General features: G+C 39.5%; 2 protein-coding genes and 1 non-coding gene across 3 annotated transcripts; 2 read left to right on the top strand and 1 right to left on the bottom strand.

Moving 5' to 3' along the window:
* Positions 1-2,523: 2,523 nt before the first annotated feature.
* LOC131694718 (uncharacterized) lies at positions 2,524-7,221 on the top strand. The gene has a single exon (XM_058983197.1). The coding sequence runs from the start codon at positions 2,524-2,526 to the stop codon at positions 7,219-7,221; it is 4,698 nt and encodes a 1,565-aa protein (XP_058839180.1).
* Positions 7,222-33,202: 25,981 nt separating this feature from the next.
* On the bottom strand, positions 33,203-34,851 carry LOC131694720 (stromelysin-1-like). Its single transcript, XM_058983199.1, has 2 exons — positions 34,220-34,851; positions 33,203-34,163 (listed from the first exon to the last, which is right to left on the bottom strand). Exons 1-2 carry the CDS (start codon positions 34,829-34,831, stop codon positions 33,492-33,494), a joined length of 1,284 nt encoding a protein of 427 aa, XP_058839182.1. The 5' UTR covers positions 34,832-34,851; the 3' UTR covers positions 33,203-33,491.
* A 20,898-nt stretch (positions 34,852-55,749) lies between these two features.
* On the top strand, positions 55,750-55,822 carry Trnaa-agc (transfer RNA alanine (anticodon AGC)). The gene has a single exon. It is a non-coding gene; the product is annotated as a tRNA-Ala (tRNA).
* The last annotated feature ends 16,267 nt before the right edge of the window (positions 55,823-72,089 follow it).

The raw sequence follows: 72,089 nt of genomic DNA, 5'->3' as shown, positions 1-72,089 counted from the left end.
CGCGCCTCCACCAAAAATAAAACATTAAATCTGTGAACAGATCGCGCCTCCATCACCAAGAAAATTTAAACCTGATAAAAACTTGCGCCCCCATCAAAAGTGCGAACCGTGAGCGACTTGTGATCCATACGAGAGTGTAGTGACGAACCTCAAACGAGTTTGGTTAAGTCCTCGGACAGTTCAATCCCGGCCTTCCCTGATTCTTCCGTGTAAACCTGCACTGCACCCCTTCACCGGGGAAGCAAACCAGACTAGAGTGGGCGATGGAAGGCGATCCGCCTCCCCCAGGGGAGGGTCCACCGCTTAGTCACTCCATACCAGCCTTTATGAACTCTGGTGATTTGATCGACCAGCAGACTCTACTGTTGCGTGCGGCGAAGGACAGTGTAGGTAACAGTGTAAGTTTACCAAACCCATTGCTGTTACATCTACTACTGAAAGAAGCAATTGGGTCTGATCCTAATAAGTGCATCCATGCTACCAAGGAGGCAAGAGGAACGCAGTACATTCTGCGCACTACATCCAAAAGGATACTCCAAAAATTGCTCAGCATTAAACAGTTCTCCAACGGTCAACAGGTTGAGGTGATCCTCCATCCTCACCTGAATAAAACCCAGGGAATAATTTATGACCTTGACACAATCAATATTCCCACTGAAGAAATTCTCTCTGCGCTCAGACCCCAAAATGTGGTGGAAATTAGAAGAATAACCAAGGTGACCAAAGGAATGCCGACTAACACACCACTGTTAGTACTCTCATTTGCTGGGTCTCACCTGCCGGAAACGATCTTCCTAGGCTTGGTTAGAGTAAGAGTGAGGAAATATTACCCTTCTCCCATGCAGTGCTTCCGCTGCGGGCGCTTTGCACACGGAAGTAAAACATGTGTGTATAAGGAGATATGTCTAAACTGCGGCACAGAACACGAAACCAGTAACGAAAACCCATGCACCAAACCTAGCAATTGCACTAACTGCAAAGACAGCCACTCCGCCAGAGACAAATCCTGCCCTGTTTATCAAAAAGAGTATCAGGTGGTTAAAATCAAAACTGACAATGGACTCTCATTCCCGGAAGCCCGAGCCCTTGTCAATCAGGAGTCAAGAAAACAATCGTACGCAGCTACACTAAAAGATAGACTATCCCCTGGAAATGACGAAAAAGATCGCACCATACAGATACTTAGGGAGGAAATTGCACAATTAAGAGGAATGACACCCAAAAAAACGGAGACTGATAGCAAAGATCTGATAATCGCTAAATTAAAGGAGCAGCTATTGGACGAGAAAATACAAAATAAAGATTTGCGCAATGAAATGGCGGCCCTCCGCCATGCTTTTACGGCACTGAGAAGGCAGGTGCTACCAAGGACCCCCTCAACCGGCCCCGGCACCAGCACATCCCAAACGACGACGACAAAACCGGCAACAGGATTCTTAGCTCCACAAGCTACGGTTGTGAAACAAAACACGCCAACAAGCTTAACACAATCAGAAGGCGAATCAAATCGACCAAGCCGAAGCAAATCGAAAAAGGAACGAGATCAACAACATCAAGAAAAATCGAGGAGCCCCCTTCTGAAACAGAGCCAACAAAAACCATCCGAATTCGCATCAGCAAAAGAAATCCCGACAAAACAACTCTCCAATCCCCAACCGCACAACATTAAGAGGCCAATAAACCAAAGTGGTGACCCAGCCACCTACATTTCGGACTAAGTAGCCAAACTAAACAGCAACTACCTAATAACACATGCAACAACAAAAACGCCAGCAACACCACAAAAGCCTACCCACACCGACCCCGTCCGGGGAAGTACCGGCCCTCACCGACGAGCCCCCGGCGGCTGTCGGTGTGGGACCATCGGTACCTTTCCGGGTAAGTACCGAAACACAACGAAATTCGACCACAGAAACTGCCCCATCTTTCCCCCCCACAGCATCAAGCGACACACACCAAGCGGAAGAACCGGTTGCCTCCGTTCCCCCGGGCTACCGCGGGCAATTGCGTAGGCGGACCGCCCGCCATACACGAACTATACTTCAGGAACCAACCCAACCGATAAAGGGAACGTCGGTCCCCTCGGTCGACGACCCAACCCATACGCTAACTGCAACACCCACCAACCAATTTTCTGGCGAACCGGAAGCTCCCGGCCGGCATCCGCTAGGAAGCCCCAGAGGAAGACTGCCTGGCCGCCCTGACCACAGGAACGACAAAGAGAGAAGCAAAGCACACATCACAGATGAGACGTGCACAAGACCCGTCGCTACGGGCTCTTTCACCCGCTCCGGCAGACAGTACAATCCCCCACCAACTAGGCTAACTCCAATACAGAGCAGAGCAGATTACACAGTACCAAGCGGAAACGCCACGAACTATAACCTCTTCAGCAACACGCCGGCAATAACATACCCATCCCTAAGCCTAGCAGCGGGCCCCTCATGGCGTACAGATAGCTACAGAATTCGCCAAATAAACACTGAAGTCCCAAGTACCGCGGACCCTTCGCCAAACCGCTTGATGTCCCGGGAAGGACTATCCTTTAGCCCGACACCACCTCACCGAAGACTGGAGAATAAAAGACACAGGACAACCAACAAGAACAAACACCTTACCAGATCTGTTAGGGAAAAAGCCTTCTCCCCTGTACTGGCCCCGACCGCGGATGTCCCGTACCCATTCGATGAGCCTCCGGCGGCTGCCAGTGCAGGGGGCCCGGCTCCCACCCGGGTAAGTCCCTACACAATAATCCCTAACCAAGACCAGATAAGTGCTCCAGCCTACTTTCCAGCCTATGATACTGAACAAAGCAATACAGTGGACGCCTCGACAACCTTCCAGAGGGCTCTGGGAGAGAAAAAAGGCCGCCGTGCCTCATCCACTAAACCTGAACCTAGGAGCAACCTAAACAACGAGATAAGAAAAGCTAACGACTCAGATGAGCCGTCCTCAAGCTCCGTTACAACAGGCTCCTTCACCCGCTCCGGCAGATTATACAATCCTTCATCATGCAGAACAACCTCGGCAACAACTCTTCCATTACAAAGTCCAATGGCGGGGTCATGGCTCACCGATAGCTATGGAGCTTGCCAAATAAACCCCGAAATCTCAAGCCCCGCGGTTCTCGCCCAAAACCCCTTGATGTCCCCGGGAGAGCGATCCGTTAGTTCGACGCAACCTCACAACAGGCCGACGGACCAAAGACACAGCATAACCAGTAATAATAAATACGTTACCAGATCTGCTAGGGAAAAAGCCCTCTCCCCTGCACCGGCCCCGTCCGTGGATGTCCCGTACCCAGTCGATGAGCCTCCGGCGGCTGCTGGTGCAGGGGGCCCGGCTCCAATCCGGGTAAGTCACCCCACAATAAACCCTAACCAGGATCAGTTGAGCTCCCCGACCTACTTTTCAGCCAATGAAACTGAGCAAAGCAATTCTCTAAGACCCCCGGGAAGGGGGTTCCCCGTTAATTCGACGCAGCCCCATAGAAGCCCAGAGGACAAAAGATACAGCAGAGCCAGCCCAGTGGTGTCCGAAATTCACATACCGCCAAGCCCAACAAATACCGCTAATCGTCGGAGATATTCTGGCCTCAGCACATCCCCACCAGACGAAAAGGATTCTACCCTAGCAATCCAATGGAATACCAATGGACTTCGAGCCAATCTAGGTGAGCTACAGATTATTATTGCTCGAAATTCCCCTATTTGTCTTGCGATCCAAGAAACCCACACCAACAGCGATATAGATCTAGCAACATGGTTCGGCAACCGTTATCAGTGGGAAACAGCTAGAGGATCTAATCTCTACCAAACAATCGGCCTCGGCATCAGGACAGATATACCTTCGGAACCAATCCCTTTGACAACCGAGTTGATTGCCACGGCGAGTCGGATCACCTATCCTCTCAACTGTACTGTAGCTAATGTATACCTGCCACACACAATTAGCGATTTCGGAAACAAATTTAGAAACCTTGTCAGACAACTACCCATCCCCTTCATCATTATGGGTGACTTTAACGCGCACCACACCTCCTGGGGCTCAGAAAAATGCTGCCACCGGGGCAACGTAATCCTCGAGGTGGCCGAAGACACCAACACCATCATACTAAATGACGGCAGTACCACATTTCTCCGTGGCCGCACGTCGTCGGCCATAGATCTGACCATTTGTTCCAGCAATCTCGCTGGATCACTCGGCTGGAGGGTATCACCGGATATGGGTAATAGTGATCACTTTCCAATCGTTATATCGCACAAATATTTATCACCAGCAACCACACGCCGAAGACAATGGATTTTCGATCGCGCTGACTGGCCGGTCTTCGAAGAAGAAATCTCGGAAAGCCTGGACCACGACCGTAATTACGCTACTGATGAACTCACCAACATCATATTGAGAGCAGCGGGTAAGAGTATTCCCCGGACCAGCGGCACCCCCCCACCCAAAGCAGTACACTGGTGGAACCCTGAAGTGGCTGCAATCCTTAAAGACCGCCGAACTGCACTGCGCGCACTCAAGAGAACACCCCGAGACCTCCCCATTTGGGAGAAACGGTCGTCCGAATACCGGCGCCTCAGAAACAAGGGAAAAAAGGCCGTTGAAGAAGCCAAAGCCGCTAGTTGGACCAAATTTATCGATGGTATCAGTCCCAATTCTCCAACTCCTGAGTTGTGGAGAAGAGTTAACGCCCTAAGCGGAAAACGTCGGCAAATAGGCTTTACACTCACAACCGATGGAGGCACTACAATGGATCCACAAGCAATATCCAATCAGATTGGCACTCACTTCCAGCTCCTGTCAGCCGACGAATCGCTCCCACCTGCCTTCCTTCGACGCAAGGCTGCATTAGAAGCATCCCCTACGAGTTTCTCACCGGACTCCAGTCAAGAATACAATAGAGCCTTCTCTAATATCGAACTCGCTACAGCTCTTGGTTGTGGTCGAGGCAAGTCAACAGGTCTTGACGATATAGGTTACCCCATGTTGAGGCACCTCCCACCAATTGGGAAGAGTGCACTACTTCGCAGCTTTAACACAATCTGGGAAGGTGGGTCCTTCCCAGATAACTGGCGTGAGGCTCTTATTGTGCCAATCCCAAAAAAGAAAAGACCCAGAATCGCAAGTGACTTTCGCCCAATAAGCCTTCTCCCGTGCACATCTAAGGTGATGGAAAGGATGGTAAACCGAAGACTTACCACGCTCCTGGAGGATCGTAACCTGCTTGATCTCAGACAGTTCGCTTTTCGCAAAGGACTCGGTGCCGGAGTACACTTGGGATCCTTCGGCGAAGTGGCAACTCAGGCCATGAACGAAGGTCACCATATCGATATCGCCATTCTGGACTTAGCCAAGGCCTACAACACTACGTGGCGTGAAGGAATCCTCCGACAACTTAGGCAATGGGGGATTGAAGGAAATTTAGGCCTCTTCGTGCAGCATTTTTTGAGTAACAGGCGTTTTCAGGTTGGTATAGGTGGAAGCCGATCTAACTTTTTCCAAGAAGCAAATGGGGTTCCCCAAGGCTCCGTCCTGGCGGTGACGCTCTTTCTTATCGGGATGAACTCACTGTTCGCCACCTTACCAAAGGGTGTTTTTATATTTGTATATGCGGATGACATTATCTTGGTAGTCACCGGAAAACATAAGACGCGCGTACGAATCAAACTCCAAGCTGCTGTAAGAGCCGTCGGCATTTGGGCGGAATCAGTCGGCTTCAACATTGCGGCCGAGAAATGTGCAGTTACACACTGTTGCAATACCATGCACAGAGCAACGGATCGGCCGGTGAAACTACTCGGTACCATTATACCGTTCAAAAAAGAACCAAAGATTCTGGGTATTACGATTGATCGTAAATTGACCTTCCTACCGCATTTTAGAAATGTAAAACAAGACTGCAAGAGCAGAAAGCGATTAATTCAAGTAATTAGCACACGACATACCAAATGTAATCGCACAACCTTGCTTGACATTAGTCGGGTCTTGATCCAAAGCAAAATATATTATGGACTCGAACTAACATGCTGCAACTGGGAAGATATGGTCAAGACGCTTAGCCCACTATACCATGGAGCGATTCGTTTTGCATCCAACCTCCTACCCAGCACGCCTGCTGAAGCTGCATGTATGGAGGCTGGTATACTCCCATTCAAATGGGCCACAGCAGTTGCAACTCTGAGGCAGGCCCTTAGATTCCTCGAGAAAACAACTGGCACTGACTGCGCTTTGTTACGGACCGCTGAAGAAATCCACTCCAGCTTCACAAACTCCCCCCTGCCGCAAATCGCCCGACTATACAACACCGGAAACCGTGCCTGGTCAGAACACGGACCGAACACTGATACCAATCTGACCCGCCGTCTGAAGGCAGGTGTTTCCCCCAACATTGCCCGAGCCAGTTTTCTACAACATGTCAATAGAAGGTACTCAAACCACCTGAAGATATTTACCGACGGATCAAAGTTAAATGGAAGGGTAGGGGTGGGTGTGAGTGGAGTGGGAGCTGGTCTTTCAACTCGCCTTCCCTCGCCGTGCTCTGTCTTCTCTGCTGAAGCTGCTGCCATCGCTCTCGCTATCACAAAGAAACCCGAAGATGTTCCAGTTGTTATTTTTTCCGACTCCTTGTCTGTTATAACCGCACTATCCTCCGGAAACTCCAGGCACCCATTTGTGCAGGCTATCGAACAATCTTGCGACTCGCTCACCTCCATCTGCTGGGTACCTGGACACAGTGGCATCCACGGTAATGAGGATGCAGACCGCCTGGCATGCCTCGGACGTCAATCCAGCACCTTACTCACCAAGAAGGTTCCAGCGGCAGACATCTTGAATGAGTTCAAAGGGAAAGCGGAAGCAAATTTTACAAGCCATTGGAGAAGCAGCCAGGGACATCTACAAAAAGTCAAGTGTACACTCGAAGGATGGACCGACCGTGACAGCAGACTCGAACAGAGGGCTCTGTCCCGGCTCCGCGTGGGACACACAAAAATCACTCACGCTCACACCATATCACGTGTCGACCCTCCGATCTGTGAATCCTGCCAAACTAGACTGACGGTCGAACACTTGCTGATTAACTGCCAGGAGCTAATCGATCTCCGTCAGCAGTACAACCTGCCCTTGTCCATTCGGGATGTTTTGGATAACGACCCAGTTCGAGAGGAGACCCTACTAGCCTTCTTAAAAGATGCTAGGATCTTTGATGCAATTTAAACAGGAATCAACATCTTCCGCGGGCCCTCCGCCACACTCTGGAGAGTGCTGGGGAGGTCTCTCCGCGGCCCTAACATACCCAGATGAATCAGCTAAACAATGCTCCATTCGACTGCAAACCCGCAAACCACGACAACGCAAAGGAGGAGAAATCCGTAATAGCCAATCTACGAGCCCACATAGCAACGAGGCATCTTCCGGACTACAATAAAACAATAATCTAAGAATTTTTTTTGTAAAATCCGATGTAAATTATTTATTTATTTATTTTTTCTTATCAAGGCGAATGACCTATGAGGTTAAAGCCTTCAATTAAATAAACAAACAAACAAACAATTTAGGCAACCCGACTGGCTACATTGCAAATGTTCTTTTCGGGACAAATGATATCTGCATCCGCTATACGTTCCAATTATTTGCTATCTTTAGTATCATTATTCACTATTGCATATCGAGTTTACTTTCACAAAATTTTCAGACAGGAAATTTCTATTTTTGGATCGTTTGGCTGAATTCTGGTGCAACGAAAAGCTTCCCTTGGGTGTTCCAAAGGGATCAAGGTGAGCTGAGTACTATCTTTTCAGTAGAGGCTAAGATAAACTTTCCAGAAAACTGCAACGTCAGAAAACGCCGTAGTGTTCCAATCTGTACTAGGCTTTGATTTTCTGGACAGGATATCTTTGCTAAGAATGAATACAATAATTTCACATTCATTCTAAAATATTCTCTATGCTTTGTTTTAGATATTGAAGCAAATTGAATGCAGGCCGGGCAGTATGTATGATGGAAAAAATCATTATATGTAGTAAGTAAATATTCATAGTTTATTGTGAAGTGGTCTGTTAAACGGTCAAAAACCACAAAATGTGATTATTGCAACCACGACAAATAAAGTATTTTCGACCGAAGTTCTGGCAACCTTGCCCACACCGTCTCGCAAATGATTTGTGTTGTTGTGGCTTCGATTTATTAGAGGCTACGCGGAAGTATCTTGATTACAAAGTATATACTTTGTGCTGGTATAATACTTACTGAGCTGAATCATGATGCATTCTAAATACGTAGTTAATATTATCATTCATTATTATTATTCGGTATCGGGAGCAATCTACCGCCGGGGAATTCACGGGTAGATTCGGCGCTGTGGACTACCCGACAGCATCGTGACGAAAAGGGGAGCTAATTGGCTCACGAAACAAACACCGGTAACGAAAGAAATTCCGTTGTCGGGGAACTCTCAATCGGAGTAGGATAAGCGGTAAAGCTGGGTGCTATATGGTTCAAGAAAGCGGGTATCGGTGTCGGGGGAAATTCCTCCGTCGGGGAACTATCGGTCGGAGTAGGATGAGTTCACCGTTGAGCACTATCCAAGCAGATCGTGATAAGGCCAGGAGCTGAATGACTCACGGAAACATGAGCTAAATGGCTCAGAGAATCAGCACCTAAACGGCTCACCACGGGGACGAGAACTAAACGGCGACATAATAGATGGAGACAAGAAGCAAGAGAAGAGTCGAGAGTTAAATCAAAGCTCATAGGTCGTGCCACTCCATGAACAAAGCGAGGTTCCGAGATAGAGCAGCAGAAAGAGGTGCAACGAAAGCGCAACGAACCCCCCACGAAGTAATACGATGACGTAGTTTCGTGGGGAAGAAGGGCGTACAAAGTAAGGAATGTTGTTAGTGGTTAGGCACGAACGTGAGTCGTGAGTCCCACATAGTGCCAATACAGTACAGGCCAGGCTTTTGAAGCTTTTGTAACCTTACTATAAAAAACACACACACACAGACATTGTCCCAATTTGTCGTGCTGAACGATTGGTATATGAGACATGATTTGCACATCTTATCTCGTCATTGCACCGAAATCAGACAAAAATTTCCACGAGCCGTGTCGTAGAAAAATTCTTAGCGTCGTCTCGAGCACCCACTGTGTCAGAGATTTGCTTGACAGAACGAAGCACACCTTCCCTTAGAAATTCCACTTTCAGTCGCCAGAATCGGAGCTAGAACTCAGTCGGTTAAATTTTCAGATGGTTGGATTAGTCCGGAGAAAGAAAATATAATATTATCAAACTCATAGTAGTACTTTAGCTATAGACACAACTAGATTGTTGTTTGGCTCCATTTTGTTTCCTCGACAGAATGTAAATTTGGACAATGTAATCATCAGAAAAAATTAATTGGTAGCCAATTCGAATCTCATTGCATAAATGATGCACGGTAGAGATAAGTATGTATTACAATCGATCGATCAACTCACTGATGTGAACGTGCATGACATTTCACAAGTACTCGGTCGGGTCGACAAGAGCCATTTTCCGTTCCGGGACAACCACAGCCACTTTAAGCTATTTATCGGATTTAATCACCCTTCTCGCTGATTCCGATTCACTGCATTCAGCATTCAAATGCTGGGTCAACGAGTTGCGGCTTCGAGGATGAACCACATCCCAACCCACCCGAAGCAGCCCGGATTTAGATTGGTACACATTTTATTCCACTTTCTGCCACATTTAGGATTGATTACGTAACTCCGTGTGACACGGAACCGCATGGCTGCAGATGGAGAATGTTTGAGCTTCAAATAATGTCCCTCCCCCGTCATTGTGGTCACATTCTATCCGACACCCAACAACGGGATCCCGTGGTTTCGGTTCGCTATATGAAAATCGAATCCAGTTCTCGCTATTTAGTATGCAGATCAGAAGCTGGTTACACGTACTGCGATCAATAACACTTTTACCAATATCGCTCATCTAAATATGTATACCACCTGATTTGAATGAAATGAAAATCCGGAAATTCGAAATTACATCTATCTATCCACGCTCAAGCATATATGTGTTTATGTTTTGATTTCAGTGGAATCAATTTGATAGATTTCATAGTTTTATATCTAGCACTTTTATGGAGTCCAAATTTGAAGGTTCATATTTCTAGTTGCTACTCCATTTGACAGCATAAAACGTAAACATCTAAATTTCGAAACGATGAACTCTCGCTCCACTCAAACCGCATGTTTTGGTTTTCTTTGCGTTAGAAAAAAATAACTCGTCAAATGGCTGACCCTCACGGCCACAGAAAGAGCAGGAAAAAAAACTGAACCCACAGGACCACAAGCCTATGGTTTTACAGCTGAAAACTCAATTAACACGCTTCATCAAATCCAATTTTTATTCCCGAACCTGAATGGCGCAAGCGGCAGGGGCAACGAAAAAAAACAAGGGATTTATCGATCATCAAACCAAGCGATGTGTGTGATATCACTGATTTATTTCCAAATTCCCAATATTTCCATCCGCCGCAGGCTGGCGCAAATTCCCTCGGCATCATACTAATCCTGCTCTTCTTTGTGCACATATGTATGCGCCAATTCCCTTCGAGTGGTGTCTATAGTACTGGTATCGTCATCATCATCATCATCATCATCGTCGTCAGCATCATCCTGAAACAAAGTACTGGCACTGGTTGTTGGCAGCCAACCCACCACCACCCACGCACTATCATACATACCCAACACACACACATGCACAGGAACTGGAAACTGCTCTCTTATCGTACATATCGTATAACACTCAATAAACTATTACAACTATTTTCGCAATTTTTCACTCCTTGGCACCGCCGCGGCAAGCGAACTGTATCGGCTAGGATCGTGGTGCATCCGTCGTATGACCATCCGCTTCGCTATACTATAGAGATAGGACCACGTGTGGCCATGATCCAACCGAGTGACATCCAATACCGTAGATAGTCATCATTTTATTTCCCTTACAATGCACAAACTAGTCATCCGTGTGTGTGGGCCACTGTAACGGATCCTGTTGTGTGCGGTTTGCTTCGATCCAACCGACGCAGCACAGATGCCGACAAGTTGAGGTTTGTTGGTTTGCTTTTTGATGTGCTCTGCATCCCGATATGGGGGAGTAAGACAAAAAAAAAGAAACAATGGCTGTGGTGGAAATAGGAAAGCGCATTTGTTAGTGGCCTGCTACTTCGATGTAGTGGAAAATATTGATGGGGAGGCATATTGGGGACTGAACCATAATTTGTTTTTATTATTGCGTTGCATTGTTTTGAGCGTGCTATTCATAAGCTCCGAAGTTATCGAGTATCGAATAATCGAATTTGACTCTTTTCACTTGGGTTAGTAAAATATATTTTTGGTTGCATCTGACGGGTATCTGAGCAACATTAAATATGTTTGACTGGCAATCAACTGCCGGAGCTGGAGGGGGCTAGGTGTAATTTTCTAAATTATTCTTAAGCTTTTTTAAAATATTCACAGTTTTGAAGCCACGTATAAAAATCGTCTTCGGCATGTCTACTCCATCATTTAATTCACAATCTGCGGATTTAGTCGGGAAGCTGGAACAACAAAGTCAATTATAAGTTAAGTATTTAACAGTGGGTGAATGTTTTTTTTTACTAATTCGCCTTTTTGCAAAATGTTTTCAAAAATCCAAAAGGAATGTTTAGTATTTTCTATTTGCTGTACATTTATTGTATGGGATGAAATAAAAAGTCACCTGATTAATATTGCACATCAAATTATGATCCTTATCTTGGTTTGTTAAATGCATAGCAAATTCAAGTCGGAACAATTCGAATAAGTAATGCTTGGAAGATTTTATGGATGGAATTACTGAAACTACTTTTTTGATTCGTTTATTTTATTTATTCATTTCATCTATTTTTATTCTATTCATTTTATTCGTTTCATTCATTCCATTAATTTTATTTATTTGATCCGCTCCCCATTTGATTGATTAGTTGAATTCACTGGATTCATTAAATTCATTTGATTCATTTGATTCATTTGATTCATTTGATTCATTTGATTCATTTGATTCATTTGATTCATTTGATTCATTTGATTCATTTGATTCATTTGATTCATTTGATTCATTTGATTTATTTGATTCATTAGGTTCATTTGATTCAATTTGATTTATTTGATTCATTTAATTCATTTTGTTCTTTAATTTTCTTCATTTCATGTTCCTTTTATTTATTTCATTCAATTTGGTAGTTTGAGTCAATTTAATTTATTCTATTAATCTTATAACTATTATTAAATGTTGTCTAAAAAGTTTCTCCAAGCATCCTTCCACTTCTCCATATTTTGACGTAAATTTAGTTCAATCTAATGCAGGTTCTAGGTCGTATAGACGTACTTCAATTTTATCATTATCATTTTCATTATTATTTCATTTGCAAGTTCAATTTAAACAGAATACAGAAAAAAGCTTGAGTGAATAGCTTCCTTTTTAGCGAATGCGAATTGCATGGCCTTTCGTTTGACTTCTTCCATCAAGTTGTGCACAGCCTTCTTGGTCACTTTTCTTGCACAGATCAAAAGTTTGCCTTCAATTTGTGATGTAATTGTCGCTCCCCTTTGCGACGCGAATTTTTTGACGTAGGACTACGTCTTTGTTTGCGATATAGGGGTGCACGTTGCAAATTCTACAAAAATGGTATGTAACGAAAAGTGGTCCAATTTTAAACGCATATAATTCAGCCATCTCACGATAAATTTTCAAATTTTTTGCGCATATCGCCCCGAAATACTTCTAAGAATAGATTCCAATAGATAAACCCAAAGATTTTTGATATCATGGCATTAAAAATTTAAATAATGAACAACCTAGTCAAAATATCGCGCATTTACATACAGAAGATAGCGCTTCCCTAGTCCAGCACGACAGATTTTGTACCTAGCGCGCTACGCTTCTATGAATGACGTCATCATCGACTATTTAAACGGACGGATTTCGCCGAACACGCTCAGTAGCCTGTTGAGCGGCAGGCGAATCAGATCACTGCGTTGTGTGTTTTCACAGCCAGTGTAGCTGAGTTAGAAGTCCGTTACACTGCCTGTGGAGGTACGCTACCCAGTGAATGCGACTGAGCTTGTCCGTTCAAACACTATGCTATCTTTTGTGTTGTGCTAGTTTCCAGCACACTTTTATGTATAATTATTCGTACACAAAATAGTTTGTACATGCGAGCTTCATTTGCAAACACGGTTAACATAGTGTCGTGGTATTAGTTGACTCTTTCGCTCTACCCAATCATCAGCGTTCATTCATTTTGTTTTGTGCGCTTGGGTTTAATGTTTGAGGCGAATGTGTAGGTAGGTAGATCTAACTTGTTACTAAATTGCACAACGAAAGCTTATTATTTACGTTCGATCAATTCATTGATTCATTTCCCCATCACGTGATTCATTTCCACTCAGCCTAATAGGTACATACTACAAAGCCTATTTATGAATGAATACACTGCCACTTGAACAACCGTTCCAAAAACGCATCTTGTCCATATATAAAATTGTTTTCGATTCTTATATATTTATAGTTTCGATATATGATTAAGACCACTGCATTCGCTATATTTGTATGCATACTTTAGGAAAGTTACAATAATAGCAAAATATAACTAGAATGCTTGGTCAATACATGTATTGTCTAAAATTTGATTTTTCTTCGCTGGTCCGGGTTTTTTACCACACACAATCGAAAAGTTTTTACAAGCTAATCTTATGCTATAAAGATTTAGCTACAGATATTAAATCGGTCACAGTTTTCTGTCTTCTTTCTTCAGATTTTCTTAAATAAGTTTAATCGGATTCGATCACCTACTACAAATGAAATGACCTTATAACCTAGAAGGTTTGGTTCAATATGTAACATTCGATGTTGATTGGTTGTGATTAAACCATACGTAAGAAATATATTTTATTTAATATTACTATAAATGTACTAAGAAAATACATATTTTACATTAAGTAGTATAGTCCTACGTCTACAGCTCGTCCAACCCCATAGGGCTGCTCCTTGTAGTTTTTTCATTGTTAATCCTGTTATTTTTAGCTTTATTTAGCTTTTAGTTTTCGGGGTCGCTAATTCTGATTCTGACGTCGAAAATTTAAAATTCAAAATGGCGGATGCAATATGGCGACTGTGCTTGGGTAAATTTCATGTTTTTTATATTGACCTAAAACGTCTTACAAAGAGGTTTTCGAGGTCGCTGATTCTGATTCTGACGTCGAAAATGCAAAATTCAAAATGGCGGATGCAATATGGCGACTGTGCTTGGCCAAATTTCATGTTTTTTATATTGACCTAAAACGTCTTACAAGGGGGTTTTCGAGTCCGCTGATTCTGACGTTGAAAATGTAAAATTTAAAATGGCGGAACCAATATGGCGACCGTAGGCGTCATTTTGAATTTTCGAATACTGACATCAGAATCGTAATCAGCGAACCCGGAAACTCTCGTAAATCGAGTTTTATGCTCTTTGTAACAAAATTCGTAAATTTCGTGAAAAATGGCTGCTATTGTGTAGCCCAAAAGTCCATGTTATTGTTTGTAAATAGTTAGAATGACCACCCGAAACGCGTGTACCCGTTTTACCCCAATTCCTCTCGTAGCTCAAGTATAAAGGTAAAAATGGCTTTACATTTCAGAAAGTGGCTGAATGAGGCTGATCAAAAGTAATAATTCTTTAACGAAAAAGTCCGAAAAATTTATTAAAGACTCGACATACTCAGAATGACGACGAGAAATGTGTGTGCCCATTTAACTTCAATTCTTCGCATTGCACAAGGGTAAAATTGTACCTGTCTCAATTTTTCAGAAAGAGGCTAATCATAAATATTTTTTATGATAAGCAGTCTAGGCAATCGATTGAAGATAGTTAGAATGACCACACGAAACCTGTAAACCAGTTTTACTCCAATTTCTCCCATAACTCAAGTGTGAATCTAAACCTGGCTGTACTTCTTGGAAAAAGGTTTAAAGCGGATGGCAAATTAAAAGTTCCGGAGAATTCGTAGAAGACCAAAAATTAACCCGAAACGTGTTAACCCGTTTCACCCCATCTCAGGTTTGAAGCTAAACCTGACTGTACTTTTCGGAAAGAGGCTGAAAGCAGCAGATTAGAAATAATATTTCTTATGTAAAAACTATTCAGAGGATCGATTGCAGATCATTAGTTTGATGGCACGAATCGTGGAACCACTACTTAAAATTGACTTTTAACTACTGAAGCAGATTTGAGGTTAAATGAGAAAACTTGTTTTGTGGAGTCATTCTAACTAACGATAATTTATTCTTTGGACTTTCGTACATAATATATACTATTTCCAATAAGTCACAATCAGAGTCCTTCCGAGCTATATAGTCATGTTGAACTGCAAACTTTACTCTCGAGAAGAATGAGGGTAAAACTATAAAACATTCGGACGATCATTCTAGTTATCTCCAATTGATTTTATGAGCTTTTCTATGCAAAACACACTACTTTTGATTGATCGCGTTCAGCCTGCTTCCGAAATGTAGAGTCAGTTTTAACTGAAAACACGGAAGATTTGGAGTAAAACGGGCTGATACGTTTCGTTTTTAGCTACATGCTATTTATTTCTTGGGTTTTCACAAATAATAAATATTACTTTTCATATGCCGCAACCAGCCATTTCCGAAATAAAGAGTAAAGAGTTACATCGAGCTTAAGTAATGAGAACTGGGGAAAAACGGAAGCACATGTTTTACAAAACGGATACACAAAGATATAATTAAAAGTTAATAATAGATAAATTTTGACACGCCATATAAATTTTGTCTTAAATATGACACGTGTGAGTGCGACTTTTGTTTTATAGTAAAAACTCGCAACATAGTCAAAAGATCTTCGTAACATTTGAGAGATTAATGCAGAATAGATAGAAGCATCAATTGTCTTCTTTAAATTGTTAATACCATGTATAAGTTTCAAGATATTCAATCCTAAACTTTAAAAATCGTTTTTCACGAAATGTTCTAAATAGCGATTGTCATAAGATATCACAACAGCGACGACTTTTGATCAGCCACACTAAGCCTGCTTCTGAGATGTCGAATATGATGAACTAGAAACCCAATATTTCGGGAGAATTGGACGAAATAAAATATTTTATGCAGACAATCCTATAATGTTCTATAGAATATTTGGACTTTTTTGTACAAGAAACACTAAGCCAGCCCGCATTCAGCTTTCTTCCAAGTTATATAGCCAGTAAAAAATAAAGGCAAACAAATAAGGGAAATCGGGGCAAAACATGCATGATCGCGTACTTTACGGTTACTTCAAATGTCTGCAATCGATTTCCCATATAATATTGCATTAGGAGTACACATTTTCAATAACGGCATGTAGCCTTAATCAAGCTATTGAGTAACGTCGCGCTTTTGATACTTTTTTCTCACTGTGCACCTGTACAGATGGCCTGCCACACGAGATGTTTCTTTGCGAACCTCGACAGCTCAACGTCTTTAAAAATTTCAACCGTCTTTTCTCTTCCAGTCGACGTTTAACGTTCCTATCCAAGAAGCTGTTTAAGAGCTGGCTTGATGAAAGTTTCGTCATCCTGTATCACGCAATCAAACTTCGTCAGCATCTTGACGTAGAACTTCCACGATCATTCTCTGACCGACGTGTTTTACGTGGCGTGCCAGTAGTATGAATTTTCTCGGTGCGTGAGAAAAATGTTGCTCTGTTACTTCTCTTACGTCGATGCCATTTTCTGAACTGAAGAGCAAGATGCCACACACATACATCTTTCATATGAGTGGTGCGCAGAATTTTCTTATTGTGTGATGAAAAAAATGGCTCAAGTTAAAGTTGACCAAGTTTTGATCGTAACACCCAGGGTCGTCGAGAGCCGCGTCGGGCCCAGGGCTTGTATTACTGTCGGGCCCTTTTAATCCAAAGCCCTCTAGTTCAGTATGAGTTAGTTCCTCTTCAGCCACGGGAAACTCATGAGTCCGTGGTTTATATTAGTCTCCGGTTGACTCATATTGCCACATCCACAGATAGTGTACTAGACAGGTGAAGTTTGACAGCTTCTTATTCCGTGGTATCCAAATCGGGTAAAATTGCCATAGCTACGAGTTTTTCAATTTGCGGGTACTCAGGAATCAGGAAGCAGTAGCGTCTAGCTCAAATGGCACGTTCGCCATATTGATAGGAGATTTGTGCCTTGCAATAAATCCCCAGCCACCCTTCCTCTCTTCTTTCGTTTGACAAACCGACTGTTTAAATTGACGAATTAGTGCCTATAGAAATGGGATTCGATCCGCAGTCGAAAACCTTTAGTTTAGGTGACTATTGGAACGTATACGTATATTTGATATTGTTCGGTGTCTCAAAGCACTATAAGAAGTCATAGCATTTATCTTTAAAAGCTTTTTAGCACGATATCTATGTTCTGTATGTCGATATAGTGCTATATTTAATGCTTTACATTTTAGGTGCATTGAAGCATTAAAAATACTTGTATACGTCCAGTTAGCAATGGAAATGCTAATTTATAGCTTATCTAAAATTTTAAATTAGTGCTTATGGTAATTTGGGTAACGACACAAAACAATTAAAGCTGAGCATTCTGCGCCTCTGAACGATTTGCAGGTGTTACAGTAGTAGGAATAATACTTCCAACCCCTGGAGGAATTTGGAATTTTTATTTTAACAATGAGCGGATATATTTCGTTTCGTGAAACAAACACTTCTACTTGATTGATGGTCTGGAACATAATCAGTACGCTATGTCTAACATGGTGAAATTGTAGGGTGTAAACATTGGCCATAGTGGTTTGGAACATGACATTTTGCTTCTACTGTGCAGACAAAGCGATACACGGACTGATTTATTTGCTGGTAGCAATGGAGCAGTTTTTAGCTTTTTTGAGAAGGTAGCAGATGCAGTTTTCGTTTAAAATTATTACATGCAAAATATTTTCAATTTATATAAGTTTATCTCATATTGAATCCAAGAAAACCGTTACTAATCGTAGATTTTATGCTGGTGTAGGTACTGCCGCTGTTGGATACGTGCTATAAAAATACAAAAATGCAGGAAGGTTATTCATTTTAATCACCTGTTAATTGAGGTCAGTCTACCTTCTCATCTCGCCCAGAGTAGAAACTAAAAAATCGTTCCGCTATAGATACACGGCAAAAACGACTGCAGACGAATTGTGTTGTTATTGATTTTTGGAAATGTCTTGTAAGACCAGCTACTCGGGAAGTGAAATAATTATTAAATGTGCAGATTGTGCTCAATCCAGGAGAAGTAAACGCCCTGTAAATGCACCATATCAAACATTAAGAAACATTCGCGGAACAACGTGCAGCACACCAACGAGAGCTGCCACGTTAACAACATCATCCCCGTATACATAGGCAAGGGCTCCAGAGAGATGTGCTTACATGAATTATCTCCACATGACTCTGACATCGTGCTTAACAAATTTATGTCAAGATACGGAGAAGTGGCTTCCATAAGAGCTGTAACTTCGCATTTTCCCGGGTATCCCTAACTCTGTTCTTGTGGTGAGAATACTTCCGTATAAACCAATTTTTTCATACGTAACCATTTTATGCGGATCAACCAAAAATGGGACGTTTCATCAGACAATACTGGTTATGCAACCATGGTAGATTCCTATGCGCGAATTCTACAAAAAAACACTGCACCACGGAAAACTTTGTGCAAAAGCAGCTAAGAAAAGCACACTGACTATAACCGTAAACAGCACACTGTTATCTTATGCCAAACCACAAACGGCTACAAAACCAATATCTACGGATCTGACTGGAACAAATATTCACTCAGCAACAATCACGCCCAGTGTCTCCAAGCCAACAACCGACACCACCAACAAAAAAGCGAACGTAGAAGACGACGGATGCGTTTGTCCGTGCGCTCGCATATCTGTTTGACGCTCTATTGCTTTCTTCGAAAATACTTTAAATTGGCTTCTCAATATTTTGTGGTTTATTCCGTCGATTCAAGCAATAAAACTCGTTTTTTTAACTTGTAAACAAAGTAGACAACTTCCTTAAGAACGTTTGTTTTAACAATTGTCAACTATCAAAAAAAAAATTCATTTTTATACGCTTTCATCATATAACAATTTATTAAGGCGAAATTACTATTGCTATTTTTTGATCTTCTATGAATACCGGACGTGTTCGCCCATCTTTCGGGTAAGATCGCGGGCCCCCAAATACGACCCGGGCCCCAGGGCAATTGCCCTGGTTGCCTCCCCCTCTCATCGGGCCTGGTAACACCCTTTATACAAGGATGTTGATTTTAAACGTTGTCCTATTGGACGTCGTGATGCATTTTGTTTTACGCAATAAAGCTCTCTGCCTGCTCTAAATGATAACAGTACACAATTACGAACTTGATGTAGCTGTATGTAGCTCACTATTAATAACTTTTCCACCTCGTGCACGGTAGAACTTATATGAGTTTGGTTAAAGTTAATCGAAATTGTGGTTTACCATAATGCCATCAATTTCGTTTTTATTTTGAAGATTCACTACATACATCCATGTATGGTAGCAGTAGGAGAACGCGAAACTATAAATAGACGAATAAAAATCAAACACTTTGTAATCGTCAAATGGTATACGATGTAAATTACATCGTAATTAAAACTTGTTTTCGGCTTAAGATTTAACGAGTACATATATGTAGTAAGGTTTTCCGCAATATTGATTTCTATTTGTAGGGGAGTGTCCCTGGTGGTGGGCCGACTGTAGTTTTAGGTTCACAAGCTTCGTTTCGATCATCCGAATGTTAAGTTATATGTATTGTATGAAAGGTGTGACAAAAAACTAACTTTCTATAAACGATAACTAATGGATACTTCTTGAAACAAAAAAATATGAGTACTTTTCTGAGAAGATGTGAAAATTGCAAATATAAGAATTAAATCCTATACACATTCATAGTTTAGGAATTACTTTCCCAAATCAACGAGATAGAATTTTCCATTCAGTGGCAGTCATAGAAGGCAGTGTCGTGTACAGATAGTTTAAAGTTTAACCTCGTGCTTTCATCCAATGTGCAAAGTACTTATTAATTAAGTTGCGTGTGATGTTATTCTCTCTACAAGTTTGCAACGGTCAAAAGCCCATCACACCGGTGACACCTCCCGCCCATTGTAACCTCATATGACAGACAAAGACGTAATTCTATGTCAAAGGTGCTCTTATTTCAAGGGCTCAAAGGTTAGTTCAGGTGAGATGCCTAAATTTTGAAACGAGCCCTTATATTAAAGTTCGAAGTATGTTCGCTATTATGGCTTTAAAAATAATTATTTTTTGCACTTATAGTTGAATGTCGTGAAATTCGTGAAATCTCAAAATTCAGACTGAAATCGACTCAAACAATTAATTTAAAACACCATTTCGGCATAATCCAGGACTTGACATTTGATTGAAATTACGAAATTGAGATCATTATTCAACATGCTAACAACTTAATGCAAAATGTATTCAAACTCATTCAACCTTTACAGCTGCACCGCACTCAAACCAGCACCGTTCGGTTACCTCCGATTTTCTTTCACCTCTCTCGTTTACCACAACAAGCTGACTTCAATGAAAGTTAATTTTCCTGTTAGTTGATCGAGTTAATTTGATTTATCCCATTAATCCAACCTTCATTGCTGGCTTTTGAACCTGCATCAAACATTATCCGTTTTTTTGTCCGCCCCAATATCGATTTCTGTTTCCCCCTGCTTTTCAATCCATCTCAGTCTTTTTTCCCACGCTCACCCATGCTTGAAGTAATTTTCCATACATATTGTGGAATGGATCACAAATTTAAAATAATTACATTGGAATAAATATACTAACATTGATAACCTGAAATCTGCTAATTTTGTTGGCCAAATGCTATTTTCTTGTTTGTAACCAATTTGGGTTTACCGGTCATGCTATGATAAAAACCATTCATAACTATTTTTGTGTCGGTGTCAACATTTTTAAACCGAAAAAAGCCATACCGGCACTTTAGCTGTCAGTCAATCAGTGGCCGGAACAAATGCACGGAAAATGAGACCCAGTTCGGAAACCCCTTCCAGAAAAGTGTGGATATGAAACATACTGCTGACATGTGTGATTGATAAATTCGTTCACTATCGGATGGGCGTGGTGCAATAAAAAGCAATTAAAAATATTCAATAATTCATGACCGACTGGACACCGGATCCGGATCTGCTGTCCGCGATCATCTCACCAGCGCTGGTCGGAATTCGGATGCATCCAGCAAATAGCAATATATTTTTCTCTGTTCCTCCAAGTGGCCATATCTGATTAATCGGGAAATGAGTTAATTTTCATTTCACGCTGACGTGGTCAATCTTCTTTTTGTCCTGGAAAAAGTGTTTTTTTGCACTGATCTGATCGAACCACCACCGAAAAACAGCTAGACCAGAGTGGTCATAACCGTGGTTGGATTTTAAATTTGCATTCCTTTAAGCCACCGCCTGTCATCTGCTGCCACTGACTGACCAATCTGATAACGTATTTCATATGAAATTTCCATCCCTCCGACTTCTATCATCCCAAATCCCGAACCGAGCCCCTAACAGTGGAGAGCAGTTGAAACGAAAATTGTCATGTTGATTCCGATTTTTACTCGTAATTGGCTTTTTAATCTAGTGCTTTGTGGAAAAATTAAATATCGTTATTTATTCATGCCGGTGTAGCATTCGATGATCGAGGTTTGGGTCACGGCTTATTTTTTTGAAATGCACAAAACAATCGAAGCAATCTGGGACAGAACAATAAAAACAATTTTTGAAAGACAATGTTTACTCTGTTTGAAACAATGGGACTGGTACTCGTTCCTTAAATAATTCCAATGTTGCACTGTATTTATGGCAAGTTTTTAATTATATTTGAAAACTACTAATATTTTGGTAGACTTGTTACTATTTAGAAATGGCTTCTATTTTTATGATTTATGCATTTCAATATCATGGTATTGCTGTCCATAAACGGATCCTCAGCTATATTGATAGTGTAGTATCTGGTTGGGATGACACCCGTGGATAAACATACAACTCGCTTCCAATTACATTGGATTCGGGCAATTTATAACATGTAGAGCAAACAGGAGCAGCCATAAAAGATAATCTGAACAATGGTCGCAGTGGCAAAGTTTCCCCTAACAAAAAAAACCTGTTTTAATCCACCAAGCGTTGTAATTGTGCCTTTCTCATTTCTTCAAACTATGATGCCATGGCTGGAAATGTTCAATAAAATTGTGGAAATGTCTATTACATTCTTAGTACACTTTGTACTTAAGCACAATGGCCCGCCAGCCACGAACTTCATGATCTACGTGTCGATAGTGAAACACTTGAAACAAAAAAATATAATCTTTAATTTGCACCCATTTTAATACATTTTACATCATTTTTATAATGATAGTGGTACCAGTTTAAATAAAAGTCGACTCTTCGGAACTTGGTTAAAAAGTCGATGTTTGAAGTAATTGCATAACCTTTCTATATGAGAAAGCCAAATTGGTCCCTCTGAAATCATAAAAAGTACCCCGTCCCGATCAGAATGAAATAACAAGATTATAACAGAACACAATTTTTGTAGCATATTGTGCTATAAATTAGGTCTCGTTAATAGTTAAAATAACTGAAATTTATAACAAGTAACAGTGCGAGATATAGTTTTGAAATATTTCTGTTATGTGATCGGGGTGTTACCGAGAGTGGAGCGAGGAAAGTGATTTTGACGCATAACCAAATACATCACGTGGTTTCCACACACACACATGCACACACACACCCTAAAACGATACTACATTTACATCGCACGTAAACAGAAACAAACAAAATACGCCGAAAATCGAAAGGTATTTCTATCGATGTTCTCAAGAAAGAAATTGTTCAAAAAATGTATCTTATTTTCTTACACATCGTTGCTGTTGTGCTATCTTATGACAAACGCCATTTTGGGGTAAACTGAGTTAGATATGCCACATTACTTGTCCAAAAAATCTCTACAAAGTGGCGTTTACAGAATTTTGATATTCTGCTTGGTTACTGAGATATAGCGAGAAACGTGCTGAGAAATTTTTAATTTTTTGCTTCAAATGACTGTGTCTGGGGATTCGCTCAAATTATCTTTATGTATGATATGTTTTTATATGTAAAACTATCTGATAAACACAATGGCATAATCATTTTCGAAACAAAAATGCACGAACTGTGAGAAAAATGCAATTTAAGTTTTAAACTGGAAATATAGCATATTTGGCAACACTGTAACCAAAAATAACTATTTTTTCTAGATTCCCTGACTCATTTCCTTCAAAATGCATCTCACCGATTGTTTATAGACCAAATGAAGCCAAAGATATGAATAAAAGTTAATAATTGATGATTTTTTTCTATGGAAAATATTCCATGCACGATTATGACACGCCATACAAATTTTGTCATCAATACACACCTATGACACGTGTGAGACCGACTTTTGTTTACATTTTTAAAGAAAACTCGCAATGTAGTTAACCGATTTTCGTAATATTTGAGAGATTAATGCTGAATAGATAGAAGCATCATTTGTTTTCTTTGAATTGTTTGTACCATTTATAAGTTTCAAGATATTCAATCTCAAACTTTAAAAATCGTTTTTCTCGAAATGTGCAAAATGGCGCTTGTCATAAGATAGCACAACAGCGACGACATAGTACTAAATTAAATATCTCGATGTATCAAATCTGATCAGATATACAAATTTGTCGCTCATTGGTGCTGGTGAAGAAGTCTAAGGTATGCTGGGACAGTAACTACGGAATCTGAAGATATTCTCAGATCATTTTCGATCTGACATGTTTAAAGAGCCGGCTGCTAGTTGTGCAATTATAAATGAATGATATTAATAATTACATATTTAGGACTCAGTATTATAGCAGCACAACAAACATACTTTGTAATCGAGATTCTTCCGCGCATTCACTAATAACTCGAAACCAAAACTAAACAAAGTTCATTTGACTGTCCGTGTTGGCATAGTTGCCAGAATTTGGGTCGAAATTAATTTATTTGCCGTGGTTGCAATAATCAAATTTTGTGGTTTTTAACCGTTAAAGTATTATGATAGAAGAGGTATATGGAGAATTCTTATGGGACCACACTAGTTAACTAATGTCAGATCGGGATGAAATTCAACAGCAGCCAATTGAACCATTGCATCAATTGATCATTTCAAATTTGGAAGGTGGTAGATATCGGTGAAGAATTTTATGAGGAATAGAAGTGAAATTACTGTGAACATTGACAAGTTCTCCGGGGGTCAAGACCGTCCTACGTGGCCAATGTGATCAAAGCGTCTTCTGGCCTGCAAATCTATGTAATTTAACACCAATTTTAATAAGTTTTGCATCATCTAGGTACCGTGGTGGTTCCAGTTTATATGAGGATTTACTTTAAAACCGCACGTCTAATCCAGTAACTCCAGAACCAGATATCGTGTCTGAAATAAATTCAATAGCAACCTATGCCTTTCATGAAAGACTAAGCTTGAGAAAATCGGTTCGATTATCTTCAAGTAACCGATATGCGATTGTTGCTAACACACATACACACATGCACACTCATAAGCACACATACATTTGCCAAACTTAACGAAATGAGTCGAACGGTATGAGTTTCGGTCCTTCGGGCTTCTGTTAAACTTTTGATCTTCAGTGTGATTGCATAACCTTTCTATATGAGAAAGGTAAAATTTTTAATGTATATTGGAAATTCACGTGTGATCGGATTCTTTTACTCGACTCTGGAACCAATACTTCGATCAAACGAAATTGGACAGCAATCAGAGTGAATACTATACCCTTCATTTAAGACTAAGATTATGAGAATCGAGCCAGCAATATATGAGAAACAGGTGTGAATCTAATTTTGGAACTTGGCCATTTCCTCGAATTTCTGGAATCTTCAACTGTTCTCAATGTAGTCAAGGAGACTTTGATTTGCAATTAATGATCTGGACCAATAATGTCAAGCAATTTAGAACTCATTTTTAGCTTTGCATCATTTAGATATAATGATTGTACCGGATTGTATGGGAATTTCGTACGTGACCGCATACTTTAACCCATAACATGGGAACCAGAACTTTCAATGAAATTTAATAGCAGTCAATAGGGATGCTGTAGTTTTCATTTGAGACTAAATTTGAGAAAAAAGAGTCAGACATTTCCAAGAAGCAGGTGTGAATTCACTTCAGTTCCGTCGAAGGTGTCCAAAGTGGTCAAGGCGGGTTTAATTGGGAACCAGTGAGCTGAAACTATAAATCCAAGCAATTTAGAACACATTTTGTGAGTTTTTGCATCTTTTAGATAACATGCTGACACAGATTAACAGACATAACACTCGAAAATTATGCTTCGCCCGCTTTAACGGTCATTTTAAATATATTTGTAGTTGGGACTGTGACCACATTTGAATTATGGCGCCACTGACATATGAACAAGCATATGGGGGATAGAACACTAGTGAAAAATTGCTCTAAAACCTGAGGGGTAATTCATCAGCAAATGAGTGTTTGGGACTGTGAATAAAAGGTGGAGCTAGTGTTATGGGAAAATTGCCGGATCTATGTTTTTTGTGGGAATTCCCTCATAGTGTTATGTCTGTTAGTCTGTGATGCTGATACCAATTTATATGGGAATTTCCTGCGTGATCGTACTCTTCAACTCGTAACTCCGGAACCGGATGTCGGAATTGAATGAAATTTAAAAGCAGCCTATGGGAACATTGTACCTTTCATTTGAGACTAAGTTTGAGAAAATCGGTTCGGCCATCTCCGAATAAACGATGTGCATATTTTTGGTCACATGCATATATACATACATAGACACATACATTCACACATACACACACATACACACACATACACACACATACATTTGCCGAACTGGACGAGCTGAGTCGAATGGTATAAGAGACTCAGCCCTCCGGGCCTCGGTTAAAAAGTCGATTTTGAGAGTGGTTGCATAGCTTTTCTATAGGAGAAAATCAACAATGTTGATACAAAATTCAAAACTAGCAAATATGAACGTAAATAAACGGGGCTTTACTGTCGTTATACGTAATAATAATAATTGTTATAATAGTCCCTTGTATATAGGGAATCCCATAGAACATGGGACAATTTTGCGTATTACGCAGTTTAACTCAAGACAAACAATTAATTATTAATACAAAAACGACTAACTTCTAGTCAATTATGTGTTCGGAGAACTGCATGTTCATATTTACATCACAATCCTTTTCTTTTTCTACTGTAGATTCACTGATTGATTTCCTTAAAAGTGAGATATTTATAGTAATATTCTTTTCAGGAAATATAATGAGTTAATGCCAACTTTGCAGAGTGTAAAATTTTTTTATTTAAATCTTTTAAAAGTTGCACTAGGTCAGTTTTAATGTAAAATCGTGTGCTGAATCCGAAAATGAAGTTCAAAAAATTACAATAGAACAGTTTTTGAGTTAGACTAAAAAATGAATTTCATCTTTGAAATAAAAAGTGCGTTTCGTAAAATCTTCCGTAAGGGAGCATCGATACGAAATATAATTATGTTAAATTGAAGGTGAAGGAATGTACTTTTGGTCGTCTGAACATTTTGTTTTTGTGTAACTAATGATTCTGATGTTAGCTACGAATTTGTTGATCTTTTCTCTTATTTTCTCTTTATTTTTAAAGAAATATAAATGTTTGGTCAATATTTTGGACAAGTTGAAACAATTCTAAAAATCCTGTTTTTAGTGGAACTCAAAGCCATGCTGAAAACCAATGAAAATAAGCCATTATCAGTCTAAAACCGATGAAAATTGTGAAACTCTTGTAAAATGGAAATTTTTGAGTTTCTCGGGGTCAACTTATTAAACCAACTCGATCCCAATTTTTTCTAGGGATTGTTTCATGTTATATGAGAGATTCTCTGTTAGAACTCTGTAAAATAAATAAAATGAAGAATTTTGAGAGAATTTAATCTGGGGTAATATTCGACCTCGTTTATCCAAATTATTCAAGTCTTCTGATAATAATAATTTCAAGCTCAGTAAAGTGTTAAGTCAACAAAAAATTGGTATTAAATGATTCGCTTAATATTTACATGTGTTATACAAAATCGTATATGTTCAAAATTTGGTGTAAACTGCACTCTCCACAATTCCCTGATATACAAGTCGTAAACTTCTGACGGAGCAAAATGTTTAATGCTCTCACTAGTTTCACAAATGGTGACTTATCCCCCTTTTTGTCACGTTTTGTTCTACTAACAATTTATTTTACGTTATTAAAACGTCTAGAAGTTTGTATTTTGAAATTAGGGAAAATAAATTATTAGTTTTACAATATTTGACGTATGTATTGGTATGTAGTATCACATATACACACGGAGGAGTAACTGGGGTCGAATCCTGGTCAAAATTATTTACTGCAGCTATTGCTGTTTTTATGCCCTAATAGGACAAAAATAGACAAAAACTAGATTTTGGAACAATTTGGCATTTATCCACCTGCCAATGTATACTAGTAATCTTGAGGAGATCTTTGTGAATACACTTTTTTTCTAGTTGCATAAACAGATGATTAGCGGAAAAGGGAGTGGGGAAGGGACGCCAGTGCATGTATTCATTGGGATACATTTTCCCAAACATAGTATTTGGGCTGACAACATTTCGATGTACCTCAAATTGGTGAAAATTTCAATATGTTCAAATCGCTTGGAATTTGTGGATCGGGAAAGATCGGAAGAGTGATGAAAATGATTTAAAAACCCTTTAAATATCACCATATTGCATCCATGCGAAAATGCCTTAACAATTTTTGACATACTCTTAAATTTGCCACGTTATACAGTAGGCTTTTAGGTATTTAAAAAATATAACGAAACAAAAAATCGAAAAAATTTTCTTGGTTATTGGCCAAGAATTTGTTCTAGTTACTGCTCTGTGATACGTAGGGATACATAAAGTTTGTATTAACAGTGTACAAAACATAGTTGAATACTTATAGAGTTTCAAGAGATGAACTTTACGATTCGCGAGGATTTAGTTCACAAAGCAGTTTGTATTAGAAGAGAGTTATTTTCTGCATGACACATGTAAATATTACACGCAGTATTGCATACTAATCATTCGAGGATTTATAACTTCACTGCACCTGAAATTATTATTATCAGAAGACTGGAATCATTTGGATAAACGAAGTCGAATAGTACTCCAGATCAAATATTCTCAAATTCTTCATTTTATTTGTTCAACAAAGTTCTAACAGAGAATCTCTAACATTTTATGAAATAAGCACTAAAAAATGAGTTTGTGGCGGTTCAATAAGTTAATCCATAGAAACTCAAAACTACTCATTCTTCAAAAAATTGAATAACTTTCACAAGTTTCATCCGGTTTATACTGATAAGGGCTTATTTTCATTGGTTATTAGCAGGATATAAGTTTCACTAAAAATATAATTTTTAAAATTGCTTTGTTTTTCCCAAAATCTTGACCAAACACTCAATTGTCTTTTAAAAAATGACGAAAAATTAAGAAAAAATCAACAATCTAGCAAATAACGTCAGAACTATTAGTTGCATCAAAGGAAAATGCTCCGACGACCGAAAGTACATGCATTTACCTTTAATTTACCATAATTATATTTCATGTTGATGCGCTATAACCGAAAGTATATGAAGTACCCCCCTCCTCAAATATTTTCACGTTCTCGTTGAAAATGCCAAAATCTACTACTACATAAAACTAACTCTAATTAATCTCCCCGAATTTTTACAAAATTCAATCGTGCCCTTTAGTTATTCCTACTTTTATAATAGTTGTAAAATTGACCCCCTTAGTTAAAAATTATTTGCTCCAATAATCTCCCTGCTTAAAATGTCAAACCATATTGCCATAAAAACTAAATGACCCCCGTAATCTTCGAAAATTAAATTACCCTCTTGTTAATAGTATAAGATCGCTATAAAATCTCCTTAGTTTCATTAAAAAAATCAATATGTAATCCCCTAGTTTTAGATAATTTAATAGGTAAATCAAAACAAACTTGGCACCTTTAAGCTAACGCAAACGTGCCTTATCGAATAAACGAATTGAATAAAAAAAATTGAAAGATATATGAATTTAACTAAGCGTACTTTTTTCTTTAAAGGTGAAATCTACTTTTTCAATCTAACTCAAAAACTGTTCTACTGTAAATTTTTTGGACATCATTTTCGAATTCTGCACACAATTTTACATCTAAAATAGGGGTCACTTATTGAAGTTCAGATTTTTATTTTTATTTTGTAAACTAGTGTTATAGTTTACTGTTTGTGGATGACCCGTTAACGACTATTTTTATATATCTTCTCAACTATCACCGTAACGACTTTTTATATTATGAATTTTCCAGAATATTGTTGACCTATCTCGTGATTCAAAGTAATTCTAATATTTGAAAATATAGCGCTGCTTTCAATATGTTGAGGCTGTTGTTCACTAGAATATTGATAACAGTCTAACAGTTAACAGTTCTTTCTCCGGACAAAACTAATCTAGAGGCCGTGTGGCATTCGATGGGTTGAAGTATTTTAGCTAAGAATGGATCCACTGAAAAACTGAAACTGACAAAAGGAGTCTAAGTCAATTTGTATCTTCGTGCCGACGACTGAATGGCTGGCGGGACTAAAATATACCAGCAAAAAGCGCTCATTTTTGAAATCTCAAAGGTCCCCTCTTACATGTTGTGACAAATGTCAAAGTTAACTCAGATCATGATGTCAAATGTTACATCATTGGCACTACGGGAAAATAAGAAAAAACATATATTAAATGCTATAACTTTTGAAGTAGCACTCGGAATATTAAAATTTGCACCATTTTTTTAAGAAAAAAATCTTAGTATTGTAATGAAAGGATCTTCGTTTCCCAAAAAAAATAGGAGAAGCTATAGTTTGGGTATTTTGTCCAAAAAATGCCTTATTCTTAATAACCATTCCGCTCTATGCTGCAAATTATGTATTTTTCAGTTTTGAACGGTACTTTTGCGACCTTTGTCAGAACACGAAAAGTTGGAGCTCTATGGGGCATTTTGTCATTCATATAAAATTTAATCATTTTCTCCTGCATAGGGGAGATGACCCAATAGTGGATAAACTATGCCAACGCCTATGTAATTTTAAAAGTGAACTAGAGGTCAAAGTATCATATGGTCCCATAGCGATGAATAACAGATTTTTGTAACAATTGCAACAATTTTTATACCAATTTGGCCAGTATTCCATTGAATTTCATAACTAGTGTCCCAATACCGAAACCGGGGGAGAAATCTGAATTCCCGGGAACCATGTGAATTCATCAGTTTCATTTTCACTTGTCACTTTGAAGTTGTCAAACTCGTTAAAACGACCCCAATATATTGGATGAAAAAAAGATGTTGCATATTCCCAAACTATGTATGTATGTGGAAATAGAAAGAAACACAAGTGTCAAGTTAATTTTATTCTCATATCTGTGGTAGTTGGAGTGAGAGATGAACGGAAATGGTAGAACAACTAATGCAACAGGTAACACAACTATACCAACATGACAGGCTGATTTGACCCAATAGCTGTGCGTTTTTATGAGAACAAATAACCAAAGCTATATTTTTTGATACTGGAAAGTCCAGTTTAATTTATTTATATGCACATGTAAAAATATACTTGTTGTGTTTTATTTTTACTTAGTTTTGCAGTTAGAAATAAAACTACTACTATTATAACTATACCGACATGGCAGACATGGATGCCACATTGAAATCTGTACTTCGGTCAAAAAAATCTTTTTACCATCTGTGATGACTCAAATGGAAAAAAACCTGTGGAAATCTGTGATAAGTTTCCAAAAAATCTGTGAAAAATCACAGTAATTCCAAAAATCTGTGAAATTTTCATCAAAATGCCAAAAATCTGACATCTATGAAAAAGAATCTGTGATCAAAAATTATGAAAAAATCTGTGAATTTGGTAATCCTGATGGCAGACCGTATTGGCCCAATAGTTGTAATACACGTTTTATGGGAAAAAATAGCCAAAACTATACCTTTTGATATTAGAAAATACAGTTTAGCTTAGCATTATAATGCATATGTAAAAATATGCATGGTGGGTTTTGTTTTCACTTAGTTATGTACTTAGTAAAACACTGGCTCTACTATTACAACTATACCGACATGGCACAGTGGTTCCATTCCTTAAGAGAGGCGGTCATAAATATATTTAATGCAAATTTTGACACAAAACTGCATTTGTATAGTAAATTTGGGTCGCAGAATTCAAATTTCGCAATAAAAAATCCGTTATATCCACCTAACAGTGTAATACGGCTTTTCTTATTACATTAAGATTCACATTTACTTTTTTTGTTCCAGATTTTTTTTAGTATCGAATAGTACAAATTGTGCTGCGCTGGTAAAAAAAGGAATAGTTATTCATTGAAAGTTCTCTAAATTGTAGCTTCTGCACCTGAACGCAAATATTATGATATCGTCTTCGGTGAGCATAATATCTCGAATTTTAAATAAATCGTGTATTTTTTTCCTTTAAAATGATGGTTTTCGTAAACAACCAATGTGTTTTCCTACTAAAAAAATTATCCCATAATAAAAAAAACTTTGAGTACCAGCTATTTTAAAATGGAGAAATACTACTTGTTCTTGAGAACGTAGTTGTAATACGAAGTGGAGTGAGACATTTGACTCGTACATCAAATATTCCGTAGTGACATGTGTTTCAAAGAGAAGCGTCAAATAAATCGATATAACTCAAGTTCTAATGATTCGATCGATAAGAAATTTTGGGAAAATAACAAAGAAGCTATATAGCTTCGAGATCAGTAGTAATTATTATCGTAATATAATTTGACAATCTGATAAAAAGTTTTTCGTCTTGCATTATCCTGTTAAACATGTACAACATCTTAGGTTTTCTAGGCATTCTGGGCGCAGAGATGCGCAGCTGAAACCTAGTTTAAGTGGAAGTGGAACGTCTGACGACCATTTTGAAAAGAAGTTCGGGAAGGATATCGAGGGACAAAGTTAGTTAAAGTCATATTGAAAATTTTTAGGTTAATTTTTCTGTTAAATATACAAATAAACTCATATTTCTGCTCTCCTTATACTCCAAAAACTGAAAATTATCATTTAATACAAAGCTAATAGTAGTGCTATCTGAAAAAAAATTGAATATTAAAAATTACAGATCGACAAAAACATTTTTCTGGCGAGCTATCGGTTATCGATATTATTTACATTATCGGTAAATAACGAGCCACCCTATGCATTCTTCTATATACTAAGAAAACCAGTTCAGTATTGACAAACTTAATTATGAAACTATAAAATATACATACAGAACGATGTAATCGCAAGATAAAAACACGCCTTCGCCGAAATATTTTTTTGTATTATTGGCCTATGGGGGGACCACTGTGCATGGTAGGTTATCTTGCCCTAATAGTTGTAATACACGTTTCTGTGCGAAAGAATAGTCAAAACAATACTGTTTGATATTGGAAAGTACAGTTTAACTTCTTGTTAGAAAGTATATGTAAAAAATTACAGGGTCCGTTTTGTTTTCACTTAGTTATACGCTTAGAAAAAAAAACTACTATTGCTAGCAAAATAGTTAGCGTGCTAACGTCGTTACGTAGTCCGCAAAGAAAAAGCATTTTATGCAGATATTTGACACTATTACTGCATAAATTCTTATAGTATTCTAAGTAATATTAGAAATATGAAATTTATAAACTGATATTGCTGTCCTAACGTTATTTATATGATTGAAAAAACAAATTTTCATCACTATCACAACTATACCTGCTATCACAACTATTGGGTTAGCTGCCCTAGATCTCTATTATTCTTCAATCAATTTATATTGCAATTACTTTGTTGAACGTGGAAAATTCTCAGCAACAAAATGGAAATAGATACGTTGCTGATAAAATTCAAAAACATCAGGTGTATTACAAACAAGTCTGGTCGAGTTTATAAATTTTCACAACAGTAAACTGCCATTTATTAGTAAAATTGGTATAATATAATTATAAAAAACTTATTATAATAAACCTACCATAGATTCATCTATCATACGAATCTTATTTAGAATCTCATGCACATCGCAAATTCTTAATTTTCAAGCTAAGCGGATTATAGGTTTTTATTTAACCGGTATTTGATCTATATGTCATGTCGATTGGCATGTAATAAACGAATTGGCAAACTTTAGATCACAGCAGCTCAGCACCAAGCAGTCGTGTGTCTGCGTAACTATTAATACTTAAGTAAAAACTATCTAAAATCGCAATTTGCAATATTAAGAAAACGACTAGACGGGGTGTCACTTATTTCGCAGAAACATTTTCAACAGTTGAACCAATCTCTCCGCACGTCTCCTCCCCGACCGATAACATAGTTATTATCGTCTACTTCCCAGTATCTCAGTCCGCTGAAAATAAATCTTCGCCCCTCCGCCGTGACCAGCGCAGCATCAAGCCGTTTGGGGAACCCCGCGAATTCATCAGTCGACTTCGGATAGTACCACTCGACTGGTTTCGCTTTTCGCGTATCGTAAAACCAGTACTGTTGGTCTTTAAACACGAGGAATCCCCCGCCTTTCGAAAGCAGCAATGCATCGATGCTCGAGGGTAGTCCTAGGAACCCTACGTCGGTTGGGCGTGGGTAGCGTTCCTCCAGTTGACGTTTGTCATATTTCCAGTACTGTGCACCTTTGAAGAAGTACGTCTTCTGATCACGGTAGGTGACGGCGGCATCCACTTTTGGTGGAAGCTTGGGCCATTTGGCGGATATTTTTCGGGCTGGAGGATTTGTTTCGTTTAGGTTGTAGTAGAAGCGGTCTGCTAGGACGCAAATGTGCCCGCGGTGATCGATGACGATGGTGTCGTAGGATTCTAGAGAGCAGAGATTAGTTGTGGTTCGTGGTTTGATTACTTTGACCGTAGGGCGAGTTGCAGATGTCGGTGCTTGTGTCGTAGGTCGTATTCCAGAACGAACCCCATAAATAGCTTGAATGGCCTGTGCGATAAAAAGTATGTAATTTAAATTAACTTTTTCTTCAAAACAACCCATACCTGAATATCTTCCGGTTGTGGTTTGGAGCGGAGCTCCAATTGTGCCCCGTACATGATGGAATCTCTCGATGAGGAATGAAAGAGTCCCAACGAGTGTCCAATCTCGTGAACGGCCGTGTTGAGAAACTGTTCTATTGAAGTATCACCGGTGAAAAAATACTTTGTATTGAAGTGAATGTCGCCGGCTTCCGGAAAAAATGCATGAGCTAGCGTGATTTCCTGGCTGAATTGGCACGGCACACCTCTGCGGTAATGATTCACACCCTCGAAACCGATTTGAATGTCCACCTGGGCAGCGTTGGCACTTTCCACAAAGTCTAAATTGGTGACCTCGCTCCACGCATCGAACGCATGTCGGATTGAGCTTCGAATTAAGTCAGCAGGCACGGCGACCGGGTAGTTTATTATGTTGTAAGTCAGCAAAGATTTGTTCCATTTCAAACCGGCGGATAATTCGTTGTACTTTGTGGAATTGGCCCCATCCAAATCGGTTGGATAGTACGGTTCGTCATGGTAGGGACGCCCTTCGAGAATGGCAGCACCTCGGACAATTTGTAGCACCACTTGAAGTATAAACACTAGAGCTAGCACAACACTGGTAGGACGAAACATTTTCCGCAACCAAGCCCCGACGGGTTATCGAACTGACTGAGTCGGCTGAGTCAAATGCGTCGCATTTTTAATACTCTGATTGGATTAAATACACGTGGTTATTAGTCATGTAAATGGACAGCGGATTCTCCGTCAATTATCACCTACGATGGCTAGATGTATTATTGTTTATTCGGTGGACACATAAAGAGTTTGGATCTGCAAGGTAAGGGCCTAGCAGCGCAGGACTATGTTCTGAATGATATGATTGTTCGATTGATTGTAATGTTGGCTAAACTATGCTCGTCGTTTCCTACGTTGGCCGATAAAATGTTGACGTTACTCAGCCAGTTTTCTAAATAGGACAATCTGATTGATATTCGTGAATGATTTGATTTGATAAGCCAGACAGTTTGACGCATTGACCTCAATTTGCGATGACGCGTATCCTTCCTAATTATTGATGGTGAGTAATGTAAAGGCTTATTGAATACAGAAATTTACTTTCCTGTTTCTGCAATAATCAAAATGTCATTGAATAAACATCTTTTCCGATTTTGAAAGAGCATCTAATATCCATTTCGAGTGTGAGCCAGATGATTAAAATTTTAACTTCTTGAGAAATTTCGAAATAGTTTCATTCATTTAAATTCGTTCTAAGTTCAAAATCATTCCAAACAAGATTCGATAACCAAAACCGATTTTAATTGAATGATGATATTGACGAATTTCGAGACAAATCGTATTCAGAGTTGGCAGCACCCTCTCAGATTCTAATGAAACTTTCTGTACATGAAGACTTTGTCACAAAAAACCACTTTGCATATTTTGTTTTTTCCAAAAATTGTCTAGACTGTCTTTTTTACCATTTTTTTTCAAATGGCTGTAGTCTAAAAATGACAAATCCTACAAAAGATGTTGTAGGAGTTTTTTTCTTCTGAAATGATTTTTTTTCTTCAGTGTATTTTTATCGAAAACTAACCCATGACAAAGAAGAGAGAGATCGAGAAATAGATCGAAAGTTACAGCGCTTTCAAGCGCGCTTCGTCTACCAAGAGCAGTGGTAATTTCTAATTTTAAACTCGATTATCTCGAAATGTCGTTTTACTAAAAATTGTTTTTTTTTGTGATCACGATTGCCGAAAAACTACTCAAACAATTTTCTTATTTTTTTTTTAAATTGATCGTAATTAATTTTTCTCGTACTTTAACGATTCCTTTTTATTCATAAATTTTTGTTTCATGGATAAGAGTTTTTAATACAATTTTTAGAGTTTAAATCAGCGATTTTTTACAAAATACGTTCTCGAATGCAGGAAAAAATTATCATTTTTTTACATTTCTTATAAAAGAAATGTATAGAATTCGCTCAAACTTTCAAGATTTTTTCCGAGGCCCGGAGGGCCGACTCTTATATACCAATCGACTCAGCTCGACGATTTGGGACAATGTCTGTGTGTGTGTCTGTGTGTGTGTATGTAACGGACAAATTCTCATTCGTGTTTCTCAGCAATGGCTGAACAGATCTTATCCAAACCAATTTTAAATGAAAGAACTAAAAAACAGTATGAACGCTATTAATTTGTTTTTGATTCTGATGTTTAGTTTCCAAGATATGAATGTATAACAATATAGATTAACAATTTATATGTTTTTAGACAGCTTTAACGAATACCTTTCGTACAAGCTATAGGTTGTTGAAATCGGACTATTATCAAAAGAGATATTTAACATTAAATGCGGACGAAAGATTTTTATCATTTCCCATTGCCAGAAATATGACCAAAAACATGTAATCTATTATTAACGCCAAAACGGCTTATTTTAGGTCAATAGTATCTTCGGTGAATTTAATGCAGGCAATATGCCCTTTCTTTTGGTATTGTGCTTTTGCTGATTAATCCCCCATATGAGTGAGATATTTTCACAAATTTTTGTGGAAGTGATTATATCGAAATGATGCCTTCAGCAAATTTGTAGCTCTTACTTTTGCGAAAAACTTTACTGAAGACTTCAAATATCTATTTTGAATACTTTAAAAGTTATGGCTTGTTGCTTGTTGATTACTCTTTGTCGTCTATTTATTGTTCAATATAGTAATAATCCATTGAAATAAGCCAAACATTATTTCGATAAAACAAATTTTGTATTTCATTTTACTATCTACAACCGCTATAAATAATCCAAGTTGTCTGGAAGGAACTTGATAACTTATCAGTACAAAAATGTTCATTTGTGCGAACCTTCTAACTGTAATTTTTCTAACTTATAACCATCGGATCGATCTGAAACATATCGGAAAATGAAAAGCGAAATAAATAACTCTAATCAACGGCGTAGCCAAGAGAAGGTTTTGGAGTTTAACACCATACACCCCCCCCCCCAACACCCAAAAAAAATATTGGATTGAAGTTGAAAATTTATTGATGCAGACTGATTTATTTCAATATTACAATGACAATTATCTTATCCGAAGATTGATAACCTGTTGTTGTAAACATCATGAGGACTTTTGATAAATTGTCGGAATGGGGTCCTGATATGTAACTGATCTCTTGGTCTTGATTTCACAGTTGTCTAATAGCATCAATATCAAATTCCTGCCTGAAAACATTCCAATAGAAAATTCCAGAGTTCTGTAATCAATCATAATCCTCAAATTGATCTCGTTTTTGTAGAGATGTACTGTAATAAGGGTCTTCAGTTAATAGGAAGCGAAGTTCAAATTGATTTAATGTCTATGAAACATAGAACTGCTCACCAAAAAAATGCATAACTTTCAACATTTGCTAAAAATGTTTTTGCCTTTCTCATTCACTCTAAAATTCGTCGATCTAATCCCGACCGGGAGGGCCGAGTGTCATATGCTAATCGACTCAGTTCGTCGAGATCGGAATATGTCTGTGTGTGTATGCGTGTATGTGGAAAAAAATGTGACCTCTGTTAATCAGAGATGGCTGGATCGATTTGCACAAAGTTAGTCTCAAACGAAAGGTACAATCTTCCCATCGGCTGCCATTGAATTTTTTTTATTGATTGGACTTCCGGTTCCGGAGTTACGAGTTGAAGAGTGCAATCACACAGCAAATTCCCATATAAACTGAAATGAAAAATTTTCAAAATCAAATTTGTATTTTTGATGCCATTATAATGCATGAAACATTGAGATTTGATGTAAACTCGAAAAAATAACGTTTGACAAAAATTGATTTTTTTGGACTTTGGTACTTTTTTGCTCTGTTACTATTTTCTGAAAAATTAAAAAATCGATTTGGCTCAGTACAATATACAAAACCCCTTTAGTAAAATCAGTTTTCCCACCACAATGCATTGATTGATGAATTTAGATATTTTATTAACAGAACATTAGCAATAATTCGTTTGTATGTCTATTTTATGGGTCATTTTTTCGCCTTCCCATTGATTTGATTTGAGATTTCTAGCACTGATGTTGTCCTATGATGATTTGAGTGATTCTCTGAGTCCTACCACTATCCCATGTAGTATGTGTTATCAAAAACATCGCGAAGCATCAAATGTTCTCAAACGATATAATATCCGAAGAGAGTGATAAGAGTTATAAGAAATGTCTCATCACACTGTTAGGTGGATTAAAAGCGTTTTTATTCATAAACTTTTGTTTCGTGGATAAGAATTTTTAATACAATTTTTAGAGCTTAAAACAGCGATTTTTTACTAAAAACGTTCCCGAATGCAGGAAAAAAATATTATTTGTTCAACTAATCGTTAAGGTACGAGGAATACTCATATACTAATCGAATTTTTTGAGTTTTGGGATTTTAGATGATCTATTGGGCACCAATCGTGATCACCGCAAATCTCTTAAATAAAAAAGGGTTTCGGGGAAAAAGCCATAACTACGCTAATTATCAATATATTTTTTATAAACTTATGCTCGTTTATTTTACTGAAAATGTACTACCAAAATATTATAAGTTTGATATGATGAAATCATTGTTTTATTGCTTTACGTAAATTCACACTTTCTTGAAATTTTTATTACTAAAAGGTATACAATCCCTCAATCAAGAATCCCATTGAAAAGAGTTTATGTCGTTAAAAAATATCAAATATTCCATTATTACTTTTTTATTTTCTTGTTTAGTGTTGAGGAAGAATCAGTGAAAGAAATAACCACCACAACATTATGTATTGAACTTTACATAATTATTTATTTATTTTAATATATTACATTTGTCTTAAAACTATCTTCATGCATGCTATTTTGTATTATTTCTGTATAAGGAAAATATTTTTGATTCATTTTCTGAATTAGAATACTTTTTAGTCTCTACTTTTCCCCCAATAATAGGCACAAAACTGGGGCATTTTAAGTTCCAGATATTGTTTTGGCGTTAATATACAGCTCTTAAAGTTCTTCTGACATTTTGTTGTACTGTTTAGTGAATATGTGACAGAAAATTAATTTTGTGATATTTTTATCAGTTTGTTCAACTGCCCAGTTATATAACTCTCGGGGAGTTATTATGGTATTTCCATAGTCGCGAGCAAGCCTGGCTCTTTTTTGCCATTCGCTTGAGAGTGCCACCAATAGCATCACAGGGTCCTTGTCCATGGGATGCTGCAACAAAATGCCATTCTGCGCTTAACTGATACTTTGACTGGAACCTACACAAGCTTGCAAAGTTTTTCTTATTTTTGTATTGTGCTGCTGCTACATCAGACATAATATAAATTTTAGAAAAGTTTGTCAATTGTTTCATAAAATTTATCTGTTTTGAGAGGAATAAATGAACTGCAGTCTTCAAGTCTTTTAGTCTTCTTGTCTTCCAGTCTTCCAGTCTTACAGTCTTCTAGTCTTCCAGCCTTTCAGTCTTCCACTCTTTTAGTCTTCCAATCTTCAAATCTTCCAGTCTTCCGATCTTCCAATCTTCCAGTCTTCATTCAAGTTTGTTATGAATATATACCAGATTCGTTACTGATACTTTTGCATGTATCAAGCATTTAGCAGCTGGGAAAATGGATTCTGAGATGATTATGACTTTCATTGGTTCAGTTTTCGATAAAAATACACTGAAAAAAAAATTCTGTTTGGACAAGGAAAAGTTTTTCACTTTTTAGTTAGATACTTCTGCACAAAAATATTGGGTATTTTTTTACGATAACAAAAATTTACGTTAAAAATTCAAATTGCCAAAAAATCCTATTTTTAAATTTTTCAAGTTTTGTCAACGAAAATTCAAAGAGAAAAGAAATCTTTTGAATGTGTTTGCATGATGTAGAACTTCTCGGTAAAAAAGTTTATCTAGCGATAACTTTATACCAATTGTAATCATCAGACCCTATGCTTGAATAATATTTCGATTGTTCTCGGGTAGCTTTCAAATGGTTTACAATGTCGCCTTGATGTCAAAAGGAAAAATAAATAAAATTTATTGGATTAATTTATTCAATTTTATGAGCCTTTTGAAAACCTATTGTCGTTGATGGAGAAACGCGAATAACTTATGAAGAGGACGCAATAATACAATTAGTAATAATTGTGTTGTAATTGTTTTGGTAAAACACAATTTAAAATATTTCGAGAAGAACTGTATTTCAGAAAAAATTGGCATTAGCATTTTGATTTCAAACGGCGTTTAGAATCATATTCATAAAAAAAATTGCATTTTTGACTGCAAATAGTAGGGGAACCCGGGGCTATTCGGACCTACCTAAGCTAATCGCTCTTTTAGGTGGATAGATGTGAAAAAATTACCGGTGAAAGATCCTAATGTCTGCTACATTTTAGTGCTATAAAACTATTTTGCATCACTCCATGGCAGCGCTTGGCGACGATTTGCAAAACTCTACGTTTTTCCATCCTTTTACAATGTAGGGGTAATTCGGACCTCGCTACGAGGCAATTCAGACCGTCATTTTTTTGCAATGGATTTATGTTTACCTATGGAATATTTATTAGAGAAACTCCTTATGAAGCAAAAAAAATTGGGTTGCGAAAATTTAATCTGGTTAGTCACAGCTGTCGATTGGCGCAAAATGTTTTTTTCTTTGCTGTCGCTTGCCGCTGAACGATGGTTGATGGTATAGGGGGTCCGAATAGCCCCGCACGCTCATTTCGCACATAACAGGTGAGCGTCTTGAAAATATCTGTGTTTTCAATTTTTATAATGATTTTTGTTTTGAGGATGGCAAAAAAAATGAAACACGTTGTATCTCATTTCCAGCAAAACCAAAGAATTCGATTCAGCTGTCGAAATTAATGGTCCATAATAGCGCTTCTACAAATATGTGCGACAGTCAGAAAGTCTTACGATTTTCTGAGAAATCGAGGGGGTTTGAATTACCCACACTGTCTGAATAGTCCCGAGCCCTTCTATGAATTTTAAAAGTATGTTAAAAGTTATTAGGAAAACTTTTTTTTTATTGAAAGCTTGATCCAAACACAATAAAAAAGTTCTTTCGTGGCTTCAAAACGATAAACATTAGATTATTGACATTTTCTGATGGGGAAACGCGAATAACTTTTAGAAAGGGCATAATTACACTAATTGTTTTTGTTGGAGCAAAATGTCAAATATCTCGACAACTATAGCATTTTTGAAGATATTGTTAAATTCTGATTTAAAATGATACTTAAAATTATATTCTTTAATGAAATTATAGTTTTGTATGTCAATTAGCATGAAATTCAAAAATATATATAAAGTTGATGTCCATCATGAAATCATAACCAATATGTTTTTTTTCTCTTTAGGTTTTTGTTGACAAAATATTAAAAAAAATAATAAAAATGTTTTTTTTGCATTTTTGATTTTTAACATGGGTAAATTTTTGTTTCTGTGAAAAATGACATATTTTTCAGAGCGCATTTTTATCTGCAACATATTCTCAGATAGTTTTACTGTTTAGAACACAGTTTTCGAACAAATTTTTTTTGTAGCCGGATCATCCATAAATGACGTAGCATTATATGGGGGAAGGGGGAGTATTGTATTTTGTGATGATGTGTGACGACAGGGGGGTAGGGGGTCATGTCATGCTACGTAGCTTTTTTAAAGGGGAATAACTAACATCGTTTTTTATTTTTTTTTTAAATTTTGCGGGGACAAGGGGGGGAGGGTCAATTACGGCCAAGCTACGTAATTACCAAGGGGGGTATTTAGAGGTTTGTGACGAAATGCTACGATGGGGGAGGGGGGTGTTTAAAATCACTCAAAAAATGCTACGTCATTTATGGATCGTCCCTTACGCCCTCTTGTATCACAATATTACAATTGCCAGAGAAAATCATGGAGATTAGTAAACCGAACAAAACTGCAAAGTGTCGTTCGAATTAGCGATGGTCATATTTTGTTGGCGACCCGAGAACTCGTACTAGCAGGTTTGAGTACGTCGTAGTAAAAATACCTGCCTATTTTCACTGCAATTAAAATAATTAATGCAAATAGTGAAGACTACTTCTGGTGTACTTAAAATGATACTTAATGTAATTATTGTCTTTGTACAAGTACTTAAAGTATTTAAAGCACATAAAAGCAGTACTTAAAATATTTTTCTTATTTAAAATATAAAGGATCTGTACTTCAAAACTTGCTAGTAATTAAATTACAGTTAATTAGTCATGTAATTTTCAAATATTGGCGGTACTTAATGTAACTAATTATGTACGACTTTTATCACTGCGTCGTATTGCAGATTTAGCGCTTGCACCTCGGGCTGGCCGACTTCTCATGGAATTCCTCTATTTATTTAAATTTTTCTATTCAAAATTTTCTAATTGTTCAACTTAATCGAATTATTTATTGACCTAGAAATTAATAATTAGTTCATTATTAATTATTCGATTAAATTAATGATCAAATAAATATTTAACTAATTATATTTAATTTATCTTGTGAATTTTTAAAATTCTTAATTTATTACAACTCATTACTTCTTTACTTTCACTCCTTTTTTAACTTTTAATCTTTACTCTTTACTCTTTACTCTTTACTCTTTACTCTTTACTCTTTACTCTTTACTCTTTACTCTTTACTCTTTACTCTTTACTCTTTACTCTTTACTCTTTACTCTTTACTCTTTACTCTTTACTCTTTACTCTTTACTCTTTACTCTTTACTCTTTACTCTTTACTCTTTACTCTTTACTCTTTACTCTTTACTCTTTACTCTTTACTCTTTACTCTTTACTCTTTACTCTTTACTCTTTACTCTTTACTCTTTACTCTTTACTCTTTACTCTTTACTCTTTACTCTTTACTCTTTACTCTTTACTCTTTACTCTTTACTCTTTACTCTTTACTCTTTACTCTTTACTCTTTACTCTTTACTCTTTACTCTTTACTCTTTACTCTTTACTCTTTACTCTTTACTCTTTACTCTTTACTCTTTACTCTTTACTCTTTACTCTTTACTCTTTACTCTTTACTCTTTACTCTTTACTCTTTACTCTTTACTCTTTACTCTTTACTCTTTACTCTTTACTCTTTACTCTTTACTCTTTACTCTTTACTCTTTACTCTTTACTCTTTACTCTTTACTCTTTACTCTTTACTCTTTACTCTTTACTCTTTACTCTTTACTCTTTACTCTTTACTCTTTACTCTTTACTCTTTACTCTTTACTCTTTACTCTTTACTCTTTACTCTTTACTCTTTACTCTTTACTCTTTACTCTTTACTCTTTACTCTTTACTCTTTACTCTTTACTCTTTACTCTTTACTCTTTACTCTTTACTCTTTACTCTTTACTCTTTACTCTTTACTCTTTACTCTTTACTCTTTACTCTTTACTCTTTACTCTTTACTCTTTACTCTTTACTCTTTACTCTTTACTCTTTACTCTTTACTCTTTACTCTTTACTCTTTACTCTTTACTCTTTACTCTTTACTCTTTACTCTTTACTCTTTACTCTTTACTCTTTACTCTTTACTCTTTACTCTTTACTCTTTACTCTTTACTCTTTACTCTTTACTCTTTACTCTTTACTCTTTACTCTTTACTCTTTACTCTTTACTCTTTACTCTTTACTCTTTACTCTTTACTCTTTGCTCTTTACTCTTTACTCTTTACTCTTTACTCTTTACTCTTTACTCTTTACTCTTTACTCTTTACTCTTTACTCTTTACTCTTTACTCTTTACTCTTTACTCTTTACTCTTTACTCTTTACTCTTTACTCTTTACTCTTTACTCTTTACTCTTTACTCTTTACTCTTTACTCTTTACTCTTTACACTTTACTCTTTACTCTTTACTCTTTACTCTTTACTCTTTACTCTTTACTCTTTACTCTTTACTCTTTACTCTTTACTCTTTACTCTTTACTCTTTACTCTTTACTCTTTACTCTTTACTCTTTACTCTTTACTCTTTACTCTTTACTCTTTACTCTTTACTCTTTACTCTTTACTCTTTACTCTTTACTCTTTACTCTTTACTCTTTACTCTTTACTCTTTACTCTTTACTCTTTACTCTTTACTCTTTACTCTTTACTCTTTACTCTTTACTCTTTACTCTTTACTCTTTACTCTTTACTCTTTACTCTTTACTCTTTACTCTTTACTCTTTACTCTTTACTCTTTACTCTTTACTCTTTACTCTTTACTCTTTACTCTTTACTCTTTACTCTTTACTCTTTACTCTTTACTCTTTACTCTTTACTCTTTACTCTTTACTCTTTACTCTTTACTCTTTACTCTTTACTCTTTACTCTTTACTCTTTACTCTTTACTCTTTACTCTTTACTCTTTACTCTTTACTCTTTACTCTTTACTCTTTACTCTTTACTCTTTACTCTTTACTCTTTACTCTTTACTCTTTACTCTTTACTCTTTACTCTTTACTCTTTACTCTTTACTCTTTACTCTTTACTCTTTACTCTTTACTCTTTACTCTTTACTCTTTACTCTTTACTCTTTACTCTTTACTCTTTACTCTTTACTCTTTACTCTTTACTCTTTACTCTTTACTCTTTACTCTTTACTCTTTACTCTTTACTCTTTACTCTTTACTCTTTACTCTTTACTCTTTACTCTTTACTCTTTACTCTTTACTCTTTACTCTTTACTCTTTACTCTTTACTCTTTACTCTTTACTCTTTACTCTTTACTCTTTACTCTTTACTCTTTACTCTTTACTCTTTACTCTTTACTCTTTACTATTTACTCTTTACTCTTTACTCTTTACTCTTTACTCTTTACTCTTTACTCTTTACTCTTTACTCTTTACTCTTTACTCTTTACTCTTTACTCTTTACTCTTTACTCTTTACTCTTTACTCTTTACTCTTTACTCTTTACTCTTTACTCTTTACTCTTTACTCTTTACTCTTTACTCTTTACTCTTTACTCTTTACTCTTTACTCTTTACTCTTTACTCTTTACTCTTTACTCTTTACTCTTTACTCTTTACTCTTTACTCTTTACTCTTTACTCTTTACTCTTTACTCTTTACTCTTTACTCTTTACTCTTTACTCTTTACTCTTTACTCTTTACTCTTTACTATTTACTCTTTACTCTTTACTCTTTACTCTTTACTCTTTACTCTTTACTCTTTACTCTTTACTCTTTACTCTTTACTCTTTACTCTTTACTCTTTACTCTTTACTCTTTACTCTTTACTCTTTACTCTTTACTCTTTACTCTTTACTCTTTACTCTTTACTCTTTACTCTTTACTCTTTACTCTTTACTCTTTACTCTTTACTCTTTACTCTTTACTCTTTACTCTTTACTCTTTACTCTTTACTCTTTACTCTTTACTCTTTACTCTTTACTCTTTACTCTTTACTCTTTACTCTTTACTCATTACTCTTTACTCTTTACTCTTTACTCTTTACTCTTTACTCATTACTCATTACTCATTACTCTTTACTCTTTACTCTTTACTCTTTACTCTTTACTCTTTACTCTTTACTCTTTACTCTTTACTCTTTACTCTTTACTCTTTACTCTTTACTCTTTACTCTTTACTCTTTACTCTTTACTCTTTACTCTTTACTCTTTACTCTTTACTCTTTACTCTTTACTCTTTACTCTTTACTCTTTACTCTTTACTCTTTACTCTTTACTCTTTACTCTTTACTCTTTACTCTTTACTCTTTACTCTTTACTCTTTACTCTTTACTCTTTACTCTTTACTCTTTACTCTTTACTCTTTACTCTTTACTCTTTACTCTTTACTCTTTACTCTTTACTCTTTACTCTTTACTCTTTACTCTTTACTCTTTACTCTTTACTCTTTACTCTTTACTCTTTACTCTTTACTCTTTACTCTTTACTCTTTACTCTTTACTCTTTACTCTTTACTCTTTACTCTTTACTCTTTACTCTTTACTCTTTACTCTTTACTCTTTACTCTTTACTCTTTACTCTTTACTCTTTACTCTTTACTCTTTACTCTTTACTCTTTACTCTTTACTCTTTACTCTTTACTCTTTACTCTTTACTCTTTACTCTTTACTCTTTACTCTTTACTCTTTACTCTTTACTCTTTACTCTTTACTCTTTACTCTTTACTATTTACTCTTTACTCTTTATATTTCACTGAAGAATCTCGGTCACTACCAAAACTTTTGTGTTTAATTGAGCTGAATATATCGAAAAACTACACGTGTCGAAACTTTCTGCAATAAAACAAAATCACTTTTCGAACAATCTATTGCATCTGCCACTTGGCGTGCTTCCACGAAATGCTGCTGGACATATTCAAACGGTATCAAATATCAGAACATTTCGGATCAGATGCTCTAAAATCTGTGCAAATTTTTCGAGAGCTCGGAAAGCAATTTCTCCGAAAGAATGGGTTTGCTATAAATAAATGCGACAGAGTAAATTTTTGCATAGCAATGGGACCGTTTACTTACGGCGAAGGACCGTATTACTGTGTCTGAAAAGTTGCATGTGGTCAACAGCCAGGAACTGAAACTAAAGATTTAAGTACACTGAAAGGTTTTCCAAACAAACCAAACCGCAAAGCCATGGGGAGTCTTACTACGTTTCCCGCCTGGGGTAAATTGCGGTTGATGTGGTTTCCTTCTCCGTTTTGTACCGTAGAAATATTTCTGTGAGTTCTGTGCTGTGCGGTGGATATGCTCGAAATATTTTCGTTGTTGTTCGAACATAGTTCGCTAGAAGAAGATGATATGAATTGCATCCTACTTTGAGGAATTTATCTGTGATCTCTTGATAGTGTTCACCATAAATTAACCGTGTTGCAGTTCTGCTAAAAGCAATCGATGACCAACTCCTCTATAATGCATCGGTATGCAACGATTTAATTGATACTGTACGTGCAGCCGAGCCGACCCGTAGGTGTTTTGGGCTTTCCCATTTTTGTTTGCCGAAAATTGTTGCAAATCCGTGCAGCATTGCAATCGTTTCTCGAAATCCTGGCCTCGCAATCTTACACTTTGGGAAAGGTAAACTGTGGCATGTAGGAAGGCGAGGAGATTTGAATCGTTTCGAAGTGGGGTTTATGCAGTTTCCCTCTCCGGAACAAAGTGGGTTGCAGCTCGTTGGCTCTGTGTAGATATACGGAAAATGGTTTGCATGCTTTGTTTCCAACTGTGTACACAGATTTGTGCTTGTGCATAAACGAGCCGGATTACGAATTGAAAGAGATTAAAGTATCAGAGGGAATTTTGTGCAATGCTGGCTGGGAAAAATGTACAAACAAGTCGATTCGAAACTACGCTATGCAATGTATTGGTAAAACGGTTCCAGTTGAATAGTTGATCTAGCATAGTGCAAGTACTACGGTTGTGTTGTTTCGGGTGGGTTTAGAGGATTAGGAGATTTTTTTCCTTGAGTATAGCCATTATATCGGAATATTTTATCCAGTGCTTTGCCGGCGCAGTTGTTGATTGGAAGTATTAATGGAATACGTCACTTTATGCGCTTATCATCATATTAACTATCGTATCGGTTCACAGTGGCCTATTTGGACCAGATTATTCATTTGACCTGGCTAACATTACATAGTGCCTCGAGATCTAACTGTAATAGTGACCAAAACATCTTGTAGGAATAATCTATAGGTGTTGCAATTATCGATCAAATGATATTAAAATCATTGAAATCGGTAGAGTACAACTGGATATATTTGTGATGAAGTGAAGGGCCAATTTTTTAAAATGCAAAAACGGTTTTTTTTTGCCATATCTCAAAATCTGTTCCATACAGAATTTTTTCGACCGCATTTTCGATTTCAGTGGGACATTTTACTACAGAAATGATAAAAATATTGTGGGGATACAAATCACTGGAAGCTAGTGTAGTTGAAAAAATAGGCAATTTATCAATTATCTCATTAGCTGATTGACATTATTTAGCTGATCTATCTAGCAAAAATGAACTGGTCTGTCCAGAAAATATATTCAAAACGAGGGCAGTTATGAACATGCTCGCCAAAGGAAATATTCAGTTCTTACACGAAATATGATTTTTTTTTTTCAATTTCCAAATAAATTTTCAATAATGCACTAATGAACAATCTTTAGGTTAAGTATTTCCACAGATAACAGACATTTTGGCAAGAACAAAATTTCTTCAAAAACCTGCGTAAACTTTCAAATTGATAAACGTTGAAAATCGATGTTTCACTATTGCCATCTACGCAACTGTTTGCTACACGTGTTTGACAGCTGCACTCCAACTGCATTGAATCGATCACTGCGCCAATTACCAACGATTACCTAACGTGTTTCCGACGCCTAATTTATTCGGAATTTCAGTAGCGTATTATTTATACACATATCGAATCGAGCCCAAACGTCTGTTATCTGTGGTATTTCTTAATCTATTAAACAACTGAAATTATTTTATAAATTACAGTGCTATCATAAGGGTTCCAATTTGAAACTTAAACAATGAACTTAGTGCATGCCTTGTAGCGTTTTATTTTATACAATGTGAATCTCAGGCAATTTTAAATATAGACGCGAATCTTGTATTTGAGTTTTTTTTCGGCTGGCTGACTTGCCTACAATAAGACGGTGCTACATTGACAGTCTACTTTCTACTTTTGTCGGAGTCAGACCTACAATCGAGCCAAGTATACAACAGGTCTCTCGATCTAGTGTGCATTGTCTTGAGAAAAAGGAAAAAAACGGATTGTTTTTATCATCGTGAGTAAAGTTGACGGAAAAGCTCTACTCCGAGCGAACGCCGTGATCGTTGACTTTAAATTTTGTTCAGTAGGACCTAGTTTTTGTGAAGTGTGGAACACTTTCTGAAGGGTTTGCAACTTAGACTTACGGAAGTCGCGTACCTTCAATATCATCATCTTCGCAATGCAGTATTAATATCATTCAACACTTTAGTGCAAGCCGATTGATTAATTTTAAAAAACAACTAACACGTGGTTGTCGCAATACGGAGAAGTAGAATCCGTTACACCTGATACTTGGAGAAACTTCTTCCCGGGTACTCCAAACGGCGTTTTTGTTGTGAGGATGCGTGTCGAAAGACCTGTTCCCTCCTACTTAACTACAAAAGTTAAAACTCACGGAACTACAATTAAACAAACTACGCTATGCACCCATGAGGGGTAAACTCCTACGTGCCAGTACTGTAGTCAGACAGCACACCATGAACAAACTTGCGCGGAAGGTGCATACATCTCAACCGATTGTCAACTCAACTACGGCAAACCAACCCGAAACACAGTTTTCAATACCAATGCCTGAACCTCAAACGTCGGCCAAATTTGTAGCAGCTGTTCAGACAATAATAACAACCGCCAACAGAAGCATCCAGCACCCCAAAATCAACTGTAAATAACATCGGCAAAGAAGGTAATAACAATGACGACGGGTTTACACTGGTCAACCATAAGTGCAAGAAGCAGAGAAGAACATCTGATCGCGGACACCAAGACAGTCAGTACCGTCTTTATGCATGGGCACACTGGGCCTGGGCCAGGGGCCCCGCGATGATAGGCGCCTAAAAACATAGTAACTGTAGTAGTTGGGTGCGTTAACCACTCCGCCATCGAGGAACTGTGATGATGCCATCACATGTTCCCAACAGTTTCGTGATCACCGCCGCGGCCTCCAATACCTTCTTGACCTATCTATCCCCAATGTTTTGGTTCAGTGGCGAAGTGGTTAACGCACCCAACTAGAGACTGGGAGATCGTAGGATCGATTTCTGCTTGAGGACATATCTTTTCCCAGTGTTTCCAATAAAGGTGAATTTTCACCATTTCTTCATTCTCACCGTTTCGGCCAACAAAATGTGGCTTTTCCGAAGCCTATTATGTTCAGTTTCATCATATCAGGAACTGCTCACATTCAATATGTTATGAACTTTTATAATCTCCTTAATTTAAAAATAATGATTTTTTTTTTAAAATTCATTCGTTTGAGGACATATTTTTTGACATCGTAATTGAGGTATATTTTCAAAATTGAATGTTATTGTTACTTGGTTTTCGGCGAATATTATTGTGTTATGTCAATTGGAACAGACCAACGAATCCTTGGCACATACGCTTCACTCCCAGTTTTCATTTCATTTTTCACTACATTTGATTTTTTAGCGGCAGCTTCGTAATTGCCCAGTATCTTTCTATTTGCTGAAGTTCCGGGCAGTTTGACGTATTGCAGTCTTTGAGCACAAAATTTGTCTTGATGACTATATACAACTCTAAAATTGATTTTGCATAACAGCACGATGTCAAATCAGGCAAAGAACAAGAACCACAGTGTTGTCTAATAGAGATAGTCTATGTTTTTAAGGCACTCTTTGAGATAAGTTCCCTTCTCTGGTTCATAATCCCGATTGTGACATAAATTTACCTTCGTTTGCCGCAGCTGCAGATTGCTTGCCAAACCAAAAAATCTGGGACAATTTCGATTTATTGTTTGTTTGTATTTTGCCGCGATATTAAATTTATCTCTGACGGTAAATATGAGATATTCTCAAAACCATGGCGTTCTCTGCCTCGAATCGTTTCAAAATTTGCAATGGGATAATTTCGAATTCTTGCGATATATGAGCTGATTTTCCTAACGTTTGCTTAGCTATATATATTTTCTGGTTAAGTTAATTTATAGACAGAAATCTCTTGAAATAAAATACGACATACTGATTTCATCTCTGTTATGTGACGCTTATTCTAATTGATCGAATGTTACTCTTAATCTGTTGACGGCTGTTAAACTATAGGGGCCCCTTAGCTCAATAGTACCCAGGGGCCCCCAATTGGCTTAAGACTGCCATGAAGACAGTTTCAATGATGATGACCTAGACGTAAAAAACAAGACACAATTAAATTACTCCCCTCAAGCAGCAGACCAGCAGAGAAATGTTTCACCCCCGCGAAAGAAGATCGCTCGCAATAAAAGCGCGCTCAAAGCTCAATATTTGTACAATAATCTTCATTTGCATTTTTGTTTTTACATTTTATAAAAATATGAAAGGTTTACGGCTCCGTTAAGCTACCACTATGAGCTGTGTCAAATCAACGAATTATAGAACTGGAACTCGAACATCCCCAGTAGACTGCCCAGAATAATAATGAGTCGATTCCTAGTCCCACCAGGAGTACTTGCTCTAAATTTGAAGTAAATCGGACAAGCCTAGCTACCGGACTAATATGCCTGAAGTTCATATGGGATTTTTCGATAATTTACATGAAGAAAACTCACTATTTCACATTTTCGTCGCTAGGTGGCACTGTCTTCATCTTATTATCATTGCAAGTGAAAATAAGAAAGATAATTTAATTCTCTACAACTTTGTCGAAGACTGCTACTAAATCCGGCTTTGTTAAAAGAAGTTATTAACCTTTTAGTGAAATGATGTCTGAGTCAGTTTTCATTTTGTATCAGTATGCGAATTCCACGAACTATACATTTTTGTGAAATAATGGTTAGATTTAGCTGAATAGCACGTTCAGAAGAATTGTAGTACATGATACGAGTTATGCTTTGTTTAGAAAATTTTAGTTCCAACTTAACAGTTTATGGAAGAGAGATAAAATATTGAGAAGTTCGGAAGGATTACTGCAAATTGCTTGCTCTACAACTTTGTAGAAGACACCTAATTTCTATCTCTACCCGTTAAAAAGTTAGTGTTAGCGCCCTCTATGCGGTAATAGATGAAGCTAAATTTTTCTAACGAGAACATTACTCGTATTATTTGCTATAATTCTTCTGTGCTATTGAGCTAAATCTAACCACTATTTTACAAAAATGTTTAGTTCGTGGTAATCGAGTACTGATACACAACCATACACTGCTAGGACCCACGCAGAACTGACTCAGACATCACTTCACTAAAAGGTTAATAACTCATACTAGATAAACTGGAGAAACAGAATTTTAAGTCCGGTAGTACTTAAGACATGGCATGAGTTATAAACTAAAAAAAAACTCCCTCAAATTGCTACTGGAACAGTAAGTTCTAGTTTTTTCAGTTTTATATTATTGAACTGTCAAAATTGTGAATCTAAAACTGAACCATAGTCTCATACGTGTCCTTAGATCGATACTTGACTCGATTTTTCATCATTCTATCGAACCTGAGTGTATGTGGTGAACACTTTTTATTTATTCAAAGCAGTTCCAAACGTATTTAAAATGAAGCAACAACGAGAATGGCAGTTTATAGCAGTTATACAGTTAATAAATAATAAATCTGTTCGAAATAATAAATCAAAAATCTCTGCTGGGAATGTGATTGTTTCCATTCCAATTTCACTTTGAAATACCCATGTAAAATATCACGCTGCTGAATATGCCTTAAGGAATTTGATCGATATAAAATAATAATGCAAACCTTTGATAAGAATCAATCGGTGCTTTTTCTTGGACAGGTGGTATTCCTTTTGGGTTGACTACCAAGAATCGCTCTAGATTATCTTCGCAACTTTTTGAAAACAAATCAAAAGTAAAGCTGCTCTAACATAACTCAGTCGTTTCGCACAGCAAAATCTCTAACAAACCCCCACCTTTCTGTAGACGCAAATCCAGTCGAGTTCGTCCGTGCTTTAGAAATGACTACAGAAGAATGTTGTCAGATGCCTTAGTGATAAAAAAAACGTACCACATATAGCCGAAACATGAAACGTGTGTGCCAATAAACACATTACCTATTCTAGAGTGAATCAGTTATAAACCTAGAACGGAAAACTAGGACTAGGCAGGCTCATATGGATATGGTCGAAAGGAAATGTGAAGAATTCTTTGCCTTCTGCTAAGTAGGAGGTGGACGTTGAACCCAAGTCTACCGCATGGTCATTGATTGAACCGCCGACGCCTTCTACGACTTGGGTTAAACGCCCAACTCCTTGTTTGCGGACAACAACGTTTTTAAGCAGCTATAACTTTTGATTAAGGCAAGATTTCCTCACAAAAACAAGTAAGGTTAATAAATGTGACTATTGCCTTTCATTTGAGTACTAACAGTTACCAGGATCAGCTCTAGAACTGAAGTTATTGCAATTAATCCGATTGGATTCCAATGGAGCAGTGCTGCCAGGGACAGTTTGAGTTGACGACAAAAAATGAATTTTTCATATATCTTCGTTATGTTTCAATATTATTGATAACTGATAAAACTTATCAATTTAGAGTGCTTTTGGCTACGCTTTCCACGCAATTGGACTATTGTAAATATTTTAGGAGAATAGTATTGAGCATTGGAAGGTAAAAATTGAGCAGCTTCTAGCACTGCCATGGAAGCTCCTATCTTTATGAAAATTGACTTTTCGTGTTTCTTCGCCTTACCGCTTTCAAGGAAAAATAGTTTTGAAATCCTACTTGCACTAGAAAAAAGTAGGGCATGAAAGGGTTAATGGGACGGCATCCTCAATGGGACGGCACTGGGGCAAGTTGGTCGGGTTCCTTTCTTTCGGCACGTACGGTATTTTTTGGTGCTCAAGACACTCCAGCGTCTTCTTGGCGTAATGGGAAGACGCTTTGTCCGGCCAAAAGACCTACTTCCCATCCGCATGATGCTGCTTTAAGAACGGCAGAAGTGTTACTTCGGTGAGGTGTGGCCGACTTGTCGCTGGAATATTAGCTGTCATTTCCTGGAATGTGGGTGTTCGAGAGCAGAAAGTAACTTTCATGTTCCAGTTCTTCGTTATCCACCGGTACAGCGATTTCACGATCGCTATCTGCTCGTCCGTGTACTCGGGGGATCGAGTCTGCTTCCGATAGATGACATCCCCCATCTTGAGGGTTCGGTGAATCAAGGTATGGGAGCAGTGATAATATTCGGCAGGCGTCACGCAAACTCGTTCCGTCCTTGCTGTCGAACAGCTTTTTCAACGCTTCCTTCTTCTTCTGCATCATTATCTTCGCCGGACGGCCGCTACCCGGTTTCCGCTCCGCGTTCAGGGATGCCAGGATCCGGTAAACTGTACTCACGGGCACGTTTTCGTCTCGAAAGTGGTCTACCGTAAACTTTTTTCCACGATAACCATGCGTTTCATAAAACAGTACAACACGCTCGCGGAGTACTTGCAGTTTCGTCGCCATCTTCGATTGAACTGACAGCACCCGAGCGGAAAGAAACATGCGACCAATTTCTGGGACTCTAGAGAGCAATTCTCTTGTAGAGAATAAAATTTACATTCTCTACTTTAATTACAGAAAAGTATTGAAATCATCCTCATTTTTGATTGAACTCCCGTTAGTTTCGTTACAAAGGAGTTATTTTAGATTTTAGAATGTCACCTAGCCCCAGATAGTGATGTCAAAAAACTAAAATTTACGGTTGAAAATGCGTTTTTTTAAGATACTTTATAAAGCCTTATCAGTATGGTGCAGTTACCTGGCCACGTAGCCTCCGAAGTCATACAACATTCGTGATCAAATTAAACCAGTTCAACACATTTGAGTACTTAATTGTAATCGAAGCAACTTTCCTTCTACTGCATGGAAGGAACAAGTTGAACGTTTCAATATGGTACGATAGTGCTTCAAAGTAAGTACGAGTTCACACAACAAAGGAAAGGAAAATCCATGTCGCAGCACACCTGTAATGAAAACAATACCGTATTAAAATCGATACATGAATGGATTTTGTAACGAAGCTCAATCTGCTACCATCATCCCATTCCCGTGCTCCTCGCACGTCAGCAACCAACTGTTTCCGATCAGTACAGCTTCTCACCTACAATGCATTAAACGCTTAATGGGGCTGGGGACAGCTCTGATCCAGCAGAAACCAGCTACTGGTATCAAAGCCATGTGCAGCACTACTAGTGTAAATAGTTTCAGAAATTGCTCAATTTCCTCCACAACAAAGCAAAAAATTTCCTGAAAAATAAAACTTTCCTTGCCGTAGGACGAGTTAAACAGGAAACCAGTTTGCTATGGAACGGAGTTTGCACCGCATGAATATGACTTAAATTTTCTCCTCGTGGTTGGTTCCGGGCTTCGGGCAAATTTCGTTGTACGGTGAAAATGATCGTTCGCCCTCCTCCTCCTCCTTCTCCTCCAGTGTGAAAAAGCTGAAAAACACTTTTGCACTTCTGGTCGGGCGAAAAAAAAGAGACAAGAATTTATATAAATTACACTTTATCACATGTGTCCAGGTAGCCCCATGCAGTTGAAAGCTGAGCGGCACACTAGCTGGAAAGTTTTGACCGTTGCTATTCGATAATGGTAATTTCGGGGCCATAGTATTATGGGGAATCGTTTGGAGTTAGTTTTCATTTTATTAGTTTATTTGTACAGTTGTTGAAGCGGAAATTATTTATAGAGAAGTTATGTGAGGAGCTTGCTCTCTAAAATACTAAGCGACCAGTTCTATTTTGATCTACGCGCCACTTGGAAACAACGCATTACGCGCCACACGTGACCTAGTTTTGCTATGCCTTTGAACACCTTTCACTTGTCGTTCAATGAATTCAGCGCGGTTGGCGTTAGGTCGTCAATCTTGATTGGGCGAGTCACATGTTTTGATTAATTTTTGTCTCCATAAGCCTTATCGTGTATAACGGGGATGTAGCTCAGATGGTAGAGCGCTCGCTTAGCATGTGAGAGGTACGGGGATCGATGCCCCGCATCTCCAATTCGATTTTTTGCTTTTGTTTTAAATTCAGTATAAACGAGTGTATTATTATAGTAGTATATTGGACCAATCTCTCGATCTAAAAAGATCACTTGAACAGTCACTGAAAAAGTAGGTAACACGTTGATGAAATGCGTTTCTGTACGGTCCTCTACGAATAATTTGCGTTGGACTTGTCATATTTCTCAGTAAGGGGGAATTGCCCAACGGATACCCTACATTAGCTCGATGAGTTGGGATTCGGACCAAATCATTTAACTGGAAGAAACTATGGTCAATCAACATATTATAAAGCCCCAACGCTCTCAACATTATGAATTTATGTTATTATGTGATATTAAGGTTTTAGTCCCGTGATAAAGCGCAGAACGTGTTTTCCTTCGGTGGAGATGGCGAGAATTTATCGCTGCATAAAATTTCGCTCAGTGAAATTTCCTCCGGCAGCCTTAAAACACAATTACCAGTCAATCTGGACAAAATTATTTCCTTTGTTTTTGCTTGCAATTTATCAACATCGCGAAGCTTTCATTATTAAAATTCTTCCCATTCTTTTCAAATCATAATTCAGGCTCCCCAAATGCTCGCAGCGCTTCGTCGGGAATGGGAACGTCGCGACGGTGATTGGAAATATGATTTCTGTCCTTGTTTCCCCAGTCAGTCATAGTTGGTGCGCCCAAAGGCGACCAACTACGCGCACTCGTGGTACCTACCTACCTACCTACACCGACACGCTGAACGACCAGCTATCATCATCTAGTAGGTCTAGCATTGCGGCTGCCACTGCTGAGGAAGACAATTTACCAGGCAACGACAATAACCGTCCGTAATGGTCATATTTTTCACTGATGAAGAACAAGGGCGCGCGAACTTGACATTACTCACCGGTCCGCGGGCGGTGTTTTTGAGGTTGGATTTTTTTTAAGGAAACAAACGGATTTTTTTTTAAAGGTTTAATCAAAGTTTACTCGGTGGCAACAAATATTTAATTGAGTTTGTGGCAATGGTACCGAAATTTGTGAAATTTGTCGAAGCTTCTTACGAGTATTTAGGGGGGGCGTCTGGTGTAAAGTGCTCAAACCGAAAGCTATTTTGTTTTACGATTTTGAAGGAAAGGCAACAATGGATGTTTTGTACAATGTTAAGATTTATTTATACATTCATTGTGCACGAAAAAAAATATTTTCAGTCACGCAGAGCTACACACATAGGCGGCTCCAGCTGACTGACGAAGGAGGGGCACGCCGTTCTGACAGAATATTTCTTATAGGCGATTTAAAAAATAAATACATTTTGAAGCGGTTAATTTTGGAAACTCATTACTTAACACGGTTCATATTTAGGGATTGACGACTAGTGAACCAAACACCATCCTTGAATGAAATCATTATTTTTTATATTTTGTTTATTCGATACGGCTCATTGCGGTGTCTTAACGGAGCCGATGGTCTTTTATATATTTTCAAAATGTAAATAAAAACAAAACCAAATGCCATTAAGTGTTTGTCGGATTTCGTACGTGCTACTTTCTATAGCTTCTTTCGCGGCGGGGAAACACTTGTCTGGTCGCCTTGCTGCATCTTGAGATTAATTTCCTTTTTTCACCTAAAGTAGGCCGCCAAATTCAAGGGACTAATTTTTAGGCGAACGAATGACAATGAACTGACCTACCGTCCCACAAACTATCGTGGTTACTGTCTTAATTTCGAATTGGACGAAGACATTCAAGAAGAATAAAAAAATTCTTCTCACTCTCTATTTCTGTCATTTCATCATAAACTACTGGCAGAAAAAAATTTCGGAGAGGGTCCAAAATTTCTATTTTGAAATCTTCATTGTACAATACGTAATATGGAATAATAATTATTACCAACCGTCCTTATTTTAAAGGACTTGCCCCTAATTTTGAAGAGTTTGGGAAGCGTCCTTTATTTTACCTCAAATGCTCTTAATTTTAGTCTCAAACCCATTTCAAATTTTATCAGATGAAGTTAATTCCAAGAGAATGAAACTTTTCAATTGGCATTTTCCATCCAGCGCTTTCTGTCAATAATGTTACTTGCATACCCTTCGCGACTAACAGCAGCCAAAAGATCTTTAACCATAAAATAAATGAAGTTTACTTCACTCATAATTCGGACACATTATTTATTCTGTAACAGCGCATCTATTGGTCGGATTTGGAACGTTGTGATAGCGAATTATCTAGAAAATACAGATTGATTTAGTGGTGAAAGATTCGCCTCGATACGTGCAGTCTTTAAATAATTGCGCAAGATGGAAAACGAGAAATCATACTTATTCGTACACACTAATTTGGAAGAGCCGAACTGTCAAGCTCAGGCGCATTTTGTTCCAACATCTCGCTACTTATGCAGCGTCCGCATTCGTCTCCAGTCTTTAACTTCCATTTGATAATTGTCCAATATTTTCAATTTGGCGGATTTGTGGGCAGTTGGGTACACGAAATCTACTTTATTGTTTCTTTTGAGGTGAAATGCTTGATTTTGTGACCGCAGCTGAAAATTCCTTGCTAGATGAGTTAAAATCATTCCTTCATAAACCAAACAATCAATTAAACAATATTTCTAGATGATTAGTTTTTGGAAAATTTGTCGCCGAAAACAATCTTGAATTTGCTGAGCACCTTGTATGTAGCCAGATAAAACTTTTCTCCTGGAGCATCAAGACACGGGTTTCTTGCATGGGTGTGTGCAGGATCAATTTTTGAAGTAGAATACTTCTAACTAGAGATGGGCAAACCGATTCAGTTTAGTGAGCAAATTGTGTCCAATTCACTTGAAAAAATTGATTCATTTGAGAAGATTAAAAAATATCTCTTTGATTTTGATCTGGAGTAGATATTTTTATTCCATAAATTCAAAAAAGTGTGCGTGTGTTCATTTCGCTTATTTATTTTTATGCGATTAATGCCCACAGCTAACTCTCTTCATTTGCCGGCATATTTTTGGGCTCATCGTTCTTCATTGTTTCGGTGCAGTGCATGCATTCAGTTATTTTCGGTTCAATTTCAGTTTCAAACTGAATTTTGTTTCTGTGCTGGTTCTGAGTGGGATTATCGAGTAAAAATGCATTAGATAAGATCACGCAGTTCACTAAAGCTCCAAAATTTAAAAGAGGTCACATTCTGCCTTCACATATATTGCACAGTTCCCACCAAATCGAACTGCACAGTATGAAAGTGTGATGAATCAAAAGTGTGATCAAATGTGCAACTCCTTCGACCTGACAAATTATTGACATATAAAAGTCTCAAAAACAAACTTCTTACTTTTAGTAGCTGGAAGGTTTGCATGGCTGCCAGTATCCCGGTTTTTACAATAAATTTGAATGAAAAAGTTAATTTTTTGTCAATTTCATATCATTTCATTTGGCAACCGTGAAAAAAGTGTGATAGCGAAGTGCATCAAAAATCCAACTTTCAAAGCAATAAGCAATAACAAATAAATGCTTTTGTTTGTGAATTAATTTATATTTCCTCTGGCTTCGGTAAATAAACTCAGAAATAGGCAACTTTTACACAAATTATTCCGTTCTAAATGTTTAAATTATACATTCCTCTAAGTCACTCAACAGCAATTTTTTTTGCAATTGTCCGTCAAACGCAGATCACTCGTTGGTTAGCCAAATACGTGAAGTTATAAATATAAGTGCCGCCTGTCCGTTTGAATCATTCATCACTCGCCTGCAACATCATGGCCATAATCCCCGGGCGGTACAATAAGTGGTTAAATACCGTTAACCATGTTCGAATTCGCACTCGTTTATTTGCTGTATGTAAAGCTTATCACGCGCGCGATTTGAAACGAAAGAGTATTGTAATGCTATGATAAGGATCGAGTCGTGAACACACGATGATTTGAAAAATTAAGTTGGTAGGGTGGGGTTGGATTGATCTCAGCGACGTGTGTGCTGTTTGTTAGTTAGCGTTGGGAAAAAATAATTTATTTTCATGCTATGAAATTCTCAAGTCAAAATGCTTTCGGCGGGTTTGTAAGTACCTAGGGTAACGAACCTTTTGGCACACACACGTTTCATATTTTGGATACACGTGATATGTTTTTTATCACTAACATCCGATAACATGCTTCTGTAAGTATTTCTAAAGCACGGGCGGACTCTACTAGGTTTGTGCTTACTTGAAGGCGGGGGTTAGTTGGAGATTTTGGTGGGTGAGGAGATTGAGTTTGTTAGAGCAGTGACCAAGAATGGTTTTTATTTTTATCACAGGTTTGCAAGCATTAGTTTTTATACTGATCAAATTCCTTAGGGCATATTTTAATATGGGAGAACAATATTGCAACAGAAACGATCACATCCCCAGTAGACCGCTTTGATTTATTATTTCAATTAGTTTTGTTTCGAATTTTGAAAATGATATATGATGGTTTGTTGCTTTATTTGAAACACATTTAGATCTGTTTTGAATAAAGAGTATTTAGCACACCAGGCCCGAACACAGAAAGTTCTCAAGGGGAGGGTTTTGATTTGATTTACATTTCTTCTAAAGGAAAGTTATAGAAACCCTCAAACTGGAGGGCCGAGTCTTGTGTACCAATCAACTTAGCTCAACAAATTGATTAAAGCGTATTATGGAGAAGGAATCATCATCAGACACCGCTACCTGCTGGCTCGTGGTGGTGTCGGATTGGTTTGTAGTAGTTAAGCCTACCGACTAAACCTAAAGCTCTTGTATCTCGCAATTCTCATCCATCCGTGGCAACTTTCGCGGTATATCTGACCTGTCGACCATAATGTTTCACATCACTTTACAACCACCTTCGTGGGATTTCTTACCTTACTTGGCGCTACTCGTACCTATGTTTCTGTTTGCTGGTGCTGAGAGTTCCTCGGCTGCGGTATTTCTCCCTTTCTTTTTTCAATGCCTATTTTCGCGAGCCCTTTAGATGTCAGCCACTCCAACTAATCTCTCCGGTGGTGAAATTTCTCCATACTGCGATATCTTCATTTTCTCCGATTTCGTTTTGTTCCTGCTTAGCACCTACTGACAGACTTTTGTATGTAAGTCTACTCTCAAGTGTTGCTAATATCGAAACTTGTCGAATCGTGAGCCGATCCAGAGAACAGAGAAGCAGACCAACTTGACTTATTTCCCTTTCCAGCCATCCATGCAAGGTTTCTTCCTGGGTTTCTTCAACGACTTGTTTTTAAAGTGACGGAACTTAAATGACAGTTTATGTGTCATAACGGCTCGCAGTATATTTTTTCCAGAAGAGTAAGTTCATAATTTTTTAAAAGTTATTCAAAACCTTCATAGGAGGGGTTTGATCCCACGTGCGCACGGGCCTGCAGCACGCTTCACTCAGATTCGATCGACTTGGGAAAATAATTTTGAGTTAAGTAATGACAGAAGGGCACGTTCAGGAGTGGTTAGTTCTATGCTTTTTGTAGTAAATAATATTACTATAAAAGTAGGTACAGTCCTTGTAAATATTGTCCTGAAGTTATTTTGCAATTTCTCAATAAGTTAAAAATTTCGGGGGGGGGGTTCCGGACCCCCTGGATCCGCCACTGACTACTGGCCACCCTTCAATGAACCTGTGTAACAGTTCAGCTGGCAAACGAGAGTTTTCGCTCCGAAATTATACTGCATGTGTCTTCCGGCCTGTCCAGATCAAACTGTTTCGACAATCATCCGCTATATAAAATTAAAAATTCAACTGCTCGAAAAAATGGTTCTTTTGACCGAATTAATCTGCCCATTTCTAATCGGTAATGCCGTGTTCGTGATCACGATCATATGTTTTTCGTTACCTTTTGCACTTACAGGTCACAAAAACCGCGCTGAAGGTGCTGGCTGTTTATGTTGGGGTGCTTGATGCTGTGTTTTCAGTTGAACAGTTGCCAAAAATTTGGCAACCTTATTCTCCTAACCATCTTCCGCGCAAGGTTTTCCAGTATGTCCCGTCTAATTACAGTAGTTGCACATAGGAATCTGCCTATCATGGATACATAGCGTGGCTGGAGGCAACACAACTGGATCATTCCATGGAAGTTTCCTGAGGGCGAATCGCACAAAACATTTTTGTATACGCTCTAGTCGGTCAATTTGAACGGCATGGTATGGTGCCCACACTTGCACAGCATACTCCAGAACACTTCTGATCAGGGCACAGTAAAGTGCTTTTAGTGCGTAGAAATCATCGAAGTCCGCCGTGTTCCGCTTTAAGAAGCCCAGCATTCCGAAAGCCTTAGCAGTTGTCGCGGTGATATGGTCGGAAAAGCTCAACTTCCTATCGAAGAGCACTCCCAAGTCTCGGATCGAGTCGACGCTTTCAATTGTTTTTCCTTTTAGGCTGTATTCATAACGTCCTGGAGTAAGCAAGCGTCCGAAACTGATTACTTTGCATTTATTAACGTTGACTTCCATTCCGTTAAGCGTGCACCATTCTTGAATAGTACAGATATCTTCTTGAAGCACTACGGCGTCAAGTGCAGAAGCGATAGTTCGGAAGATTTTGAGATCGTCCGCGTACAGCAATTTCCCAGACTTGATCCGACTACAGATGTCGTTAATAAACAGAATAAAAATAGGCGGGCCCAGATGACTGCCTTGCGGGACACCTGTGGGTGTTCTGAATGTGCTTGAGCGCGTGTTTTTTATACTCACGAATGCCGAGCGATCGGAAAGATACGACTGCAACCAGTTAGTCAGCCAGGTGGGAAATCCCAAACGCTTTCAAGATTGCGATGTTGTGCGGTACTTTGTCGAAAGCTTTTGCGAAATCGACGTAAATTGCGTCCACCTGATGACGCTTCTTGACGGCGGGAAACAACTTAGAAGTGTAAGCTATCAGGTTAGAAGTTGTTGATCGTTTTGTGACAAACCCGTGTTGATTCTCCGAGATAATGTGGGATGCAGCTGCATAGGTGACGTTGTAGACCAGCTTTTCGAGAACTTTGGTGAGACAGTTTAATAATGAGATACCTCTGTAATTTTCGACGTTGTGAATATTTCCAGCCTTGTGAATGGGAACGATAGCAGCTTCTTTCCAGGCGATAGGAAAAATGTCTTCAGCGAGAGAGCGATTGAAAATGATGCACACCGGAAGAGACAGCACGTGGGTGCAGCTTTTTATAAATTGGGGCGAGAGATGATCGGGGCCAGGCCCTTTCGACGAATCAACAGCAGTCAGAGCCTTCAAGACGTCAGTTCGGCTTACAGTGGGACGGGGGAGATTTATGTTGTACGATGGTAATGTTTCCAAATACTCTTCCGAAGGGACGGTATAGTCGCTTCTAAACACTCCGCGAAAGAAATCAGCAAACAAATTGACGGTATCAGCTGGAGATTGCGCGCTTGCATTTCCAAGGAATACGTCAGTGGGAGTACTACCAGATCGTTTTCTGCTGCTAACGAATTTCCAAAATGTTGCGGGGTGATCGCGAAGGCTATTTAGCACATGATTCAAATACTCACGAAAAGCGGAATTCCTGGCCGTTTCTTTTCGTCTGATTTATGGCGGAAATAACGCTTGCGTTATTTTCGCAGTGCATTACGCAAACGGCGAATCTCAGCGTTCCACCATGGAAATTTGAAGACCACCCTCCTGTTGACTCGTTTCAGTGGAACCTTTAGGCGGAGTATGTCATATACTTTGCCATAAAATAGCGCGACTGCTTCGTCAAGCTCATTACAACACATTAAGTCGGTCCAGTCGACAGTGGCAGTCAGTGCGGAGATTTCGTCAAAGTTGCAACGGTTAAAGTCAAAATCAAGCTCGTTAATCGAATGAAATGAATCATCTCCAATGTTGGTACGTACATCTAGCCGCAGGACAAACGGTTTGTAGTGAGGATCGACTTTGAGAATAGCAGTCGGAGGTTCAAGCAGCTCTACGATATCCGTTTTGTTTACGAATGTAAGATCGAGGATCCTCCCGTTCACATTCGTCAATGAGCAGATCTGGTACAGACCGCCTGCAACCATAGACTCCGTTACAGCTATTTCTTGGTCCGAAGAGACATTAATAGGTAGGTAACATTTTAGATCATTATCGAGCGACCACTGAAGGCGTGGAAGATTGTAGTCTCCGAAGACGAGAACTGTGTCGGTGCTGCCAGCATTGTCTAGAATTGTTTGAACGGCATTAGCGTGCGCGTGATACAAATCCGGATCACTATTTGGCCTGAGATAAACACAGCTAATATATACAGATTGATTCGGAAGGGCGATACGCACGGCGATTTGCTCCAGGCGTTCAATTCCAGACAAGCTTAGCTGCGAGCCTACGAGGTTGTTCTTTGCCGCTATTAGGACGCCACCGCCTTGACGCAGATAACTGGTTGTTGAGTTGCGGTTGCAGCGATATATTACGTAGTTCGACGAGAGCTCAGCGTTTAATATGTCTTCGCGCAGCCAGGTTTCCGTAAGGACAATGACGTCGTAGTCACTAGAAGAAAGCGCTAGATGGAATTCTTGTGTTTTCGTTCTCATTCCTCGCACGTTCTGGTAGTAAACGGAAAGAAACTGCTCGGAATGTGCGGTAACTTCGGGAGCAGGCAATACAGGATGTGAAACAGGCGATGTAACTAGTTGGAAGGAGGGCGAAGAGCAGTGGAAGCAGTCATTGTTGCTGAGTCGGGCGCATTCGGTTTCCAAAAAACCTTTCTGGAATCCGACTTTTCTTTAAATTCACGATAAGCAATGCCAACTGGCCATGTAGACGCCGTCATAGCTTTTTCTTTGAGATCCGTGGGCATGCCAACTTTGTAGGAGACAAAATTCAGCGTTCTAGGATCTCTGCCACGAGGGACCAACTTGACGACAGTGATGTTTGAATTTCCTTTTTTTTATCCGCAGCTAGCTTGGTCACGCTTTCATCAGGGACATCGGGCGAAATTCCTGACAGGTACAACCAAAACTTTTTATCTTCACGATTCACAGCGATGGATGGTGTCAATGAACCAGCGGCATCAGTACCACGTAGCAGCTTAGAAGGATTGGAGCCTGTATTGTCGTTGTCTCTCTTTCTTTTAGCAGATTAAAGGAAAATTGTCGCGGTCCAGGAATCGGCGTTTTTGGTACAGCGTCGATCAACGTTTTGTGGGTGTTCTGAATGTGCTGAAAGTTCATCCGAATTTCTACCTTTAATTCCTCCAGTATATCGTTGCGAATTGAATTTTTAGGCTCCTCGATCACCATTTGGTTTGCGGACTCAACGGACACTAATGCGTTACGAAAATGTGCTTTGTCCATGATATTTTTGCAGGTGTTACACATCCAAAATAAGTTAGACTTGTTAACAACAGCGGCAAATAATTCGTCGTTTAGTCCGCAACATTTTGCGCAAAATGACGAAGAGCAAAAACCGCCATATTTTACAGCATTACGACCATCGGAAAATTTATCAGTACAACTCTCACCAAATCCAGGCACGATATGCGGAAGTGTAAGGGTTACTAGTTGAAATGCTCAGTAACAGATGGCGCCACTTACACTCCACAAGATAACTCCGCTAGCGAATGACGGATCCCAATAGTAGCATGTCTGTAATAACATACGCACATGGAACTATTGAGAACCAGAGCTACAGGTCCAAAGCCCTGGTAAAGGAGGATGGTTGTGATGATCCGGGCCGAGATCACCACGTAAAGCAAGGTAGGGCATAACCCCAATTCCAAGGCGTGAAGCGACCCGTGCCGAGGGATGAGTGATCGAGGGGGTGAAAAAGATGCTCGATCGTTAACGGAGCCTGTGGGGTACCTGGGCAACCCCCACAGTAAGCGTCCCTTACCACGCTAATGCGGAGCTCTGGCGTGGCGGACATATATTTCTCGCGCTACTCGTGGGACTATGCATGGAGGTAAATAAAAATAAAAACAAACAGACGGAGGTGCCAAACCCCTTCGCAAGAGGTGGTTTGGCGAGGTCTCCCCCCGTGGGGAGAGTAGTGGAGCGATGAGTGCTGCATCCGAAAGCACCAGTGACCCCCCAGCAGCGGTAGGCAATATCCCTACCAATGCATCGGAGGGGCCAATAGCTGCTATGCGCAAAGTAGCGAAGCAACTCGATTCTATAATCGACTTCGCTAGCGCAAAGCAGAACATAGCCAAGGAGTTGAAGTTGAGCCTCTTGGAGCTCCGGAAAGCTGTTCGTGTCGCAAGACAGGAACAGCAGGCCTATGTTGAGAGGGTGGAATGTCGGGAGAGGCCCGACAGAGAAACCCAGACAGTGGCCTCCAATAGGGAGGAAAGAGAGAAGGTCGATAGAGGTTCACAGACAGTGGCCTTTACCTTCTACGGAGCAGCCACGTCGATCGGAGCGGCGACTGAGTTCCCCTCGAAGGGAAAAGGAAAGGGCAATCGCAAGACGGCATCGAATGCGAAGCCTCCTAGGAAGTCGCCAGGCGAGGGTGCCAAAACCGACACCACTCGGCGTGCAACCGTCAAGGTCAAACGCCGCCTGGGTGAGGTAAGCGAGGGCGAGAGTGACCTCGCTGTGGAGAGCGATGGTACCAGCAACCCGGCACGACCGGGGCAGGGGGGCTCAAACCCCTGGACGCTGGTCACCAAGAAAAAGCCGGCACCGAAACCGGAGGTACCGCGGCCTGCGAGGAAGGCCAAGGACAGAGGCGAAGCCTTGTGGTTAAAAACCGACAAGGACAAATACGCCGATGTCCTTAAATCGATGAAGGCGGCCGAAAGCCTCTCGGCCCTTGGGCAGGATGTGCGTAGCGTAAGACGCACCAACACGGGAGAGATGCTCCTGGTGCTGAAGCGAGGCGCACAATCAAGTGCAGTATATAAGGCCTTGGCCCAAGAGGTCCTTGGTGAGGGCGCCCAAATCAGGTCGCTAGGTGCGGAAACAACTCTCCAGTGGAAGCACTTGGACGAGTTCACGACCGCAGAAGACGTCGTCGCAGCCGTCAAGGAGCACTGCGGCGTCACAATCGAGCGGGCCTCTGTGCGATTGAGGGACGCTGGCATCCTCTGGCACCCAAGTAGCCTACCTCAGGCTACTGAATGCGGATGCCAAAAAGGTAACCGAGAAAGGGAAGCTGAAGATCGGCTGGTCGGTATGCCCTATTAGTATACCCCAGCCGCCTTCAGTGGACAGGTGCTATCGGTGCCTAGAATCCGGCCATAAAGCTTACGAATGCAAAGGCATAGACAGGAGCAAGCTATGTCGTCGATGCGGCGAGGAGGGGCATAAAGAGCGGGGGTGCACTAAGGCATATAAGTGCCTTATCTGCACCGCTAAGAAGCAAGCCCATAAACATGCTATGGGCGGACCTTCGTGTCCCTTCGGCGAGTTAAATAAGAAGAAGCCGTGAGAGTCACACAGCTAAATCTTAACCATTGTGCAGCAGCCCAACAGCTGCTGTGGCAGTCGGTCTCGGAGTCGAGGACAGATGTCGCCCTCTTATCAGACCCGTACAGCATCCCTGCCGGCAACGGCAATTGGGTGTCGGACGGGTCTGGAATGGTGGCAATCTGTACAACGGGAAGGTTCCCGGTTCAAGAGGTAATACACCCCTCCGCCGAGGGTGTGGCGATTGCCAAGATCAATGGTGTGTTCTATTGCAGCTGCTACGCCCCACCAAGGTGGCCAATAGAACAGTTCTACCAGATGATCGACAGGCTCTCGTCGGACCTCGTGGGCCGGAAACCGGTAGTAATAGCGGGAGACTTCAACGCTTGGGCAGTGGAGTGGGGCAGCCGCTGTACAAATAGCAGGGGTCAAGCGCTAATGGAAGCGTTTGCGAAACTCGATACTGTGCTAGCTAATGATGGCTCCGCTAGTACATTCCGTAGAAAAGGAGTGGAGGCGTGGATTGATTTGACCTTTGCCAGCCCGAGTCTGGCTCCAGGCATGGAATGGAGGGTAGACGAAGGCTACACCCATAGCGATCATCTAGCAATCCGCTTTAAGATCAACTATGGTGTGCAGCATCCGAGGGCGGGAGATCCCTGTCAGGTACGCGGGTGGAAGTCCAATCACTTCGACAGCGAAGCTTTCACCGCGGCCCTGGGACTGGAGGCCAACACCGACAGTCTAAGCGGGGATGCGCTGGTAGCTGTTCTATCACGCGCGTGCGACGCCACTATGCCGAGAAAAACACTGCCAAGAAACGGTAGATGCCCGGTATACTGGTGGAGTGCCGAGATTGCAGCTCTACGGTCAGCCTGTCTCAGAGCTAGACGTAGGATGCAAAGAGCTCGCACCGAGGATGCAAGAGAGAACCGCCGTGAAGTGTTTCGAGCTGCGAAATTAGCCCTTAACAAGGCTATTAAAAGCAGCAAGAGAGCGTGTTTCGACAACCTGTGTGAGAGTGCCAACGCGAATCCGTGGGGTGACGCCTACCGGATTGTGATGGCCAGGACCAAAGGGGGCTCCTCACCCCCAGAACGGTCTCCGGACCGGTTGGCAACGATTATCGAAGTACTCTTCCCGTCTCGAGCCACAAGCCCCTGGCCACCTGCACTACGAGACAGTGCGGGCACGGTCGAAATGGTGGCTCCAGTGACGAATGAAGAACTACTCGCAGTGGCTAAATCCCTAGCAATGAACAAAGCTCCAGGGCCGGATGGAGTTCCAAACAACGCTCTTAAGGCAGCGATCATAGCGAACCCGAACATGTTCAGGCTAGCTATGCAGAGATGCCTTGACGAGTGCCGTTTCCCCGATAGATGGAAAAGGCAGAAACTGGTGCTGTTGCCGAAGCCCGGGAAGCCGCCAGGCGACCCATCGGCGTACAGACCAATCTGTCTGATAGACACGACTGGCAAACTGCTTGAGAGGATCATCCTCAACAGGCTCACCCCGTACGCGGAAGGTACGGACGGTCTGTCAAGCAACCAGTTTGGCTTTCGGAAGGGTAAGTCCACAGTGGACGCTCTCAACTCAGTGATAAATACTGCCGAGATAGCGATCCAACGAAAAAGGCGAGGTATTCGATACTGTGCGTTAGTGACACTTGACGTGAAGAATGCATTCAACAGTGCAAGCTGGGATGCCATCGCGCTCTCGTTACCCCGGCTTAGCCTACCGGTGGGTCTGTACCGGATCCTGGAAAGTTACTTCCAAAACCGCGTACTGCTATACGAGACCGATGCCGGTCAGAAAAGGGTTCCGATTACCGCCGGAGTCCCGCAGGGCTCGATCCTAGGCCCGGTGCTATGGAACCTCATGTATGACGGGGTTCTGAGACTGAAGTTCCCTCCTGGGGTCAAGATCGTCGGCTTTGCCGACGACGTAACCTTGGAGGTCTACGGGGAGTCAATTCCTGAGGTAGAACTAACCGCAGAACACGCGATTAGCACGGTGGAGGAATGGATGAGCGCGAGAGGCCTGGAGCTCGCTCATCATAAGACGGAGGTAGTTATCGTCAACAACCGCAAGTCGGCACAACATGCAGTTATCCATGTGGGAGAAGTCGCGATCACTTCACAGCGAAGTCTGAAGTCTCTCGGAGTCATTATAGACGACAAGCTGACCTTCGGCAGCCATGTCGACTATACGTGCAAGAGAGCGTCGACTGCTGTTGCGGCACTATCGAGAATGATGTCCAACAGCTCAAAGGTGTGCGCCAGTAGACGTAGGTTACTGGCAGGCGTTGCCGTATCTATCCTCAGGTACGGCGGCCCGTCATGGTCAAGAGCACTGAGGGTAACCAGTTACCTACAGAAACTGGAGAGCACCTACCGCGTGATGTGCCTCAGAGTGATATCTGCCTACCGCACGGTATCACACGATGCATCCTGCGTGATAGCGAGCATGATGCCAGTCGGGCTGGTCATTCGGGAAGATGAGGAGTGCTTTGAGCTACGTGGAAATAGGGGAGCCCGCGAGCGCACCAGGGTGACCTCGGTCGCCAGATGGCAGCGTGAGTGGGACAACTCCTCGAAAGGTAGGTGGACCCACCGGCTGATACCTAGCATATCGAGCTGGGTGGGAAGACCCCATGGGGAAGTTCACTTCCACCTGACACAATTCCTGTCAGGCCATGGCTGTTTCCGTCAGTACCTCCACAGGTTCGGGCACGCGGAGGTCCCAGTCTGCCCGGACTGCCCAGGTGTAGATGAAACTGCCGAACACATACTGTTCGTATGTCATCGGTTCGACGTCGAAAGAAGAGCAATGCTTGACGTCTGTGGCTGGGACACAACCCCGGATACCCTTATTCAGCGGATGTGTCAAACGGTGGAGAAGTGGAACGCAGTCTCGGCTGCTACCATCCAGATTGCCAGTAGGCTACAGGTAATCTGGCGAACCGAGCAACAGACGGCGGGCACGGCTAACTAGTGATTGGTTAGCTGGAGCGAAAAAGGCCTAGCGCAAAATAAGAGAGTGAATGGTCTGTTCATGCCGAGGTAGGTTGGCGCAGCAAATGGCAACCGCGTAAGGGGTAAACCCAGCCACCCCGAAGCAAGACAGAAGAGTGAGTGTATAGGCGTATAAGTGGACTGCCTCATGCCAAGACGGGAGGGTCGTAGCGTAGTATGTTGGAACTAAGCTATCGATGCCTCATGGCGTGGCAGAGGAGTGAAAGGGTGAGCATCCAAGTCAGTCTCACATTGCATGTTAAGGGTGAGCATAAAAGTCAGCCTCACAGGTTGGTAGAGGCTAGCACAAAAGTCAGCCTAGCAAGGAATGAAAAAGGTGAGCACAAAAGTCAGCCTCGCATGGTATGTCAGAAGTGGGGCCTAAGAAAAATGTCCCACATGGGATGCCAGAGGGAGTGACAAAGGTACAATAGAGTGGCACGATTGAGAGTGAATCAGGTGATAGGGTGAGCACCCAAGTCAGCCTCACATGGATGGGTAGGGCGAGCACAAAAGTAAGCCTAGCAAGGAATGAGTAAGGTGAGCACACAAGTCAGCCTCGCATGGAACGTAAAAGGTGAGCACAAAAGTCAGCCTCATGTGGGAGTGTTTGAGAGTGAATCAAAGTGTGATTGAGAGAGCACCCAAGTAAGCCTCATACAGGATGTATGATCACGTGAGTGAGAGTGAATGAGTACATTGAGTACAGCCATCCCCCCAGAAGTAATACCGAGAGGTAGTTCCTGGGAGGAATGATGGCGGAGCCCAATGGAGTTTAGTCGGTATTAATGGCTGGTCACCATTCGAGTCCGACACGCCCCCAGTGCACCCCGTATGGTAGATTGGACCCTACCAATAGCACGTGTACTGGGCTAGGACATAAAGGTCTTCTCCATTGTAAAAAAAAAACACTCTACAATATGATGACAGGTATGTTTTTGGGTACGAAATTCACTTAGGTACAAGATTGAAAGAGCGCAAGAAAGTACTAACCAAAACAACTACGAATTACTTTTCACCTTTCACTCGTTCTGGCACCTGGAGTTCAGGAAGGCGGACAACTGATGGATATCCATCTCATCACAAGAACATCATTAGCCATATTCGGGAAAAAGTTTATTCAAGTATAGGGTGAAACGGATTTTACATCTCCAAATTATGACAAGTAATTTGCATTTGGTTTACGAGGGTACGCGTTGATAGCTTATATTTGTATAATTTGAATAAATTGAGTACTTATTTTGTTATCATCGAAATATTTCATAAGTTTTCAATTTGTTCTCACTGATAGCAGACATCCTAAGTAACATTTAAGGTTTTATAGTGCGCGTACAAGTGCAAACTAAGTTTTATGAGTGGCTATAAAACTACCATAAAACCTCAAATGGTACTAGGGAGCTGTTTATTGTCAAAGTACAATTTCTTGTTCTCTATTTTCATCTTTTAACCGTTAATACGACCAAAACGATATCAACCTGAATGATCATTGCCGTCAACATCACAACATAAAGTTTAGTTTTGAATGTGCTATCATTATGCTATGTTAGGTATTACTTCAGGTTGGATTGTGCTCCTGCTCTTTTTATTTTGCGTTAATGTTTTCTCCATTGCTATTTTTTGTAATCCTTCTTGGTGCGACTCGTTCCTATTTATATGCTAGCGGGTTCTGAGAATTCCTCGGCGGCGGTATTTCTCTCGATATCGATGCCTGTTTTCGTGAGCCAGCTCAAGCACTTTAATGGTGATATCAACGGCAGTACAATTTCTTCTGACAACGGTATCCCGATTTTCTTCGACTTCATATGATTCGTTCGTGTTTTTCCTTATCTTCCGTTGCTAGTTCTCCGACCGACATTTGCTGTGTCTACTATTGCTAATATCGCTACTTGTCGAAACAGGAATTGATCCGGAGAAGCCAACCAGTTTGACTTTCCAGGCACCTTCGCAATATTTCTTCCTT

The sequence above is a fragment of the Topomyia yanbarensis genome, unplaced genomic scaffold (genome assembly GCF_030247195.1).
Source record: "Topomyia yanbarensis strain Yona2022 unplaced genomic scaffold, ASM3024719v1 HiC_scaffold_122, whole genome shotgun sequence".
NCBI classification, from domain to species: domain Eukaryota; kingdom Metazoa; phylum Arthropoda; class Insecta; order Diptera; family Culicidae; genus Topomyia; species Topomyia yanbarensis.
This window is presented reverse-complemented; position numbering and strand designations above follow the sequence as displayed.

What these genes read in the sequence shown, in the direction of transcription:
- LOC131694718 (XM_058983197.1), top strand. Translation starts at nt 2,524, where the DNA reads ATGTCCCGGGAAGGACTATCCTTTAGCCCGACACCACCTCACCGAAGA.
- LOC131694720 (XM_058983199.1), bottom strand. Translation starts at nt 34,831, where the DNA reads ATGTTTCGTCCTACCAGTGTTGTGCTAGCTCTAGTGTTTATACTTCAA. An exon ending in CACAACCGGAAGATATTCAG is followed by an intron (nt 34,164 to 34,219) that starts GTATGGGTTGTT and finishes TTTATCGCACAG; the next exon opens with GCCATTCAAGCTATTTATGG.